This window comes from Pelodiscus sinensis, chromosome 6, assembly GCF_049634645.1.
Source record: "Pelodiscus sinensis isolate JC-2024 chromosome 6, ASM4963464v1, whole genome shotgun sequence".
NCBI classification, from domain to species: Eukaryota; Metazoa; Chordata; order Testudines; family Trionychidae; genus Pelodiscus; species Pelodiscus sinensis.
Genome location: NC_134716.1, coordinates 120,058,921 through 120,131,009, shown reverse-complemented (window position 1 = coordinate 120,131,009; position 72,089 = coordinate 120,058,921). Strand labels below are relative to the sequence as shown.

Genomic DNA, 72,089 nt, shown 5'->3' with positions numbered 1-72,089 from the left:
GTCACTATCAATTACCTTCAATTAATTTCATTTACTTGCAATATATTTTCAGGTAATTCTCCATTACTTTCAATTAGTTTCTATTAATTTCAAGTGGCTTCCGTGGCTGTTAACTGATTTCATAAGAAACAATTGTCCTCCTATGGTATGGGTCTGCTGCCTCTTCAGTTACTCATCATGACAGTAATTATCTACTCATTCAGGGCCAGATCCTCAGATGGTGTGTATGAGTGTATTTCCACTGATGTCAAAGGAACTTTGCCATTTTTACACCAGCTGGAGATCTGGGGTGAAGCCCTATTCCCTCTAAAACCAATGCGATTTGTGCTGCTGTCATCAGTGAGGGTAGGACTCCATCCTGGCTTTCAAAATCAACAGTACACTAAGACTTGGATTTCCTAATGAATCTAAAGGAATTAAGTGCCCAATTTCCAATGATTTTCAGTGGGAGTTGGGCCCCTAACTGAATTTAACTCCCTGAATATAATTTTTAATAGCTAACGCAGGTCTTCCCTGCCTGGCCATGAGGCTCACTGGAGGTTTCTATATGAAGAGGTCAGCTGGTCCCTCACACAGTGGCCCACATCCTGAACAAGATAAATAGAAGAGAATGCAACACATAGGTCTTTGCTATGGCTCTGGTCCAGTTCTGGATCCACTTCAAGGTGCTGGTGCATAGCTTTCCATGTGCTAAGAGTCGGGTATTTAAGAAATTGCCTCTGTGGATCACTCTAAAAACTAGGGTCAACAGAGATATTATATCTGATGGCAACAATATACAATTCTCATGAGCCAGAGTAGAGAATAGTGCAGTGTGGCAGACTGTAAAGGTCTTAACACCGCTTTCCCTCCCAAGACCACAGAGGCTTGGTCTACACTACAGCAGAAGGTCAAAGTAAGATATCCAACTCTCACATTGCATAGCTGGAGTCAATGTATCTTACTTTGTTTTTCCTTGCCATCCCACCAGAGGAAGGCCAACAGAAGCAAACACTTCCATTAACTTTACCTTACTCCACATTAGGAACAGTACAGGCACTGATGGGGGAGGGGGCCTGTGAGTTCAATTTAGTGGGTCTAAATTGAACCCCAGAAGATTGACTACAGTAAAGTTTATCTCCCATATAGTGTAGACATGCCCAGAGATTTATTTCTTTGCAGTGCTGAAGCCAGGGAATGGCTGTCAATTTTCTATCTAGGGGTGCGTCAACACTGCACCCTTAGCTCAAAATAAACTATGTAATTTGAGCTATGTATTATGTATTAATTGCATAGCTTATTTTGAGTCAATTTCAAAATAGCTTATTTTGTAATTTGGAGCTGTCTATACAGCATCAAATTTCGAAATAAACTGCTATTCCGAAATGTCCCTTAGTCTTCGTAGAACGAGGTTTACAGAGACATCAGAAATGTGTGCCTGTTATTTCGAAATATCTTTCGAAATATCTTTCGAAATAATGTTGACATTGTCAAGACATGGAATAGCTGTTTTGGGACATCGGAAGTATCCCAAAATAGCACCACAGTGTAGACCACCCTGGGACAGCAGCAAAAATTGAAGGAGGGCCAAAATGGTGCACTACTTGATTATGCGTCTGGATATATGTGGTCATAAGCATATTAGAATTTCGTAGCGAGACACAACATCAACACAAACCAAAGCTTGTTAAATGTAGTTCCTTCAGATTTACAGCAGGATAAGGAGTCCTTCAGTCATACTTTATCCCTATAAACAATCCAAAGTTAGAGAATCATAATAAAAGTACTTCTTTTGGAGATTCATATATGAACTCAGACCGGTTCTCCTTGTTACACAACAAACTCACAGGGTATGCGTTTCACCAGGTTTATTGCCTTTTCCCCCCTTCTGGTGAGCCTAATATACCCGCCAGCCAAATAAGTCGGCGTCCACCTCAGCCCGAATGGATCTGCCATTAGCCCTTTCTACCTGTCCATGTTACAGGAGTACCGTTAGCCTCCCGCGTTGTATGGGCCGAGGCTCCGGTTTAAATCCAACACTGCCTGGGAAGGATTAGCCGAGGGTGGCAGGGTAGGGGGACCCAGGCCCACCCTTGTTCCCGGGTCCCAGCCCAGGGCCCTAAGGTGGGGATCAAATCTCCCCTACCTGGCTGACAGGGGAGTCGCCCCTAAACACATCAGCCCGTGGGCTTCACGACCCTACCCTGGGCCACTTCCTACCCGCCTCTTATGGTCCCTTTGTTCCCTTGGTCTCCATACTGTCCTTACTCTGCTGCACCTCTGCTCCTCTCCCAGGATCAGGTTCCATCTCCCCCTTCTGCTCTGCTGCTCTCCACCTTTTAAACTCCTTGGTGGCAGGGTTCTGATGGATCAGCTGTTCCCCTGCCGCCGGACCGGCGGGAGACGTCATCCACCTATACCGGTGCCGAACAGGTGCCGCACCTCCGCCGCTTCTCCTGCGGCTGCCCTCACAGTGCCAGCAACTGCCCCATCACACTCCTTTGGTTCATTTTGACCCCTTTAAAAATATTCCTCTTTTCTGCTAAAAAAAAGAGAGAGACTTTTTTATTATCTCTCTCCTTGAATGATAGAGTATTTAAATCCTGCTTTCTGTTGGGACATAAGAGATTTAATTTCTTACTGGAAATAAGCAGAGTTAAATGTCCCTTTTGGCTGTTTGTAACACACCTGGGTTGATGGATAAGAGATATCAACTAGCAGCAGATTTCATGGCATGATCATGAAATTGATGCGGTTTCAGATGTTGGAGAGAAAAATAATAAAGCTTAATGCCTGGAATAAATATCTGCCCTTCTCAGCAGGGTTCAAAACACTCCTGCTTGCATGGGAACAAGTGGAAGGGCACCTCCTTGGTTGAGTCTAGTCTCATGCTATTGCAGACCCCCTCATTATGTGATCACAGAAATACACTTTAAAACATCTTGGATTGGTTCCCCCCCTCCCCACTACATAATCCTGTCTTTCTGTAGCAGGGGTCAGGAAGGGGGGTCTCATCCAGGGCCTGTTGGAATAATTCACCATTGACTTCAATGAGCACTAGTGGTGGCTTTTCAGTGCAAGGAGCCCTGCGTGCTTGGTAGAACTACTTTCACATTTATATTAGTTATATACACTATGTCCAGAAAGTGGGGTCTAAGGAAAGTTCCCATTGCAGGCACAGAACCCCTCAAATGGGTGAGGAACCTAAGGCCCGGGGGCCAGATAGGGCCCCTGGCTTGCCTGGATCTCGTCCTCGAGGCTCTGGGATCCTACCCGAGAATTGGGGAGCCTGCACTGGTGTTCTATCCCCTTGCAGGGCTGAAGCACACAACATCTACTAGCCTGCTCCCCTCCCCAGGCTCTGGCATGCAAGGGAAATGTAGGGAGTGTCTTTCTCCTTCTCGGTCACTCAATTGGGGGCCATGTCGGTGAGGGTTTAGTGTTTGTTTGTGTTTGTTTGTTTGACAGGACGTTTGCCCTGCACTGGCCCTTTAAGGGCAAAACCCCAGCCCTGAGTAAGAACTGCGAGTGAAGCCCCAGCTGAGGCAGTTCTGGCTAATGAGGGCCCAGCTGGGGGCGATATAAAGAAGGACTCCTGGAGGGAAAGGAAGAACGACTGCTGCTCTGGAGAGAGAGAATAGTAGGGACCTACCTGCCAGGGAAGAGGACACTTCCAGGAGGTAGAACAGTGCTGGGGAAACTCTGGCAAAGCAAGTTCCCAGGCTGCAGGGCCTGAAGCAGCCAGGTTAGGCAAAGGCAGTAGGTCTATACCCCTTTGCCAGTGCTGAGTGGCCATTACAAGCAGCAGTTTGCCCCTGAGGTAGGGGCTAGATTAAGACTGGCAGTGGGTCACTGAGGCAGGGTGGGTACAAGAGAACTGGGGCTATGTCTACACTCTCTGCTTCTTGCACCAGAAATATGCAAATGAGGGCTAAGCATGGAATATTGCTGAGCCTCGTTTGCATACCTAATGAGCTGCCATTTTGGCAGAAGAGGCTCTTGCGCCAGAAGGAGCTGTCTACACTGCCCTTTCTTGCACAAGAACAACCCTCTTGCGCAATGCTGTTATTCCTGAAATTTTTTTTTAAATTAACAGAGATTGCCTATCTCCTAGAACTGAAAGGTCATGGAGTCCAGTCTGCTGCTTTCACAGCAGGACCAAGTACCAGCCCTGACAAATTTTTGCCCCAGATCCCTAAATGGCCTCCTCAAGGATTGAATTCACAACCCTGGGTTTAGCAGGCCAATGCTCAAACCAGTAAGCTATCCCTCCCTCAAATAATTGGTGTAGCAGCATTGCACAAGAGGGTTTGCCCCGAGGGGCGAACAGGATGCCCTGGGGAGGGGAGGACCCTGGAGTGCAAGTAGGATAAACACCAACCGCCCTCCCACACCATCCCGGAAGGGGGCTCAGAGAGACTGGAGTGGGCACTGCCGCAGGGCAGTGTCCTAAAGAGCACGCCGGGGACAAAGAGAAACATGGGGAGACACCAGCTACAAAGAGGCATCCAGTCAGCCAAACAAGCTAATTCCCAGGGCTGGAGACACCATGGTGGTGACTCTGCTCCGTGACAGTTTGTTTTTTGCGTCTCACTTTCGTGTGGACCCTGACTAAACTTTCTGTAGGTCAGCAGCCCCTGACCCCAAAAAGGTTTCCTACCCATGCCCTAAAAGGCCACTCTGATTGATTACGTTGCTCAGATTCAACAATACATGAGCAGGGCAGATCTACTCCTGCTCAGGGTAGGATCCAACCAATAATTTCTGGGGATAAAATGAAATTTCCCCACTTGGGGCCATGCTATTCTACAGCTGCCTGTTACTTGGATGGTCTACGACTTCCACTAATGCCACTATAAGAGAGCTGGGCTTGGCCCTAGGGTAGTTGCTGTTCTTGTTCAATGTGGCAATCCAGATCTTTCATCTAGTGATGAACTTAGAGATGGTTGCAATGCACTATCCAGTCTCTCCTTCAAGCTGACTAGCTGAAGGATAAAGGCATCTTATTGGACCAGATTCTTACCTGATGCAAATGGATGTAATTCCATAGATTTCAATGACCCAAATGGTGCTACACCTGTTTACACCATCTGAGGATCTGGCCCAATGCCCCAGGTTTTCCCTATCCCACAGCTCAGGACCACAATCCTGTTTAGGGCTGCACAAATTTTAAGGATGCAAAATAAATAGGGAAATGTAGTTGAAATGTGCCTTCCCTGCAGGCTATATGATGACATTGGAGTGCTACTGAGCATTGCAGTGGTGAACTTTTGAATACCAGGAAGAATTGTGCTTTTGCACATGTTTCTGCCAAAAAATAAAATAAATCAAACAAAACAGGTTTATAAAGAAATCCATTAAACATGAAAATAAAAGGAGTGATGATAACATCTTGTCCGGTGCCATATCAGCAGACACTCAGGAAGCTGGCAGGAATTATTGAATACACATTGGTTTGGAAAAACATATATCCATGTGCATTATAAAAGCCCAAAGACCAAAGAATTTTGGGCTTAAATTCAAATACATTGGCCACAGCTCTAGTATTGGCTCATGCAAATTATGCTTTGGCTTCAGTCAAGGCACATATCCATTTCAGTTAGACTTTTCTAATTTGGCAACAGATGCCATATTATTTATTCTGTAGTACAGATTGGGTTATATAAGATTAATCGCTGAGCTTCATTCATATGGACTGGATTAAAATGCATTGGTCGAGATGGAGGAGGGGGGAAGAGTGAGAGAGACCCTGGGTTTGATTATAGTCGTGATTGTTCCAGTATTAGCACAGCTCAATGGAAAACAAGTGCTGGCTGGAGTTAATACACATTAGTTCAAAAAGAAAATAAGCACTGGCTTATTTTTTCTTCTTCTGAAGGCTTTCATTATAATGTAGTGGTTTCTGTAAATACCAGTTTAAGTTCACTTTATATTAAAATGTCCAAGAATGTTTATGGTACCTGAAATATTGCTATGTAAATTCAAAGCTCATTGTTGTGTTTTTACTTTTGAAAGAGGCTGGTCTCAAGGAGCACTCCGGGGGCCTAATCCTACATTTCATTCTCAGGGAAAACTGCCATGGAAATCAAAAGGGAAGGGATTTTTCTTTTGTTTTGTTTTTTGTCTGAGCAAGTGTAACTCAATATGCATTGTTCACTTCCATTTGTGCATAAAACACATAGAAGAAGTAGTATCTGTGGAGCTGCATGAAAAGGAAGAAGACCCCCAATTATATCATAGTTTTTACCTCTGTTGCACCATTGCACTAGATTTGGTACAAAAGTGTATCATGTAACAGGGTCAATAGAAAAGTTACAATCTGTCAAGTGTGATTATCCTGGTTAAACCAAGGCTTCACTGTATCTGAAGTTATGCATATTGACTATGTATTTGCATCTCAAATCTATTTGTTCTTGGGGTGACACCCACAAGACTGTTTACATACAGTTTCACCAGCCTGTTGTGAAAGTACTATTGAAGCTTTATGGGCAATTAGAAGAATCAACACTCTAGATATCTCAATCCTGAGGACACCTCAGACAACAAGGAGTCAATGCCCCTCTATGTGATTCAGTAAAACATGGAAGGGCATGTGAAGTTGACATGTGACTTCTGACTCCATCTTTGTTAGAAACATCCCATGCAGGACTCTGAGCTTTGTTTTGGACCAGACATTTTGGCTAAAACTTGCAGAGCATCTACACTGCATGCGCATTCTTGCACAAGTACATTTACAGTAAAGCATCAGAAAAGAGGGCTTCTTGAGGACTTATTCCTCGTGGGGAGAGGAATAACTCTTGCACTTTTGCAAGAAGGCAGTGTGGACGGGCAACAGGTGTCTTGCGCAAGAAACCCCTATGGCTAAAATGGCCATCAGAACTTTCTTGTGCAAAAGAGCATTCATGCCACCATGGATGCTCTTGCGCAAAAGCACATGGCAGTGTAGAGCTGCTCTTGCACAAGAACTCTTGCGCAAAACAGTTCTTGTGCAAGAAGCCTGCAGTGTAAACGTAGCCTTCTAGTCACATAGCAGAGGATATAAAAGATCCCAGAAATATCTACCTCATATCTACCTCCAGTTCACTAATTAAAATAAGTATTTGGAACTTGCAATCTTTTGGAAGATATCAAAGAAACTTTTGCAAGCCAGCGATGTACTCAATCACTGATACAAACCCAATCTAAGGACTATGTAATCATTTCCATGTATATGATCTCTTAAGGAATTTATAACTCTATTATTTTCTTTTATTAACAAATCTTTACTTTGTTCAGCAAGGCTGGGCTGACAGTGTGTTTGCCTTGCTCCTAGCATTCTACCCTGATGTGGCATTCAGCAGTGTTGTCTATTCTAGGCACGTTGGTCACAAACTCTACTACAACTTCCAGCTAAGATCCTTAAGCTGAGATCCATGCAGGAACTTAGGGCACTCCAACATTGTGCCTAAGTTATAGGTGCCTAGAAAATCACAGGAACAACACTGCAATCAACAAAGCCTGAGTTTGGTGCAGAGGCTCCTAGACAAACAATGGGGAAAAGTAGGCACCGTAGACTGCAATTTATAAAGCCATCATGGTAGGTGGGGAATTGCTTAAGCTAGCCAATGGGAGATACCAACAAGAAGGGTGTGTGCTAAGCCTTTCCCCTGTCATGGTGACAGGTGTCCAAGTCTGAGCTGATGGTAGGCACCTATCTCTGCTTGTTATTCACAAAGTTGGGAAAGGCAGATATTCACCTGCCTAAGTCACGTATAGCAGAAAGATGCAGCAGATGTGGTCAGAGGCCACGCACTAGACTGGGCCTTGAAGGTGAGCTAACAGAAACTAACTGGATGGAGGGATGGAGGAGACTGTCTATCTTTAGTCCAGGGGACAGTGTGCTTGCATAGGATGAAAGAGACCCCTCACTAGTTCAAGTCCCTAATGTGTACTATTAGATAGTCCAATGTGCGTGTCCTTCAATTTCTTACATTAATGGGATCAGTGAATGAGTTAAAATAATTTTAGAGCTTAAAAGTACCTCCATGGTAGGGGCTGAAACTTCCTAAACTCGGTGCTTTGGACAGATCCTAAGTCTGCTAGAAATTTTTCAATGTCCCAGATTAGGTTTGAAAATCTCAGGAGTTTTGGGAATAAGTAAGTGTGAATATACTGCGGCATGGAAAAGAGGTCTTTAGGAGGTCACATTCATTCTTGTGGGGGCCTAATATTTATATGTATATTCTTCATCTTCCCCTACAGCATATGGAATGGGATTCTCCATGTGAGATACATACTAGGGCTTGGCCTCAGTCATTTTTCTCAGACTGCCCTACTGAATTATTTTGGCTAGTTGCTGATTCTCTCCCAGCCATACCCAAGAAGAGTCCCACAAGGGCGCTACCAAATTCCACCTCTGTCTGAAGGTGAAGAATAGATTCTGAGAGAGCATGGGCTAGAACACTGGTGGGAACCTACAAATGGATGGCCACATGTGGCCCATTGGGGTTCTATGGGTCGCCCACAAGACATTTTGTTTACCATTGCTTCTGTCCACATAGGGTTCTTTTCCTATAGGTGTTACTAAAGTGACACATATTTAAAACAAGGGCACATGAAGTGAGGTGCATGCTGATTGCACATGACACACTGTGAGAGCTGTGCGTTCCCTCTGCATCCAATCAAAGCTCCGCTATGGTTCATTTGGCACTCCTCTCCCCCCCCCCCCCCCACACACACATACACCCGCACATTCTAGATATGCAAGCACAGTTAGTAAAACTACCCTATCCTGGGAGACCATCTTGGTTGCGACAATCTTGCAGCTCCCTGAGATGGAGGGCCAATCATGCAGCCCCTTCTCTAGCCAAAGTTGAGTTCTCGCGGACTCCTTGCTGCCTCTCACTCATCAAATATATTAAACTGCATAAAATTCCCCTTTATACTTCAGACAAACCAATCTTCCTGCAGAAATCAATGCACCTGTGACCCACCCAGCTTGATCATCATAACACACAATTTCTAGGAATGAAATTGCTATGCTTAAAAATACTCCAGCTGATTTGGGATATAACAGCCTATTGGCCAGACAGTCACAAGCTGATGAAAGTCCATCCTTTCAGGGACCTTTTCTCCAAGATGATTCTTTAAGTTAAAGCTAAATTCAAGGTTTTGGCCCTCATTTTTTAACGACTCCTGCTGGATCTACTCAAGTTATCTGAAGCCTAGTCTACATTAAACTTGCCCTACCCCGTTGATCTACCCTACACAACTTCAGCATAGCTGAAGCCGATATAGTTACTGTGGTATCTTCCACACAGTAAGGGTAGTGGGGGCTGCTCTCCTATCAAGTCTGGCTACCCTTTTTGTCATGGTGCTGTATCAAAGTTAATGGGATAGCAATCAGAGGTTGATTACTCGTGTCTAGGTAGACAGGATCCATTGCTGCAGCCTGGGCCATCCGTGGTCATACACAGAATATGTAGTTGCATGGGGCACCTAAAAATTTGGGGCACTACTATGCCTTAATGTCCACTTGCCTGCATCTTTCTATCTCTGTTCTGTGTCTCTGCTTCCTCCAAAGAGGATCTAGTTAACTTAAATGTGACAAAGGCTGCCAGGCTTATTAGCAGAACTCTGAACCTTTCATTAGTGTGTTCCTGAAGCTTATAAAATCACATTTCTCAAAAATCTCTCTTACACACCCAGCTGCCATCAGGTCTGGGGGCACCAGTTTAATAGTGTTGAATAAGGTCCTATAAAACCTAAGGACAGTCCTGATTGCAGGATCAATCTTCCATGCAGTGAAGACAAGCCCTCGGGAACTTCACAGGGCAGCCACGTTCCTTAAGAACAACCTACAGGGTGATATTTGAGATGGAAGCCGATGGAGCATTCTTGGCTGCAGGTCCACAAATGTGGGACTTGTCTGGAAGAGATCAGAGAGATTGGAAACTTCAGCACTTTCAGAGCAAAATGTAAAACATGCTGCCATTGACCTAGCTTCCCTGCAAGAACACCACTTTAAAACAAAACAAAATACAAGGAAACAGAATACTGAGAATTTTATGAGAGCGCTTTAAAAAATCTTTTGGGGGCTCAGATATCATGGGGGTAGCTGCTATGTGAATACCCAGACAGAAACATCCTCTCCTGGAATTCTAGAGAGGGCAGTTCTTGGATCTGTTATTTTCCAGTTTTACATCAACTATCAACAATTCAGTATCATTCCTGCTGGTCACTGGCAGAGAAACCATGGATCAAAATCTTCACCTGACTTAAGCAAATGTAGCTCTGTTGAAGTCAATGGAGCTACAGCAATGTACACCAGCTGGCTGTGTCTACACTGGCAAGTTATTCCGGAAAATCAGCTACTTTTCCGGGAAAACTTCCCAGCTGTCTACATTGGCCACTTGAATTTCTGGAAAAACACTGACGATCTAATGTAAAATCATCAGTGCTTTTCTGGAAAAACTATGCTGCTCCCGTTCGGGCAAAAGTCTTTTTCTGGAAAACTGTTCCGGAAAAGGGCCAGTGTACACAGCAGAGATTTCTTTTCTGCAAAAAAAACCCCGATCGCGAAAATGACAATCGGGTTTTTTTTGCGGAAAACTGCGTCTAGATTGGCCACGGAAAAGCAAAAAGTCTTTTCCAGAAAAGCATCCTGCCAATCTAGACGCGCTTTCCCGAAAATACTTTTAATGGAAAACTTTTCCGTGAAAAGCATTTCTGGAAAATCATGCCAGTGTAGACGTAGCCTCCGAGTAGCTGGCCCATAAGTTGCAAGGAGTTGCTATCCAAAAGGAGGATTTCAGGCTGTTACATTTCTAGTTATAGGCAGATACGGAAAAGAAGATAAGAATGGCTATACTGGGTTAGACCAAAGGTCCATCCAGCCCAGTATCCTGTCTGCTGACAGTGGCCAATGCCAGGTGCCCCACAGGGAGTGAACCAAATAGGTACTGATCAAGCGATCTCTCTCCTGCCATCCATCTCCATACACTGACAAACAGAGGCTAGGGATACCATTCCTTGCCCATCCTACGTAATAGCCATTAATGGACTTAACCTCCAAGAATTTATCTAGTTCTCTGTTAAACCCTGTTATAGTCCTAGCCTTCACAACCTCCTCAGGCAAAGAGTTCCACAGGTTGACTCTGTGCTGTGTGAAGAACTTCCTTTTATTTGTTTTAAACCCGCTGACCCCTAAAGGTGTAGCGAATGAGTGATATTACAGGACTGCTTAATGGCTACGTCTAGACTGGCATGATTTTCCGCAAATGCTTTTAATGGAAAAACTTTTCCGAGCCTCTAGGTTGGTACGGATGCTTTTGCGCAAAAGCACTTTTTGCGGAAAAGCGTCCATGCCAATCTAGACGTGGTTTTGCGCAAGAAAGCCCCGACCGCCATATTCGCCATCGGGGCTTTTTTGCGCAAAACAGTTTTTAGCTGTCTACACTGGCCCTCTTGCGCAAATACATTTGCGCAAGAGGGCTTTTTCCCGAATGGGAGCAGCATAATATTTGCGGAAGAACACTGACAATCTTACATTAGATCGTCAGTGTTCTTGCGCAAATTCAAGCGGCCAGTGTAGACAGCTGGCAAGTTTTTCCGCAAATGCAACCACTTTTGCGGAAAAACTTGTCAATCTAGACGCAGCCATAAGTAACAGCTAAAGTGCACGTGGCTGGTACTCAAGAATTTTTAACATGGTCTGGGTTTGGCAGGACCAGTAAAACTTGCTCTGCCCCGCAAATGGCTTCCCTTAAGAACTCTTTTTAAGGGGTCCTTGACAGAGTGTACTGGTATTTCTCATCCAGTATCATCTACTGGAAATGCTTCTATATAATCAGCTTAATAGTTTCCAAGGACTAAGGATTTGGTTCTGAATAAGAACTTCAGGATTTGGCTCATGAAGCTTAGCAAAAACCATGTCACATCTAAAAAAAATTTCTATTCATCTCCACAGAACACCCTGGTTTGATTTTGCAAACAGGGTAACAAAAGGGGAAACCATGTTGCGTTGGTGTGCAGACCCTCAAATCATCCCTTCTTTCATGCGGGGGGGCGGGGGGTGGGAGGGTAATAAAACAGCCCGTGAGGGGGGGATGCAGAGAGGTAAATACATAAAAGGAAACAACCAGGAAAGAGAAGAGGGGAAATGTAGAATGTGAAACCTAGATGGAGAGGTGTGAAGAAGATCTAGGTTACAGGCAGAAAAGCTGAAGAGGAATGGAAAGGTCAAAAGCCAATTAGTGTACCAAAGGGTACAGGACAGAATCCTTGCAACAAAGTGGGTGATAAATTCAGGAAACTACTGAGAAGATTACATTGGAAAATAGCAAAGTGATAATAGTATGTGGCTGGGAAAGGCAGCTGTGAAGAATTGAAGGTAATTGAAGGTAGAAATAGAACAGCAGTGAATGGAAGGGAAAAAGAGAACTGAAAATTAGACTGCAAACCTCTAAGATGGATTAGCCAAAGTCCACCTTTACACGCTGAAAGATGAAAGGGCATAAACTCTCCTGTGGGGTTTAATTGCCACTGTCATAGGTAATGAATTATTAACAAGCAAATGAAGAAATTGAGTGAAATCCTCACTCTGTCTCAGCCAGATCACACTTGTGGCATCCACCAGTGAAATCTAAAGAAGTTTTCCCACTTCCTCTCTGCTCTCATCTGAAATGGCCAGTGGTGGACAATGGTTTGAGTATTTCCTTTTGGTCCCTTATTCTCTCTGCTGTTGTTCTTTTTGGGTGACATTCACCCACTGCAGACTTGCATTCACCCTCAGAAGCCTTTCATGTAGACCTTCAACCAATGTGTGCTTGTCAGCTATACAAGGGCCTCTAAAAAGCCAGCACTTGCCTCTGTGTGTGTGTGTGGGGGGGGGGGGGGGGGCGGTGACCACCATGACAACTCCCCGCCTCTCACTGATCCCCAAAGCCACGTCCTCAGAGGCGGGGTGCAATGTGGGGAGAGGACAGGGTAATGATGGGAAAGAGTGGAGCCTGGGGGTCAGTAATGGGTAGCCATCCCCTGACCCCCTTGGAGTCCCAAGCCAGATTGCATAATTGCTTGGACCAGGAATGACCCATGGGTGGGAGTCTGAGATCACTGACTTAAAGGAAAGGTTTGGGGATGAGGCCACTCGATTTGTAGATATATAAATACAGTCTCTCAAAAAACTTCTCATAGGGATGCAGTAAATAGGCAGGTACTATTACAGCTCCCAGTAACTCTGAGAGTATGTCTACACTACCACCCTAGTTCGAACTAGGGTGGTTAATGTAGGCATTCGAACTTGAAAATGAAGCCCGGGATTTGAATTTCCCGGGCTTCGTTTGCATGTTGCCGGGCGCCGCCATTTTTAGATGTCCGCTAGTTCGGACTCCATGCCCGCGGCTACACGCAGCACGAACTAGGTAGTTCGGAATAGGCTTCTGTGACGGGGCGAACAGGCCCCGCACTGCAGGGCTGGGAGTAGCCCAGGCCCAGCTGGCTGAGAGGGCCCCGCCCTTCCGGCCTTGCTGGGCATGCTCCCAGCAGAGGCCAGGTATAAAGGCAGAGGGAGCCCAGCAGGCAGGAGGACAGCTGGGGGAAGGAGGAGACCAAGCCAGGCCAGTGTGTGGGCAGCCGCGGGGACTAGAGCCGCTGCCAGTGCTGGACCCAGACACCAAAGAAGCAGACCCCGACTCCAGGAGACCGGAACCTGCCCACAACCCCAGCAGGTACTGCCTCGGAGGCCAGGGGGCCCCCCGGGAACCAGGGCGTGGTAGGAAGCAGCCCAGGGCAGGGGATACAAAGTTTGGCTTGGCGTGTATCGGCCGGATTCCCCGCCGAGCCGGCAGGAGCCACAGACCCTGCCTAAAAGGGCCCTGGGCTGGGACCCGGTGGAGAGGGAGGGCCCGGGTCCCCCTACCACGCAGGTCCCCCCCTGGATAACCAGGCCGGGGGCCGGAAGAGGCTCCTCAGAGGGACTAGGCCTTGATACCGTATATCCCCTGACAGAGGGGCCTGGACTTTGTGTTGGGACAGTGATACCGTATATCCCCTGACAGAGGGGCCTGGACTTTGTGTTGGGACAGTGATACCGTATATCTCCTGACAGAGGGGCCTGGACTTTGTGTTGGGACAGTGATACCGTATATCTCCTGACTGAGGGGCCTGGACTTTGTGTTGGGGCATTAATACCGTATATCCCCTGACAGAGGGGCCTGGACTTTGTGTTGGGGCATTAATATTGTATATCCCCTGACAGAGGGGCCTGGACTTTGTGTTGGGACAGTGATACTGTATATCCCCTGATAGAGGGGCCGGGACTTTGTGTTGGGACATTGATGCCGTATATCCCCGGATAGAGGGGCCTGAACTTTTGGGGACTTTGGGGTGCGGTATGGGCCCGAAATGAGACGCGGGTCAGTATAAGGGGTTCAGCAGCCCCGTCAGGGGCGTACCCCCTGACAACATGGTGGAGAATGTGGGCATTGATCACCCCTGAACTGAGGGGATAACTGATTGCCTAGTAAACCAAGACAGGGTCTTAACGATAGCGGGATGGAGCCCGCAAAGTTGCTGGAAGTACTGACAGAGAGACACCGGGAGCAGCTGCGACAGCTGAGCGAGATGCTGCAGAAATGGGCTGCCGAAGAAATGGGGCACCAGCAGCAGCTGCTACAATGGCTGAGCGAGGAGCGCCTAGCCCCCCGAGATGGGACAGCGCGGTCGGAGGCAATAGCGGACTGTGGATATACCCAGGTACTGACCGAGGGACGCCGGGCTCGGGGAAGTGGGCCGGCTAAGGTCGTGGCAGAGGTACTGGTGGAAGGGACCCGGGTCAAGGCCCTAATAGACTCGGGGTGTAGCCAGACGTTGGTTCAGGCGAGCCTGGTGGCGGATCCCGAGCCTGCTGGGGGTCCCATCCTGCTGCAGTGTGTACATGGGGACATAAGATCATACCCGACTGCCTGGGTACGAATAACCGATGACTGTGGGGAACAGATTTGCAGAGTGGGGTTGGCCCCCCGATTAGCATACCCAGTGATATTGGGGCGAGATTGGCCTGGTCTCCGCAGGATAATCCGAGCCTGGGCCCAGGAGGACCCACCAGCAAGGGGAAGGAGGCCCCGGGCGGGGCCGATAGCAGCTCAGGGGGATAAACCGGAGCCCAACAGAGCACCAGTAGAGGAAGCAGGGACGCCACGTCCGGCGAGAACCCCACGGCGGCCTGCAGAGGAGGAGGAGACGGCGTGGCTGGGAGGTAGCAATGATTTTGTACGGGACCAGCGGGAGGACCCAACACTCAGCCGCGCCTGGGAACAGGTCCAGGAGACGCGGGACGAGGAACCGGGGACCACGCCGAGGCAGCAGGGCCCCAGGTTTGAGGTACACAACGACCGGCTCTACCGGGTGGTCCGGGAGCCGCAGACCGAGGAAGAACTGGCGCAGCTCCTGGTCCCCACCAAGTATAGAAAGGGGGTGTTGCAGCTGGGTCATGCGAATCCTTGGGCCGGACATCTGGGTCGGGAGAAGACACTACAGCGAGTGGCCCGGAGGTTTTTCTGGCCGGGGATCCATCGGGAGGTGCGCGAGTTCTGTGAGTCCTGCCCCGAGTGTCAGCACACCAACCCGAAGGGGGTCCCTAAAGCCCCCCTGGTGTCCCTGCCGGTGGTAGGCACCCCCTTTGAACGCATTGGGTTGGACCTGGTGGGGCCCCTCGAGAAAGCTAGCTCAGGGTGCCAGTACATCTTGGTAATAGTGGATTATGCGACCCGGTACCCCGAGGCTGTGCCACTGAGAAATACAACGGCCGCTACTATAGCGGCAGAACTTATTAAGGTGTTTTCCAGAGTAGGGATACCTAAAGAGGTATTGACGGACCAGGGCACAAATGTAACATCGAAATTAATGGCAGAGCTATGCCGCCTGTTAAATATCCGAGCCCTGCGAACAACGGTGTATCACCCACAAACGGATGGCTTGGTGGAGCGATTCAATCAGACATTGAAGTCAATGCTTCGTAAGTTTGTGGAGGAAGACCCCCGGGGCTGGGACAAAGTTCTCCCGGCCTTACTCTTCGCCATACGGGAAGTGCCGCAAGCCTCAACAGGCTTCTCGCCCTTTGAGCTCCTTTATGGGCGGCAACCCCGGGGAATACTCGACCTCCTGAGGGAAGATTGGGAGGCGCAAGAATCCCGAGTGTTGGGCACCGTCCCCTACGTGTTACAGCTCAGGGAACGACTCCAGAGATTAGGAGAGTTTGCACGAACCAATCTTTTGCAGGCGCAGGAGACCCAAGCTCGGTACTACAACCGAGGGACAAAACTGCGGACGTTTGAGCCCGGGGAGAGGGTGCTCCTGCTGTTACCATCCCACGAGTCAAAGTTACTCGCCAAATGGCAAGGCCCCTTCGAAGTGGTGCGCAAAGTGGGGCCCGTAGATTATGAGGTGAGACTGGCGGGGAGGAAGAAAGGCCTGCAGGTTTACCACGTGAACTTGCTAAAAAAATGGAGACCGCAGGAAGGATTCTTGATTGATCCCTGCCCCCCGAAGGATGACCTGGGACCGGTGGCTGCGGAGCTAGGCACGGAACAGCCTGTCACCATGGGAGAGGAACTGACCCCAGCCCAAAAAGAGGAACTGTTCGGGTTAGTCCAGAAGTACACCCATGTCCTATCCAGCCAGCCAGGTCGCACGAACATGATGAGCCATCACATAAGCACCATACCCGGCCAGAAGGTTCGGAACCCGCTACGACCACTACCTAGGAAAATGTGGGATCCGGTGCAGAAGGAACTCCAGGCGATGCTGGAGATGGGGGTCATCGAGGAGTCACGTAGCGAGTGGCGCAGCCCCATAGTGCTGGTCCCAAAACCAGACGGATCTCTGCGTTTTTGTATTGACTTTAGGAAGGTCAACGCTGTGTCGCGGTTTGACGCTTACCCCATGCCACGCGTGGACGAGTTACTGGAGAGGCTGGGGAAAGCTCGGTACCTCTCCACGCTGGACTTAACTAAAGGGTACTGGCAGATCCCATTGACCCCGGCTTCCAAAGAGAAGACCGCGTTTCCAACCCCCTTTGGGCTATACCAATTTGTTACTATGCCCTTCGGCCTGCACGGAGCAGCCGCCACCTTCCAGCGCCTAGTGGACCACCTGTTGCGTCCCCACCAGCTGTACGCCACAGCCTACATAGACGATATAGTGGTCTACAGCCACACGTGGCAGGAGCACCTACAACACCTGGAAGCGGTACTAAACACCCTGGCGGAGGCAAACCTCACAGCAAATCCAGGAAAGTGCCACTTGGGGCGGAGAGAGGTGACCTACCTGGGGTACACCGTGGGGAGAGGGACGTTAAGACCCTTGATTGACAAGGTACAAGCCCTCCAGGAGTGGAAAAGACCAACAACAAAGCGACAGATTCGTCAATTCCTGGGGCTAGCGGGCTATTATCGCCGGTTCGTGCCAGACTTTTCGGCTCTGGCAGCACCACTATCAGATCTAACAAGGAATTCCATGCCAACAAAGGTACAGTGGTCACAGGAGTGCGAGCAAGCTTTCCAAACGCTGAAAGAGAGGTTGACAGGAGCACCCGTGTTGTTCCCCCCAGACTTTGCGAAAAGCTTTGTCCTTCAAACTGACGCCTCCGAGAGAGGACTAGGGGCCGTACTAGCCCAAGAAATAGAGGGGGAAGAACACCCGGTACTATATATGAGCCGGAAACTTTTCCCAAGGGAGCAGAAGTATTCCACGATCGAAAAGGAAGCGCTGGCCGTGAAATGGGCCGTAGACGCCCTCCGGTACTACCTATTGGGCGGCCACTTCCAACTGATAACGGACCACGCCCCGTTACGATGGCTGCACAGCATGAAAGACACCAACCCCCGGATAATGCGGTGGTACTTGTCGCTGCAGCCTTACGACTTCGAAGTGGCTCACCGTCCAGGTAGGACACACCTGAACGCAGATTTTTTTTCCCGGGTAGAGGAAGAGGAAACCAAATCAAATCAGACCAGAACCAACCCCTTAAGGGGGAAGGCGTGTGACGGGGCGAACAGGCCCCGCACTGCAGGGCTGGGAGTAGCCCAGGCCCAGCTGGCTGAGAGGGCCCCGCCCTTCCGGCCTTGCTGGGCATGCTCCCAGCAGAGGCCAGGTATAAAGGCAGAGGGAGCCCAGCAGGCAGGAGGACAGTTGGGGGAAGGAGGAGACCAAGCCAGGCCAGTGTGTGGGCAGCCGCGGGGACTAGAGCCGCTGCCAGTGCTGGACCCAGACACCAAAGAAGCAGACCCCGACTCCAGGAGACCGGAACCTGCCCACAACCCCAGCAGGTACTGCCTCGGAGGCCAGGGGGCCCCCCGGGAACCAGGGCGTGGTAGGAAGCAGCCCAGGGCAGGGGATACAAAGTTTGGCTCGGCGTGTATCGGCCGGATTCCCCGCCGAGCCGGCAGGAGCCACAGACCCTGCCTAAAAGGGCCCTGGGCTGGGACCCGGTGGAGAGGGAGGGCCCGGGTCCCCCTACCACGCAGGTCCCCCCCTGGATAACCAGGCCGGGGGCCGGAAGAGGCTCCTCAGAGGGACTAGGCCTTGATACCGTATATCCCCTGACAGAGGGGCCTGGACTTTGTGTTGGGACAGTGATACCGTATATCCCCTGACAGAGGGGCCTGGACTTTGTGTTGGGACAGTGATACCGTATATCTCCTGACAGAGGGGCCTGGACTTTGTGTTGGGACAGTGATACCGTATATCTCCTGACTGAGGGGCCTGGACTTTGTGTTGGGGCATTAATACCGTATATCCCCTGACAGAGGGGCCTGGACTTTGTGTTGGGGCATTAATATTGTATATCCCCTGACAGAGGGGCCTGGACTTTGTGTTGGGACAGTGATACTGTATATCCCCTGATAGAGGGGCCGGGACTTTGTGTTGGGACATTGATGCCGTATATCCCCGGATAGAGGGGCCTGAACTTTTGGGGACTTTGGGGTGCGGTATGGGCCCGAAATGAGACGCGGGTCAGTATAAGGGGTTCAGCAGCCCCGTCAGGGGCGTACCCCCTGACAGCTTCCTATTCCAAACTATCTGTACTCCTCGTGGAGTGCCCACAAGATATGTATATGCATTCTATTTCCTTACAGAGTTATCTCCCCCAAGGCCTGATCACTCAGATTAGAAACAAGAAAGTACAGCTTAAATTCCAGTAGCTTCTGTTAGAATCTTTCAAGTGTTCTCCTCTCTTGGTTGCTATTGGAGGACTTGTAGCCACAGCAGGAACAAGTAGATTCATATGCCCATTATGCTGTTTTACAACACAGATGCCTGTAACAGTCCATTGGGCCTTTGGTTTCCTGCATCTCAACAAATTGGTGGCCTTCTGCCCTGTATGAGCAGGAATTCTAGGGACTGTGGTTTCCCATGCGAAGCAAGTGGCTGCTTTCTCTCTCAATTTTATTTGTTTTCTCCATTGTTGAAAAAAAAGGAAACTTTATTTAAAAAGAGAGAGAAACCGGGAGAATGCCCCAAAATTAAAAGCCTTTTAAAAAGAAGTAGCCCTTTTTAAAAGCAAGAGAATTCCAATTTTCATTTTTAAAAAATCGCAGTCTATTTCTCTGAAAAAAATTGTGTTGGCCTAAAAGCCACTCTTCATCAAAAATGGTTTTGAACAAGCATTTTGAACAAGCATTTTTTCAACTACCTGTAATCTCAGCCTCTGAGGCATATGCATAGTCTGAATCAGATTTGGGTGCTGGGTGTACAATGCATTGCTTTGGGGGATGATTTGGGATGAAAGATCCCATGTAGAATATAATTCTATGGGGCCATAATGTGTTCTGCCCAATACAGAAATGGCTATCAAGTCCATTGTAGTTTAAGGAAGCCAAAAGGAGGCAAATATTAATTGCCAGCATCACTGATAGTTATACAACTTTATGGAGTGGCTTATATAGACAAACAAAACCATGCAGTGAGATCAGCAGGCCAGATCTGAAAACATCAAAGGGCAGAATCCAGGAGGTGACCCTGGTAGCAATGCAGAGATCTGCCGTGGTTCATGAATGTCGTATATTTTCTTCAAAAGGCCAGAACAGAGCCCTCAGTCAGCTACTATCTGATTGCACTTTCCACAAACCAAACATTACAGCTGTTGTCGTGAAACTTGTTTATTGGCTTGTTGCTTCGCCTTCTTGAGCAGTTGCATCTTCCCTGCAGTGAATCAGGAGTAATGTCACTGCGGTCAATACAGTTCCTCTAGCATTACACTGCCCCAGGTGGCTGTTGCGTGGGATAGCATTTATTAGTCTTCTGAGGAGAACACAAAATGCCACCTTGCAGACAGATGTGCTTTTCCTTGTATTTTCCCTACCATTAACTTCCGTGGGATTTGTCCTGATTGAAATCCCTTCACATGAAAAAAGAATCAGGCCTATTTTGTCTCTAGGTTGTATTCAGTGGCAGCCTGCATGGGAGTAGAATAATATGAATGGTGGGTATAAAGGGTACGTCTAGACTACCGCGTTTTGTCGACGGAAGTTTTGTCGACAGATACTGTCGACAAAACTTCCGTCGACAAAGAGCGTCCAGACACATTGAGTTCTGTCGACAAAGCAAGCTGCTTTGTCGACAGAACTCCGTAGTCTGGACGTAACGTTACAGGCAATAACACCTTCTGTCGACAGAGTTCTGTCGACAGAAGGTGTTATGCCTCGTAAAATAAGGTATACCAGCATCGACAAAACTGCTGAGTTCTGTCGACGTTATGTCGACAGAAATCAGCGGTAGTGTAGACGCTGGTATAGTTTTGTCGACAAAAGTCCACTTTTGTCGACAAAACTAGGTAGTCTAGACACACCCAAACTGATTACTGAAGATAAGCCATTGGCTAAGTATTAACATTATCATTATGAAATATGTGTGTATATAGTTCCATAACAGCCCACGAATCTTTACAGAGCAAGTAAACACATGGGCCTTAGCCCGTAGACCTTAAAATCTAAGGGCTTGATTTTATTCTCTCACCAGTTTTACACTGGAATAACTCAAGAAACATAGCTTCACAGACATCTCTGAAACTATGTTGATTCACAGCAATTGAGGATCTGCCACTCTAAATTCAATGCTGATTTACTCCAAAGTGAGAGGAGAATTCAGTCTGACATGTTGAGGGATCTGGCATTCAGAGGGTGTTCAGAATAAGTTTGATAACACGAAGATCTTAGAAGTGGAGCATCCTGCTTCTAAGCCCAGACCCTTTAGCCAATCTGAGAACCATCCTTAGCAATCACAGGACAAATTCAAGCCTGCCATACGTTAGCACAGTTCCCATTGACTGCAGCAGCTACTTACATCAGAATCAGATCTAATCCCAACAAAATACAAATTAGAACACAAGAACATAGGAATGGCCAGACTGGGTCAGACCAAAGGCTCATCTAGCCCAGTATCTTGTCTTCCAATTGTGGCCCATTTCAGGTGTCCCAGAAGGAGTGAACAGAACAGGTAACCATCACCTAATTCCTCTCCTGTCATCCATTTCCAGACTCTGACAAACAGAGGCTAGAGACAACATTCCTACACATCCTGGCTAATAGCCATTGATGGACCTAACCTCCAGGAATTTATCTAGTTCTTTTTTGAACCCTGTTAAAGTCCTGGCCTTCACAACATCCTCTGGCAAGGAGTTCCACAGGTTGACTGTGCGTTGCATGAAGGAAAACTTCCTTTTGTTTCAAATCTGCTACCTATTAATTTCATTTGGTGATGCCTAGTTTTTAGGTTATGGGAACAAGTAAATAAGTTTAACTTATTCACTTTTTCCACACCAGTCATAATTTTATAGACCTCTATTATATCCCCCTTAGTCTCCTCTTTTCTTTTTTTAATCTCGCTTCATATGGGACCTGTTCCTAACCGTTAATCATTTTTATTGCCCTTTTATGAACATTTTCCAATGCCAATATATCTAGATGAGGCAACCATGTCTATATGCAGTATTCAAGGTGCAGGTGTACGATTGTTTTATATTCTCTGTCCTATTCTCTATCTTTTTTTTACTGATTCCTAACATTGTTTGCTTTTTTGACTGCTGCTGCACATTGAGTGGATGTTTTCAGAGAACTATCCACAATGACTCCAAGATCTCTCTCTCTTGCGTAGCTATAACTAAATTAGTACCCATTATATTATATGTATAGTCGGGATGTTTTTCCCCAATGTGCATTACTTTACATTTATCAGCATTAAATTTCATTTGCCATTTTGTTGCCCAATCACGTAGTCTGGGGAGATCTTTTTGAAGCTCTTCACAGTCTGCTTTAGTCTTAACTATCTTGAGCAGTTTAGTATCATCTGCAAATTTTGCCACCTCACAGTTTACCCCTTTCTCCAGATCATTTATAAATAGGTTGAATAGGATGGGTCACCAATAATTACTTCTCTCCATTCTGAAAACTGAGCATTTATTCCTACCCTTTGTTTCCTGTCTTTTAAGAAGTTATCAGTCCACAAGAGGACCTTTCCTCTTATCCCATGACAACTTACTTTACTTATGAGTCTTTGGTGAGGGACCTTGTCAAAGGTTTTTTGGAAATCTAAGAACACTATATCCACTGGATCCACCTTGTCCACATGTTTGTTGACCCCCTCAAAGAACTCTAGTAGATTAGTAAGGCATGATTTCCCTTTACAGAAACCATGTTGACTTTTCCCTAACAAATTATGTTCATCTATGTGTCTGACAATTTTATTCTTTACAATAGTTTCAACTAATTTGACCAATACTGACATTAAACTTACCGGTCTGTAATTGCCAGGATTACCTCTAAATCCCTTTTAAATGTTGGTGTGACATTAACTATCTTCAGTCATTAGGTATAGAAGATGTTTTAAAGGATAGGTTACAAAGCACAGTTAATATTTCTGCAATTTCACATTTGAGTTCTTTTAGAACTCTTGTGTGAATGCCATCTGGTCCCAGTGACTTAATAATGTTAAGTTTATCAATTTGTTTCAAAACCTCCTCTAATGACACCTCAATCTGGGACAATTCCTCACAATCTCCCTAATATCCTCAGCCATGAAGACTGAAGAAAAGAATTCATTTAATTTCTCCGCAATCACTTTATCATCTTTGAGTGCTCCTTTAGCATCTCGATCACTCAGGGGCCCGACTGGTTGTTTAGTCAGCTTCGTGCTTCTGATGTACTTAAAAAACATTTTGCTGTTACTTTTTGAGTTTTTGCCTAGCTGCTCTTGAAACTCTTCTTTGGCTTTTCTTATTATAGTTTTTATAGTTGTCAGAGTTTATGCTCCTTTCTATTTTCGTCACTAGGATTTAACTTCCACTTTTTAAATGGTGCCTTTTTATCTCTCACTGCTTCTTTTACTTGATTGTTAAGCCACAGTGGCACTTTTCTGGTTCTCTTACTGTGTTTTTAAATTTGGGGTATCCATTTAAGTTGGGCCTCTATTATTAGTGCATGTTCTGCTGGATATGCACACCCACTCAGTTGGTGCATGTTGTGTTATTTTGCCATTTACACCTGTTTTCAGAGCAGTTCACAGATGAATGTACCTCACCCCACCATCTGTGTCACTGCTGAGCTTGATCCAGAAACCTCTAAGAGAAAGGTGAACTTATCTTACCTTTTGGTTTCACCTCTCTGTAAACCAAACGCTAGAGGGCAGCATTATCACAAACATTGGAGCAGCTCTGGCAGACCATCCAGTAGAGGGCAGATGTGAATACATTCACACTAGCCAGCAACTGGTCCAGGACCTCATTTGTGTCTTACATGCAGGTCTCCCCAAGCAAGTGCACTGCACAAATGAGAAAACGCACTTCTGCATGGAGTGAAGAGCTCTCAACAATCACTGACCTGCTCCCTAAGCAAGTCCCTAAGCAGCCTGTGTTCAGGAGCATGTCGCCTTGGCCAAACATGAGGGAAAGGAAGCTGGTTAGAAGATCACATTGATTGTGGCCTGGATCCTGCTCTTTCACACCCTCTATTAGCTGTCAGCAATGCTCTGAATGCTCAAAAGGTCTATGTAGTGGAGGGATAGCTCAGTGGTTTGGGGACTGGCCTGCTAAACCCAGGGTTGTGACCTCAGCCCTTGAGGGGGCTATTTAGGGATCTGGGACAAATCTGTCAGGGATGGTACTTGGTCCTGCCATGAGGGCAAAGCACTGGACTTGATGACGTTATCTCACAAGATCTCTTCCAGCTCTATGTGATAAGTATATGTACACATTTCCCCAAGATGTACATCGATGCAATTGCTATTTTGCATAGATTTCCATATCCACTACCTGTTGGTTCCATACCCACAAAGGTAAATGATCTGATTCCACTGCAATAGACTAGGGGACGATACATACTTTTTCCCCTGGGCATAGAGCTTCTACCTCTCTTCCTCTTATGTTACCCATCTGTCTTCCCTAACCAGCCCCATCTCCATCTTTTACTCCATCTCTCTCTGTACTGCTGAATATTTGATTCCTCTTCAAGTTTCTCCTGTTACTGTGTTTCCTCACTGCTCCAGATCTCTGCTCCCCTGTTCCTCTTTCCCTGGCCTTCTCCAAAGTTCCATTTTCCCACGTAGCAAATATATTCACTGAGGATGTATTTTTAAAATCAATAATCTGTTCCCTGACTTTAGGGGGATTCAGCAGCTCAGATCTATATTCTTTGCCTCTGAAGGATAAAATCTGCCCTTCCATGACTCCTCTCTTCTGCTCAGGTCACATCCACAGCTACAGCTCTGAAAATCTCAAGACAGGCCTGAGAGCAGGAGAAATCCCATAAAAACCTGAGTGTCAGGCAAAAGGCTTGGAGGTCAGCCAGCCATCTTCTTTCTGGCTGCAGTGAGTGTGAGTATAACGTGTTTTCATCCTAAGCAGAAACAAACATTCTGGAGGAAAATACCATGTTGGCAGCAGCCCCTGCTGGAGGGTAAAGACCACTTCAAGGATAGTTTCTTGAAATTAGCAATGGTCCAGCCTCAAAAGACCAAACAGTGGTAGTGTAAATTTTGGTGCAGACTGCTAGACTCCTACTATAAACAATTCATGTCATCAGCATGTTTCAAACACCAGAATAGATTTACACAATACTTCCCTATGACCTATCAGACTCAGGGTGTCTACACAGCACTCTTACCTCGAAATAAGCTACACAATTTGTGCTATGAAAATTGTGTAGCTTATTTTGATGTTATTTTGAAATAAAACGCTAGTCTGAAACATCCCTTATCCCTCATGCAATGAGGTTTCCAGGGACATTGGAATAGCGAGCTTACTCTTAAGACACGGAATAACTAAGTTTGCATAGCTTATTTCAAGTTTAGCCCTGCTGAGTAGATATACCTTTAGGCTACGTCAACTCAGTATCCGAAATAGCTATGTCAATTGCATACCTTATTTCAAAATAGTTTATTTCAAAATTGGGAGCATCTACACAGCACTTATTTGGAAAGAGAGCACTCTTCCTCCAATTTCCCTTATTCCTCGTACAATGAGGGTTACAGGAATCGGAGTAAGAAGTCCTCCAGCTTGAGAGTATTTTGACATTATTTTGAAAGAGCTGACTGCTGTGTAGATACGGACTCAGTGATTTCAAAATAATGCTAGTTATTTCAAAACAATGTTGCTGTGTAGCTCAGGGTATGTCTACACTACATAGCTCCATCGACGGAGCCATGTAGATTTGTTCGTTGGGCAAAGGGAAATGAAGCGGCGATTTAAATAATCGCCGCTTCATTTAAATTTATATGGCTGCCACGCTGAGCTGACAAACAGCTGATCAGCTGTTTGTTGGTTCAGCACGCTAGTCTGGACGCTCCCCTGCCGACATCAAAGCCCTTTGTCGGCAGCCCCGGTAAACCTCATCCCATGAGGAATAACGGGGCTGCCAACAAAGGGCTTTGATGTCGGCAGGGGAGCATCCAGACTAGCGCGCTGAGCCGACAAACAGCTGATCAGCTGTTTGTCGGCTCAGCGCGGCAGCCATGTAAATTTAAATGAAGCGGCGATTATTTAAATCACCGCTTCGTTTCCCTTTGCCTATAACCCTAATCTACATGGCTCCATCGATGGAGCCATGTAGTCTAGACACAGCCTCAGAGTGGAGGAGCTAAAGGCATCTGGAGTAGCATCCCCACCCAACCACCTAATCCTCTTATAACTCCTACCCTTCTATCAAGTAGAGTTTAAAAAGTTCTCAACAACACGATAAACTACCTTGGAAATACCCAGATATATGCAACAACCAATCAATCTCCTGTCTACTCATTCTGGTGTATTATACGGCTGAATGTGTCTTTCAGAGCTTGTTATAATTGGTCTGAGGAGGGATTATGGAAAGCCATTCCTGAGTCCTGGGCTGCTATTAATTGGTTAATCCTAAATCATATAGGTGACATATTAGACTCCCACTAACTCTCTCATTGACGTGCTGAGTTAAGCTGTTGCACGCATTTCAGAATATGATGCACACCTTACATTTCGGTAGCAATGCACTGGCTGCTGGTGTTATGTTTCTCCATGCAGGAGAAACATCACACAGAGCAAGGATTCAGGTCTCAGCACTCAGTGCAGGCCCTAGAGCAAGCACATAGGCCACAGCCCTGACAGCAGTCCCCAGACTAACTCCGCAGGCCTCTACAGCTGGGGCAAGCCCATAGCAAGGACCCATAACTCCTAAAAAAAAATAAGAGGGACAAAAGGCTCCCAAGCCCAGATCCATAAAAGTAATTAAGCTCCTAACTTTCATTTAAATCAATGGAAGTGAGGAGCCTAAACACCTTTGTGGCTCTGGGCTTCCTTGAAGAAAGTAAGGATCCCCATTTCACAGATAGAATGGGTGAGGCACAGAGAAACAAGTCACTTCTTCAAGGTCATGCAATGAATCTACAGAGTAAGAGGGGAACAGAAGGCAAAACTTCTCTTTCCCAGTCCAGGCCTGCCAATGGGGGGAAACTGCTCCAAGCCAAGCAATTCAAAAGGGCCTAGGGGTCTCCAATGGTGCTACGGTGGCAACTGGAGCCCTGGGCTTTTTGCTGGAGTACTGTGCTGCATGCTGCAGGCAGCAGTGAGGGCTGCCTGGAAAGGGGGGGGGCACAGTGTGGTGCACCCAGCCCCACCTATTCCAGCTGAGGCCCTGCCCCTTCTAGGAGTGCAGAGTCAGGCCTCCTGCACCTTGCCCAGGAGCCTGGCAAATCTGTCAGCTCCCCTGACCCTGCCCTGCATTTGACTACAAGACTGTCTTTTCTTTGCTATGAGTGGCAGTAGTAGCCTCTCAGAGGAGGCCAGATTCACTTATTCTAAGAGTCATTGAGAAGGAGACTTTGGCAGAGCTCTGGTCCTGTTTCCTTGAGGCATGTATTCCTTTGGAAATACTACAGACTGTGTGAGCAGATGCACTAAAGGAGATAAGCAACCAATGAATTAAAACGGTGCATTTACTTTAGCTGCAGTGCTAGAAGTCATCACATAAAGAGAAAACCCACAATGATAAATAGACTCCCTCCGTGTAAATTACTGAGGCAGAGGAAGAGAATATTAAACCCCGGAGCCGTTTGAGGTGGAATGGTCAAAATTGGACACTGTCTAGTGAGATTAGAAAACCTGTTACATGAACCATGGTTTCATTTTCAGGTCATCTCCAATCTGCTCATATCTTCTGGAGGTGTTATTAGTTCATGATAATCACACACTCGGCAGTTCCTTTACTGCTATTACAAAAAATGCTTTTATGTGGGGTAGACGTGTTGTTCATTATGTGCCAGGAGGAAATGAAGTTGGTAGTTTTGAATGTTGAACAGCAGTAGGAGCTGAGCTGCCCAGTTCCATGTCCCAAGAACTCTGTCTCCTGTTTCATAATAATAATGATTTATGCACTGTGCTATTAAGCTCTTTGGATGTCTCCATGCAGCTCTTGGGACCAGAATTTACTCTTTCCTGCTTGCTTGTTTTCCATATGCACTGAAATATAACACAAGGTTTATTTCTAGCCTCCTCTCTCTCTCCCTCCTCTCCCATTCACTGTCCCAGTATGATGTTGTTCAAGATAGGGAACATAAGAACATAAGGATGTAAGAATGGCTGTACTGGGTCAGACCAAAGGTCCATCTAGCCCAGTAGCCTGTCTGCCAACAGTGGCCAACACCAGGTGCCCCAGAGAGGGTGGACCGGAGACAATGATCAAGCGATTTGTCTCCTGCCATCTTTCTCCAGCTTCTGACAAACAGAGGCCAGGGACACCATTTCTATCCCCTGGCTAATAGCCTTTCATGGACCTAATCTCCATGAAATTATCTAGCTTCTCTTTAAACTTTGTTATAGTCCTAGCCTTCACAGCCTCCTCTGGCAAGGAGTTCCACAGGTTGACTACATGCTGTGTGAAGAAGAACTTTCTTTTATTAGTTTTAAACCTGCTACCGATTAATTTCATTTGGCGTCCTCTAGTTCTTCTGTTATGGGAACTAATAAATAACTTTTCTTTATCTGCCCTCTCTATACCACTCATGGTTTTATATACCTCTATCATATCTCCCCTCAGTCTCCTCTTTTCTAAACTGAAAAGTCCCAATTGCTTTAACCTCTCCTCATATGGGACCCGTTCCAAACCCCTAATCATTTTAGTTGCTGTTTTAGGGGACGTCTGCCTTGGCATTTTTTACACAACTTTGGAAAACTGGCCCTATGGCTGCCCTGTGTGCTCTGCATTATGTGTCAGTGCATGTTCGCTATAGGCCAGAACAGGTGCAACGAAGAGGCACCTTAGATCAGTAGTTTTCAAACTTTTTTTCTTATGCCCCACTTGAAAAAAACTGTTGATGCCTGTGACCCAACATAATTGACTAGAGTGTCGACTCCGAGGTTAGGGTGAGAATGAGAGCTTTGGGTTGTAGGAAGTGAGGGGCCGAAATACCTTTGTGGCACTGGGCCTCCTTGAAGAAGGTAAGAATCCCCATTTCACAGATAGCACGGCCGAGGCACAAAGAAGTAAGTCACTTCTTCAAGGTCATACAATGAATCTACAGCATAAAAGGGGGACAGAAGGCAAAACTCATGTTCTCCAGCCCAGGCCCTCCAATGGCCCTTCACCCTGGGCTTGGTGACTCAAAATTACTAGGAAGCTCTGGTTTTCAGGGTGACAGAGCTGTGGCAGGAGGGGTTCACTTTGTGCGGTTCCTGGTCAGCAGTGCAGCAGGGGTGCTAAAGTGGGCTTCTTGCTTCTCCTGCCTGACATATCATACCTTTATCCATATCTTATCCATAACATATGCATATGCTATGCCTAACATATGATATGCCAGCATGATATCCATTCATATATCCATATGATATGCCTGACGTATCTTTTTATTTACACCAGTGGGGTAGAAAGTATGGGAAGTTTATTTTATTATATGGATTCTTGCACTTCCTTCTGTACTATCTGGTTTTGGCCTGTTTTGGAGACTATATCAGAAGGGATGGGCCACTGTATAATTCCTCCTACGGCAGAGGAATATCGCTGAGTTTCTACTGGAAGCTTTCCACTGCTTCTACACATTTTTCCATGGTTGGAGAATATTGAGTCTTTAGTTCTTCCAGTGTATATGCCACCAGCCATGTGATGAGATCCCTTAAATTATGGCAAAATTGCTTATTTCCTGAACTGAATGCAACAAACTAACAGACACACAATAATTTTTAGTGGTTTTGGATTGAATTCAATTTTCCAGATGTTTGCCTGTAATCAGCTTAGGAACTCAAATCTCAGAACAATACTATTCACAGAACAGCTGTTGCAAATTTTTTCTTTTGAATCTCACCAATCTATGAGTGGATTTGTTTATGGGCAGTTTCAGTGTTATATTAAGAACTGGATGACTGCATTGCAAAAAATGTGTAGATAGTCTGTCTATATATTGATCTATCTATCTGAAATATTCTTTTGACCATTTACATAGATTCACTTTGACTGTGTCTTCACCACTTTGGGGTTAAGTTTCTGAAAATAATCTAGCAAACAGATCCAGTTTCATTCCCTCAAATTCCATGGGAATTTTATCATGGACTGCAATGGAAGTGAAATGGTGTTGAACAAATCTTCTAGTAGAATGTATTTCAGGCAGATATTTCAGTATATTGACAAAAAAACACTTTTAGTACATAGTCACAAGTATTTACGTAACACTGACAGGTGGAACTGAACCTGGGACCTCTGAAAGTACATGTATGCCTACAGCTTGAGCTTAAAGCCAGCTGGCTCTTAGCTAAAGCTGTAGAGGAAATTAATTCTTTCTGTCTGTAAGTACTGGTCTACACTAGGGAGTTATTTTGAAACATCTCCCCTTATTTCTAAATAACAAGCAGTGTCCATACTACCTTATTTTGAAATAAGACCATAGGAGATAGAGAATCCATTATTTCCCTTATTAGTTTGTTCCAGTGGTTAATCACTCTCATTGTTAAAATGTGTGCTTCATTTCATTTCTAATTTGCATGTGTCCTTCTTTCATGTCTGGCCATTACGTCTTGTTGTGCTTTTCTTTGTTTGATTGAAGTCTCTATCTAGGCTCATCAAGCCAGAAGAAAAAACATATAATGTGTCCAATTTATGTGAACTGAAGGTGGGGTATTGTTTTCAATGGGCCTGTGACTCTGAAATACATTCCTGTGCAGAAAGTCAGCCCCACACCTATGCACCACTTGACTGGAACTTAGGTGGTACATTGGCCCTCTGCAGAAGGGTGAATTTCCACCTGCCTTTGGAATTATAGTTGAGCAGAAAAATTAACATGCCATAAGAAAGCCAGACTGTGCAAGGAGACCAGGCTGCTCCTATGTCAGAATAGGTGAGTCTGACTGAGTCAATTTAAGGAGACAGGGCTACACTTGTAGCTATAAAGACCTGCCAGAGGGCAAGGAAGTGATATGTGTCGGTAGTGCTTAGGCTGAGACGCTAACTCTTGTGTTGGGGCTCTAGAATAAGGGACTAGTGCCCAGAATCTTTTCCCTGGACCAACTTCGTAACAGAACTGGTGGAGACCTGAGCTGGCTGAACTAGGACAGGCTGAGAATAGTGAGGAACTGCTGTGTTTGGTTTACTTATGTTTGAAAAATAGCCTTATTTAAAGGAAATTGGGCAGGGCAGTGTGTGTTTGGAAGCTGGGGAGAAACCCTGCCCTGTAACATAACCACTTTGAGACAGAGCCACGGTCTGTCTAATTGCAGTAATTGGTCACAAAACTATCTAGGCCTTGGTTTTGTGTTGTTTTTAATCAACTAGGCTTTTAAAAGACACCACAGCTATCCACTCTGTTTTAATACATTGAACTGACATATCTAGATTCAGCATTGCTTCCCTGCTCCTCTTTTCATACTCACAGCTCATTCCAACAGCAGCGCTGCAGTTGCTTGCTCCGTTGTGTGTGAGGAGTATACGAGAAATTTCCGGGAGAACAAAGACTCCTGCTTTTTGAATGAATGTTCTTTGTTATCACTCCCACAATGTATTCTAACAGGTATTAAAGTTAGTCCACACACACACACACACACACACACACACACACACACACACACACACACACACACACACACGTCAAACTGGGCAAAATCTCACAATGCAAATTGGCAGGAGGTAGTGACATTCAGCTACTTCCTCATTAACAGTATTCACACAGAAGGGTAACACAAGGGGATTGATATCTGGCAAGTAAAAGAAAACCTAATTAAATTTCACAGTACAACGTAGAAAAGTTTGCATCCTGCTTCCTTTTTTCTTAAGAAGCTTCAAACATGCAGAAATAATTGGGGAATCACATGTTAAAAACCCACCTAATGAATTCAATGAAAGTAACCTAGATTAATATTATAATCTCCCTGCTGCTTCTGCCCTCTGTGTGCCATACTGCTATTCTCTGTCAACAACCCAGTGAAGTCAGTAGAAAATTAGGCAGTACCTGATATACCTGATAACTTCAGCAGATGTGTCCCACCAGGATGTATCTAATCTAAAGCTTTCACTGTCAACCCAGTGGCCAACATGAGAAACTGCATCTGGCCAGTGGAACACACCCACACATGGTCCGTGTATGTGACGCCAGCTTCATGCTCGGGAGGGGCTGGACTTACGTGAGGGAATTTGCTTCAGTTTCCCTAAAGGAAACCCATTTGGAGGCACCATCAAGTGATTCTCAACTGGAATTAAGCTTAGATTTCATACAAGGGATGCTGGCAGTGGAGATATTCACATTCCTGCTACAGCTAATGACATGTACATATGTACCGCGAGAGGTCAGTAGATTCGTAAAGCAATCCTACCTCCTGCTCTACTTCCATTCCCCCATGTATCCCTGTGTCATTAGCCCTTTTCTCTTCTCTCATGAACTCCATTTTACACTATTCTTCCACTAATGAGATTCCTCACCCCCATCTGATCCTCTCTGCTCTAAAATCGTCCACTTCCTCTTCCTCCTACATGTCTTGGGCAAGTTACCCTTGTTGCTTTAGACTGTAAGAAACCCCACTCTCTCTCTTACTGCCATATCCCTACCTCTCCTCTCTGCTCTGTAAACTTTGCTTCCATTCCTTGTTCCACTCTCCCATTCCCTCTGAAATGCCCTTTCCAGCTGAAGAAGAAATGACACATGGTACAGTGATGCCCCTCCACATATAATGGTTGGCAGCGACTGCTGTGAATGTAGTCCTCACCCTCCCTTCTTCTAGTTAAGCACTGAGGCTTTCTCTCACCCCTGGGTAGAATACATCAGAGCTTTCTAACCTGCATGAAGAGAGAGTAGATGAGACTGATACTAAAATAAGAGCTCACTTTTGAGATGTGACTGGCTTTCCTCGGCTTTCGATAAAGCCATTGCGGATAAACTAAATAATTTCTTTGCTTCAGTCTTCATGGCTGAGGACGTTGGGGAGATTCCCAAATCTGCACCGTCCTTTGTGGCTGATGAATCTGAGGAACTGTCCTGGATTGAAGTGTCATTAGAGGAGGTTTTGGAACAAATAGAAAAACTTAATGTTAACAAATCTCCGGGACCGGATGGCATTCATCCAAGGGTTCTAAAAGAACTCAAATGGGAAATTGCTGAACTATTATCTGTGGTTTGTAACCTAGCCTTTAAATGGGCTTCCGTACCTAATGACTGGAAGGTAGCCAACATGACACCAATATTTAAAAAGGGCTCGAGAGGCGATCCTGGCAATTACAGTCCAGTAAGTCTAACTTCAGTACTGGGCAAATTAGTCGAAACAATAGTAAAGAATAAAATTGTGAGGCATGTATAAGAACATAATTTGTTGGACAAAAGTCAACATGGTTTCTGTAAAGGGAAATCATGTCTTACTAATCTATTAGGGTATGTCTACACTACAGCACTAATTCGAACTAACTTAATTCGAATTAGTTAATTCGAACTAGTGCATCTAGACCTAAAAACTAGTTCAAATTAGCATTTTGCTAATTCGAACTAGCACATCCACATTGAGTGGACCCTGAACCGAGGTTAAGGATGACCGGAAGCAGTGCCGGGAGGGCATCAGATTAGGACTTAGAGCGTGGAGCTGCTGTCTCAGCCTAGCCGAGGGCTGTGCTTAAAGGGACCCAACCTCCACCCCAGACAGACAGTTCTCAGGGGTTCCCCGCTTGCAAAGCAGTCCTGACTTAGAGTGCCCTGAGTGCCCACACTCGGCACATCACAGCACTCGGCCATCAGCCTGACTGCACTTGCTGCAGGCTGCCATCCAGGGAGGAGGTCAGTTGGGGGGCTGCAGGAGAGTTTCCACCCTGAGGAGCACGCAGAGCCACCCCAGTCCTCCCCATCAGGGTCTTGTACCCCATTCCTCCCTCACCTCCTTCCACTTACCCCTCCCTAACCCCCCTTCTGATGTACAAAATAGAGGACAATTGTGTTCAAAAATAGAAACTCTCTTTATTGAACAAAACTCGGGGAGACTGGGAAAAGGAGGTGGGAGAGGGGAAGAGAAAGGGTGGGAGAGGGTAGGGCAACTAAAATGATCAGGGGTTTGGAACAGGTCCCATATGAAGAGAGGCTAAAGAGACTGGGACTTTTCAGCTTAGAAAAGAGGAGACTGAGGGGGGATATGATAGAGGTCTATAAAAGCATGAGTGGTGTGGAGAGGGTGCATAAAGAAAAGTTCTTCATTAGTTCCCATAATAGAAGGAGTAAAGGACACCAAATGAAATTAATGGGTAGCAGGCTTCAAACTAATAACAGAAAGTTCTTCTTCACAAATAGTCAACCTGTGGAACTCCTTGCTGCAGGAGGCTGTGAAGGCTAGAACTAGAACAGAGTTTAAAGAGAAGTTAGATAAATTCATGGAGGTTGGGTCCATGTAGTGGTATTAGCCCGGGGGTAGAAATGTTGTCCCTGGCCTCTGTTTGTGGAAGGCTGGAGATGGATGGCACGAGACAAATGGCTCGGTCATTGTCTTCAGTCCATCCCCTCCAGGGAACCTAGTGTTGGCCGCTCTCGGCAGACAGGCTACTGGGCTAGATGGACCTTTGGTCTGACCCAGTACGGCCGTTCTAAGCTCAGGGCTCAGGGTCGGGGGTCTCACTGGACCACCCTGATTTTCATGCACACTTGCTCCTGGGTGGCCAGGCTGGCAGCTATCCTGCCCTAGACAGCCACTTTCCTGTACCTAGTGCGGAGGTCGTGGATGAGGTCCACGATCTCTGCACTAGACCAGGCGGGCGCCCGCCTCTTGCGGACCTGGGCAGGCTCCCGGGAGCCGCCATCTTGGTCCCGGGAAGAGGCGGAGGGCTGGGTGGCAGCGGGTGGCTGGCTCGTGCCGTGCCAGGTGCAGGGTCTGCTGGCTGGGTGCTGGCAGGCTTGCACCTGGCACGGGCACCATAGCCTGACCGTGCACCTTTAAGGGCTCCGGGGCTGGGAGGGGGGCAGAAGAGTTTCCCTGGTGGTGCCCAGAGTGGCCACTAGGGCAAGCTGGGGAGGGCTAGCCTCCCACTAGTTCGAATGAAGTGGCTACACAGCCCTTAATTCGAACTACTTAATTCGAACTAGGCATTAGTCCTTGTAGAATGAGGTTTACCTAGTTCGAATTAAGCACTCCGCTAGTTCGAATTAAATTTGAACTAGCGGTTTGTATGTGTAGTGCCTATCAAAGTTAATTCAAACTAGCGGCTGTTAGTTCAAATTAACTTTGTAGTGTAGACATACCCTAAAGCTGTGTCTACACTGTCACCTTTTTCCGGAAATGCTTAAAACGGAACAGTTTTCCGTTATAAGTATTTCCGGAAAAAGAGCGTCTACATTGGCAGGATGCTTTTCCGGAAAAGCCCTTTTTCCGGAAAAGCGTCCGTGACCAATGTAGACGCACTTTTCCGGAAAAAAGCCCCGATCATCATTTTCGCAATCGGGGCTTTTTGCAGAAAAGACTACTGTGCTGTCTACACTGGCCCTTTTCCGGAACAGTTTTCCGGAAAAAGGACTTTTGCCCAAGCAGGAGCGGCATAGTTTTTCCGGAAAAGCAGCTGATTTCTTACAGTAAATCGTCACTGCTTTTCCAGAAATTCAAGGGGCCAGTGTAGACAGCTCGCAGCTTATTCCAGAAAAGTGGCTGCTTTTCCAGAATAAGTGGCCCAGTGTAGACACAGCCTTAGAGTTCTTTGAAGGGGTTAACAAATATGTGGACAAGGGGGATCCAGTAGATATAATATACTTAGATTTTCAGAAAGCCTTTGACAAGTTCCCTCACCAAAGGCTCTTGTGTAAATTACATGGCCATGGGATAAGAGGGAAGGTCCTTTCTTGGATTGAGAACTGGTTAAAAGACAGGAAACAAAGGGTAGGAATAAATGGTAAATTTTCAGAATGGAGAGGGGTAACTAGTGGTGTCCCCCAAGGGTCAGTCCTGGGACCAATCCTTTTCAACTTATTCATAAATGATCTGGAGAAAGGGGTAAGCAGTGAGGTGGTAAAGTTTGCGGATGATACCAAACTGTTTAAGATAGTCAAGACAGAAGCAGACTGTGAGGGACTCCAAGAAGATCTCACCAAGCTGAGCGATTGGGCAACAAAATGGCAAATTAAATTTAATGTGGATAAGTGTAAAGTAATGCATACTGGGAAAAATAACCCCAACTATATGTACAGTATGATGGGGGCTAATTTGGCTACGACTAATCAGGAAAGAGATCTTGGCGTTATCGTGGACAGTTCTCTGAAAACTTCCATGCAGTGTGCAGTGGTAGTCAAAAAGGCAAATAGGATGCTAGGAATTATTAAGAAAGGGATAGAAAATAAGACACAGAATATCTTACTGCCCCTGTGTAAAACTATGGTACGCCCACATCTTGAATACTGTGTGCAGATGTGGTCTCCTCACCTCAAAAAAGGTATTTTGGCCTTGGAAAGGGTTCAGAAAAGGGCAACTAAAATGATTAGGGGTTTGGAACGGGTCCCATATGAAGAGAGGTTAAAGCGACTGGGACTTTTCAGTTTAGAAAAGAGGAGACTGAGGGGGGATATGATAGAGGTATATAAAATCATGAGTGGTGTGGAGAGGGCAGATAAAGAAAAGTTATTTATTAGTTTCCATAATAGAAGAACTAGAGGACACCAAATTAAATTAATGGGCAGCAGGTTTAAAACTAATAAAAGAAAGTTCTTCTTCACACAGCGTGTAGTCAACCTGTGGAACTCCTTGCCAGAGGAGGCTGTGAAGGCTAGGACTATAACAGAGTTTAAAGAAACGGCAAGGAGTCCTGTGGCACCTTATAGACTAACTGAAGTGTAGGAGCATAAGCTTTTGTGGGCAAAGACCCATGAAAGCTTATGCTCCTACACTTCAGTTAGTCTATAAGGTGCCACAGGACTCCTCGCTGCTTTTGCAGATTCAGACTAACACGGCTACCCCTCTGATACTTGAGAGTTTAAATAGAAGCTAGATAATTTCATGGAGGTTAGGTCCATAAAAGGCTATTAGCCAGTGGATGGAAATGGTGTCCCTCGCCTCTGGTTGTCAGAGGTTGGAGAAGGATGGCAGGAGACAAATCGCTTGATCATTGTCTTCGGTCCACCCTTTCTGGGGCACCTGTAACTGGCCACTGTCAGCAGACAGGCTACTGGGCTCGATGGACCTTTGGTCTGACCCAGTACGGCCGTTCTTATGTTATGGTCTTATGAAGTCTGAGCAGAGGGAAAGCTCAGGTAATATATTTCTCGATATTAGTACAGGCCATCCCTGACTTACGAATGGGTTAGATTCTGAACACCTGGTTGTAACTCGATTTGGTCATAAGTCAGTAATACCCTTAAACACGCTGCCTGTACTGTTTGAAAAACTTTACATACATGGTTCTCAATTCAAAAAGATTATAATAGGATTAATGGGAGATTGGTTATAAGTATGGATGGTCATAAATCGGTGTGTTCGTAAGTCAGGGAGTGGCTGTAAATGTTTACATATAACCAGAAACTCTAATCACTATGGTAATCTCTCACTTTGAAACAAACAGCTCATATTAATCTTTGGGCAAAATTGACATGCAAGGAGGTAAAATTTAGAACATAAAAGTGCCATCTGGCTCCGTACAGAAAACAATAAGCTTGACACTGAAATCATTATATTAAAGTTTCTGGTTGTTTATTTCTTCCTGCGGGAGCCTCTTATTTTATGTCTTGAATAGTATTTTCCTAAATAAAATTGTGTGGTATGAAGTGCCATTATGATTTCTAACATTCATTTCCAGTGAGGCTTCTGCTACTCTATAGCTATAACTATGATGAAAGGGGGCTGTGGACAGCATGTTGCGGTAATACTATGGCCTCATCCATCAAGCCAGCAGCTTATGTGAGGAGCACCTCCTTAGTGTAGAAACTCAGATATAAAAATAAATGAGCTTGGGCATATAAAGGGGTGCACATAGAAATCTGCCGAGTCCACTGAGCACTTGCAGTATTGAGAGAGCCACCAAAAATTGTTATGGTTGCAGGACACTAAGTGCTTAGAGTTTACAAAATTACAGCCCAGGGTGCTGCGGTCTCTGGGAAACTTGCTATCCATTGGCTCCCTCTGTGTGTTTTTGGAGCGCTGCAAAACATTTTGCATGTGAAATGGTACATGAAGCAAAGTTTGGCATCGATCTAATTTAAAGCAAAGGGGGACGAAATCTGTTTTGCACTAATGATGTTGGATGAAATTTTCAAAGGGACTTAAGGGAATTAGGCAACTAAATCCTATTGACTATCAATGAGTTTTGAACACCTCACTTGCTGAGAACTCCAGCCTTTCGCGATTTATGACATGAAGTAGTTATTTTCTGTTTGCACCCATGCAGACATTTTGGTTGTCACCTAATCTAACATGGGGAGTAGTATACAGGACTTCTGCTCTTAAAACACAGGTCTCTGCAACTCAAGCTGGAAAGAAGTCTTTATATATTAGAAGTATTGAACCTTTCACTCACTTCACCAGAGGGCGACAATCATAAGGACAAGGACACACACACACACACACACACACACACACACACACACACATTCACTCACTCACTATCAGGCTGTGCTGCCCAGTGAAAAATTCATTCCAACGTCCTTCACTTATCAGGGCTCCGTAATGAGATGTTGAATGAAAAACTGAAAGATTTCTAGATTTCTCTAGCGGTATCACTAAGGACTGTGTAGCATTTTAAAAGTTGAAGGATTTCATTGACTTTTTTGAGCGCTGCTTCAAACCATTTTTTCCAAATATGCCAGGTGTTGTCAGCAGCAATATGGACCAGATTCAGTGTTGAAGGTTCTGTCTGAAGATTTAGATAACGGTCTTGTTTATGCTAGCCCCAACCATTGATCTAAACTATATCACTTCAGCGATGCAAATAACATAGCTGAAGTTGATGTACTTACCATGGCATCTTGTGTGAAGTAAGGTCAAGAGGGGTTGCTCTCCCATCAATGCCATCTGCTCTTCTGGCGGATTATTGGTGTCGATGGCAGAGCACTCTGATTTATTGTGTCTAAGCAGACACGATAAATCAACAGCTGGTGGATTGATGGTCGCAGCATCAGCATAGTGGAGAGGAGCCGAACATCAGCTCAAGTTCTCATCTACACCTCTGGTTTCACGAGGTATTCTCTTGGGATGCCACTGGTGACGCCAGCCAAATGATTGTCCCCCTCCCAGGCGGGGTGAGGGGTCTGGGCCCGCCCTTACTCTGGACCCTGACCCAGGGCCCTAACACCAGGAGCTCAGGTCCCAATGGTAGCAGGTGGGGGTTTACCCCTAAACGCGCCTGCTCACGGGCTCCGCGACCCCTCCCTGGGCCGCGACCACCCCGCCGGTGAGTTCCTCCTTCATGCCTCAAGCTCTCGGCATGGGTCGGGTGTCTACCCCTCCCCCACCGCACCTTCCTTGCCAGCACTCCTCCCTCCCCTTGCTCCTGATTACCCCATTCCTCCCTCACCTCCTTCCACTTACCCTTCCCTAGCCCCCCTTCCTGATGTACAAAATAAAGGACAATTGTGTTCAAAAATAGAATCTGTCTTTATTGAACAAAACTGGGGGAGACTGGGAAAAGGAGGTGGGAGAGGGGAAGAGAGAGGCTGGGAGAGGGGAGGGCAACTACAATGATCAGGGGTTGGGAACAGGTCCCATATGAAGAGAGGCTAAAGAGACTGGGACTTCTCAGATTAGAAAAGAGGAGACGGAGGGGGGACAGGATAGAGGTCTCTAAAAGCAGGAGTTGGGTGGAGAGGGTGCATACAGAAAAGTTCTTCATTAGTTCCCATAAAGAAGGACTAGAGGACACCAAAGGAAAGGAATGGGTAGCAGGCTTCAAACTAGTAACAGAAAGTTGTTCTTCACAAAGCAAAGAGTCAACCTGTGGAACTCCTTGGTGCAGGAGGCTGTGAAGGCTAGAACTAGGACAGAGTATAAAGAGAAGTGAGATCAAGTCATGGAGGTTGGGTCCATGGAGTGGTATTAGCCAGGGGGTAGGAGTGGTGTCCCTGCCCAAGGTTTGTGGAAGGCTGGAGAGGGATGGCAAGAGACAAATGGCTTGGTGACTGTCTTTGGTCCATCCCCTCCAGGGTCCCTAGGGTTGGCCGCTGTCGGCAGACAGGCTACTGGGCTAGATGGACCTTTGGTCTGACCCAGGACGGTCATTGTAAGCTCAGGGCTCAGGGTCGGGGGTCTCACTGGACCCTCTTGATTTTCACACACACCTTCTCCTGGGTGGCCAGGCTGGCAGCTCTCCTGCCCTAGCCGGCCACCTTCCTGTGCCTAGTGCAGAGGTCGTGGACGAGGTCCACGATGTCCGCACTAGCCCAGGCGGGTGCCCGCCTCTTGCGGTCCTGGGCAAGCTCCCGGGAGCCACCAGCCTTGTCTCGGAAAGAGGGAGAGGGCTGGGGGGCATCGGGTGGGTGGCTCGAGCCGCGCCAGGTGCAGGGTCTGCTGGCTGGGTGCTGGCAGGCTTGCACCTGGCACGGGCACTGTAGCCAGCCCGTGCCCCTTTAAGGAGTCCAGGGCCAGGAGGGGGGCAGTAGAGTTTCCCTGGTGTTGGCCAGAGTGGCCACCAGGGAAAGCTGGGGAGGGCTAGCCTCCCACTAGTTCGAATTAAGGGGCTACACAGCCCTTAATTCGAACTAGTAAATTCAAACTAGGCTTAATCCTCGTGGAATGACGATTACCTAGTTCGAACTAAGCGCTCCGTTAGTTCGAATTAAATTCGAACTAACGGAGCGCTAGTTTAGCGCCTATGAAAGTTAATTCAAACTAACGTCTATTAGTTCGAACTTACTTTGTAGTGTAGACATACCCTTGGGGAAGTTCATCATGGCAAAGCCATCCACTATGGCCATGGTGTCCAACACGCTAGCCACTAGCTACATGTGGCTATCTGGCCAGTTAAATGTGGCTAGTTCTCTAGAGCAGTGGCCACTATAGTGGGTACTGCTTTAGAACTTGTTGGATAGTGCAGCACTGGAGTGTCCATGTTTCCCAGAGCATTTTTCTTACTTTGCCTCTCTGTAAATTCAATTTACCAATTTAAATGTTTTTGTTGATTCGTTGGGTCTACAGTGAAATTGACATTTCCCAATAAAAATCGAATCCTTCAAAGTCTCACTAATTGGGCACTACTGGAACTCCAGTCTGACATGTAAAAATGTTACAGTATTTCCTACGTTATTATGTTTTCAGATAATTTCAGAAGGAAATTCCAGCAATTTGTGGCATATATTTGACTTATTTACCACCCTGCCATCTGTGTGTGAGGGTGAAATTCATCCTGTGCCGAGAGCCAAAACACAGGATCAGTTTCACTCTTCATTTTTAAACAGTCCTTATTCTGGCAAAACTTTCACTGACTTCATGGAGATGTCTTGAGTGAGAGAGAATTCAGGATTTAGTCCACAGTACTGCATAGCACTGTGGAGCTCCACAGGAACTTGCCATCACTTTTGACCATCTTCATCACTATAATCAGATACAGAAATGTGAAACAACTTTTATTTTCTGTAAATGGTGTTGAGAATGATGGCTCGTGCATTGACCCACATCACCCTTTCATAAAGTGGTACTTTTTGGAAGGCATTTCAGCCCTGCATTTTATAATTCACTATTAGCTAAGAATATTTAAAATTTCTAGTAAAGGCTTTGTCCGGATTCTGAGGTTGCTTTTATGAAATCTCTGCAAACTCTCTCTCTTTCTCTCTCTCCAGGGAGGCTGCATACAGAAAGTCATCCTTTCAGCTCACCCTTCAATGCACTTTGAACAAGCAGCTGCTTTTACTGTAAGCATGTTATTAATGGTCGCTTTTCAAAAGCAGAGATAGTACCCTAGAAAACGGTCTATTGATTTTTTTCCCCTTCCCTGTCCCTGTTTCAATCACGGCTCGTTTGAATGGCTTTCATTTTTAGCAACAAGAGATTCTTCGACGAAAAGTGGTTTATAGGTTCAGCCTTAAATAAAATCACTGCTCAATTTAAGCCCTTCAGAAATACTATTGATATTTTAATAGAAGATTGGAGAACCTAGTGGTAGTGTGATAACAGCAACACGGAGTTTATACGCAGGAATCATACGCCAAAATCATATTATTTCGTCTCTTCTTCATGTTAACAACAAACCATAGCTACAACCTTTACTCACTCAACTACTAGACACCCTGGGTCTTGGGAGCAGGAAAACATTTAACTCTAATTTCTTACAGAGGAAGTTTGTGTCCTGAAATGTGTAGAAGGGTCAGAATCTGTGGCTGCAATTGATGTCTGCAGATGTAGGTTGAAATATGAGACATGTTTGAAAATATGATATGAGCTTCAGATTTAGACATGCTAGCAAGCTCACGGGTGGTTTTTCAACTGTGAATTTTTAGTCTAACTTTCCAACTTCAGATCAGCTAGGAATTCTGATTGTTGGAGGGAAAAAAGTCAGCCAGCTAAAATAGTCCATGAGATGCTGTCTGTGTCTTGAACTCTCTACCTATGAAGACCAATAAACTTCACATGTCTCTTCCCTTCCCCACTCAACCTCCTTTGTCAAGTTTCCTATTTAGAGCTGGCCAACATTTTTCATTAGTCACAAGGTAGTTTGAGTTTTGTTTTTGTTTTTTCCAAAAATGAATTTTTTCCCAAACAGAAATTTTTGTGAGAAATGTCTGTCTCCAAGACAAATTTTCAGGTTTTAGTCAAAACAAATGAAAATCATGTGAAAATCAAGTGTTAATTTGCTCTTGGGTCTTCAAAACCAATACATCTGAGGCAATTTTCTACTATTACCTTGGATTCCATGTGGGTTGGCTGAAGCATGCTCATGTGGCAAAACGTAAGGAGAACAGAAGTGATCCTTCTGAAGCTTATACAACTTTCATGAAGTGTTGGAGAAAATTCGAAGAACAGAGGAGGACCTAAGATTCTGTCTTTCCAAATGACTCATCTCTCCAGCCATATGTCTGACCAAACTATATCCTTTTTTTCTGGTATTTACATGGCTCATAGAATCATAGAACTGAAAGGGACCTTGAGAGGTCATTGACTTCAGTCCCCTGCCCTAACGACAGGACCAAGAACTGTCTAGACTATTCCTAAACTAAATATCTCCAGTGATGGAGATTCCACAACACCCCTAGGCACTTTATTCCAATATTTAACCATCCTGACAGTTAGGAAGTTTTTCCTAATGTCCAGCCTAAACCTCCCTTGCTGCAATTCAAGTTCACTGCTTCTTGTCCTATCATCAGAGGCCAAGGAGAACAGTTTTTCTCCCTCCTTTTTGACCTTCCCCAATTCTCCACGTCTTTTTTGAAATGTGGTGCCCAGAACTGGACACACTACTCCAATTGAGGCCTAATCAGCACAGAGTAGGGTGGAAGAACGACTCCTTGTGTCTTGCTCATAATACTCCTGTTAATGGATGCCTAAGAAGTTTATTGTTCCTTAAGAAGCAAAGAAGAGAAATTAGATAGTACTGTAGCTATTTCTTGTATTGCTGTCTACTGTGTCTTCTGTGGTAACATTTCAACTGAATCCTTTTATTTTCTAAGAACCGGATTTTGATACTTCTGCTCACATGTGCACCACTAATGGTCTCACTGGCTCAGCTTGTGGTTAAGCTCACTATTAATGTAAGGGGATCTGAATCTAGCCCTAAATTTGCAACAGACTGCTAATTACTATAATGATCATATTTTTCTCTTCATTGTTTATTAGTATTTTCTTCTCCTTTTTTATATTAATTCTTTTCCGTTTCCACTCACCTGCATGAGAAAATCTTCTTTTCTTCCCCTCTTCCTGTTCATGGAAATGAGAAAGAATTGCCCCCCTTTGGACATTCTTATTTAAAATTAAAGGGGCCATATTTCTGTTTAGCTTAATTCACTTTAGAAGTTGAATTAAGCTTAACTGAATTAAGGCCAATTTACTTCTGAATAAGAACAACCACACATGGATTTAATGTGGTTTAAACTATCCACTTTAAGATCTCACTTCTAGTTTAGTTGGATTAATTTTTCTGAGTTCCCCAGGCAGGCACACCTTAAGGTGGATGGATTTGCCATAGCAAATAGTCTCATAAATATTGTGGCCATCTTCAGAGAGGTGGCTGTGTTAGTCTGTGTCTGTGAAAACTTTGAGGGGTCACCTTAAAGACTAACAGGCACCTTAAAGACTAACAGATTTATTTGAGTATAAGTTTTCATGGGTAAAAACCACTTGGTCAGATGCATGCATCCTTGTTGTGACCAGCTTGTTTATTTAGGTTTCAGTTCCCATGACTAGCATATCACTGCAGTTTTTGTTGTAACCACATAGTAAGACCATGTAATATCTGACTTCACCAGTAAATAGCTTCACTGTTACCTCATTACACCAAACAACAGGGTACAGCTCTGATACCACTTTGCCACAAACCCAGCCTTGGAGCCACCACCTTTCATAACTACTGCCTTAAATCCATTTTTTTCCAATCTCCGCAAAATCGGGCTGCTAAGATTAACCCCCTCACCTCACAGTGTTGTCAGAAGCAGTTAGTTAATGTCTGGAGTGTGCTTTGAACATGTGCAATACTATATAATACTTCTTACTGTTATCATTACCTCAATGTAGAAATTAGGCATAGGCACGAAGTCCTGGCCCCTGCCTAGCGCTCTGCTCCTGGCTCCACACCAGCTCCCAGCTATGGCCTCCCTCCCTTACTCCGTGTGAGCTCCCCCTTTCCCAGAGACAGAGCCCTGGTCCCAGCCTCAGTGCGGTGGGAGGGTAGCCAGAGAGCTTTCAGCACCCCCACTACTAGTAATCTCCCTGTGCCACTGAAATGACGCATAATTTCTCATCTCTTCTGTCATCTCATAACCACTCCCGTTTGGCTCCTTCATCCAATATAGCATGGAAAGAACCGTTGTCCACTCTTCTAATGCACCAAACAAGACTTCTTCATTAATCATAGAATCACAGAGCTGGAAGAGACCTCAGGAGGTCATCAAGTCCAGCCCCTGCCCAAAGCAGGACTTCATTGTTCATTCTTGTTGATATCTGTGCAGTGTTTAGCACTATTGACCACACTCGTCTGCTTAAACATTCATGCCAGTATGACTGCAAAAGTGTGTGTGTTTGAGGGAAGCAAGAAAGACAGCTCAACATGAAGTGGCCTGATGCACCAGGTAACAGCTCTATTCATTAAATTTGTCCTGGTTGTGGACTCTGCTATTGCACCACCCAGCTCTGGTGGAGAAGGAGAGGAAGACTGAGTACCCTCCTCCCTCACAGCACCTTTACTGTGTTCAGTGTCTCAAAAGTGGATGGCATTTGTGGCCCTCTGTTTAAAAAGTGACTGAGTGATGGCTATTTGTCTCCCTCTTCCCGGTCTCTGCTGCCCATGTCCTAAATGCCACCTATGTTTGTGCCCTCGCTCCCGCTTCTGCTGATTGTGAATGGTCTAACCTCAATTCCTTCATGACAGCTGCACCTCAGAGACCAGGCCACTTTTCCCCCCAGGCTGTTTTGGACCCCTCTATCTTCTCTTGACATACTGTACGTTCTTCCACAACAATTTAACTTTTGCTGCCATTTTTATGCCAATGACACCTAAAACTTTCTCTCTGTCAAAATCACCAGCCCTCCTGTGAGTCTCTCTTCAACTATCTCAACACATCAGCATCAAGCTCTGGTTTGTGTCTCTTCAGCCACATGTCACCAGGACAGACATCCTCCCACAAGGGGGAAAAAAAAGCTTTGTCAAGTGCTTGTTTTTGGTTTCCTTAAAAATGCTGGCCTGCCATTTGTTTCTCGGGTACATAATTTAGGAGTCACCCTTGATTTACCCATGGTGGGTTTTTTTCATTTCCCCGGTTACATTTTTACAGCTGGAGCAAATTAGTCTATTTCCACAAAAATCTGTAGAGCAAATTCTCAACTGGTTGCAACAGACTCATGCAGATATATGGCACCTGCAAACCTGTCCTCTGAGAACCTGTTCAAAGTCAATAGAGCTATATTGATCTACACTAGCTGAGGAGAAGATGGCCTATTGTTGCTTCTGCAAAATATTCCATGTCTGCCAATAGTCTGCTCACTCTGTTGAATCACTAATTGAAACATATATCACTTTACACCTTAATTATTGAAGCTTCCTTCCTTCTCTAGTACCATATATTCTTCACAGCTATTCTCCAGTCTGTTCAGAACATTAAACTTACTTTCTCTCCCAGGCAAACAAATATGTTGGCATTACCCTCTCTTGAAAGACCTGCATTGATTTCACATTCTCAGCTAACTTATAAGCCACATGAACTATGTATCCAAGTTGATCTTGCATGCACCATCTTCTTCATCCATTCCCCACCTCTTTTGAAAAGGCAGATCACAAACTCCAACTCCACAATCACTGGGGTGCAGTGCTGAACTCTTTTGAATCCTTTGGGAATAACACTCAGTAACCCAGAGATTGATGAGATATTGTCCAAATGTAGACAAAGATGGGATTTTCAAAAGTACCTACGTGACATTGATAAAACGTATGCATTGAAATGACTTAGGAGCTTCTGAAAATTTAATTCTGAAGCTTTCTGACAGCTCTTTGCTGTAAGTAACAATCGAGTCTTGAAACAGGCCATTTGCAATTTTAAAAACTAAACACAAAATAGTCTTTGCTCCCTGGGAGCAGCTTAAGAATTTTAGCTGTGCTTCAGCTCATCATTTCAGAAATGCTGCATTTCTTCTTGAAGTTTCAGAGGGTTAACCGTAACTTTAAAAACAATGAGTAATCCTGTGGCACCTTAGGCCTGGTCTACACTAGACCAGGAAGATTGGCTTACGACAGGAGTGGCCAATCCATTTAACAAAGAGAGCCGAAACAGTGGTGGAAAAAATGAAAAGAGCTGCACCAGAATTGTTGAGAAAAAAAAAAGTAGGCTGCCCCTTTAAGAAACAAATTTAGGCTTTTTGGCCATATCAGGCTCCTATTGATGGCTGCCATCTTGGGTGCCATTTTGAATCACTGACCCGGTGAGCACAGGGAAGCCGGGGGAGCGGGTGCAGTTTTGGGAAGAGCACAGGAGCAGCTTCGCAAACTGCACTTTTGGCAAAGAAGAGCCACATGCAGCTTGCGAGCCACAGGTTGGCCTCCCCTGGCTTTAAGATATGCAACTTATACCAGCCTACCTTAACCTGAGCTTTGGAGGCATCCAAATGCTCCTGTCAGCTTCCCTTACTCCTCAAAAAAGGAGGAGTACCAGATGCTGGTGGGAGCTGCCTTCAGCAGTCTATTTAGGGTCTATAATAGACCCGGTAAATCAAACGCCAGAAGATCAACCTTTGGAATGTCGACCTTTCAGAAGTATACATGTGCCCTTAGAGACTAACAAAAATATATAGAGCATCATGAGCTTCATGGGTATAACCCACTTTATCAGATGAGCTGGAGAGGAATAACAGAAACCGAGAATTTTATAATGGAAACAAAAGTACCTCTCAATTGTAGGACCAATGCTTATTAAGAGGGCTGAGAACCTTCTGGAAGATTCATCGTGTCATCCTAAATTTTGGAACCTTGCTGTTACCAATGACCCAGCTACATTCTTCCAGGGTGTGAAGCAAAAAGGCTTTAAGGCAGCCCTGGGGCACATGTAAATACAAGCTGAAATCTAAACAATATTCAAAGGATGTCATCTAGAATCCACAATGACACTCCTGATAGGATAAGAATGGGAAGTGGTACAAGATCTGGACTCATGAGAGCGGGCCTTGCCTTGTTTGATACAAAAAAGATTTGGATAGTTGAAACCATATCACCTGGGAATGAGGGGTTTTTTGTGAGCAGTTCAAAGAATTCTGCACTGGGGACCACAGAGGGTTGTTCACTTTGCATCACCAGCATGAACCAAAGCATGATCATCTCCAATGGCTGCCAAGTAGCTGTCATGACTGGGCTTGCTACGAAAGAAGATTGTTTTGACAGTAAGAATTGGAAATTAAATACAAGTTTTGCTAGTTCTGGCTACCCCATTGGAGACCTTCTTTGATTCCAAAATAAACAGCAACCGGCATGATTAATCTCCTGATCAGCATCATTTCTTTTCTTTTAAATATCTGGTCAAAAAATATCTGATTCTGTCTTGGGGCCAAAATCTGCTCTGAGTTACACCACTCCGGATCTGGAAAAATTCCACTGACATCAGCATAACTCCTCCAGTTTTATGTTGAATGAATTTGGGCACCGGACTCTGAACTCTGGTGTTGATTGAACAGAATTCCACATTTGTTTTCATTCCAAGTCAGGACAATAGGTCAGAATAGCAAACTTTCTGCAGAATCAAAAAATTCTGAAAAGATATTGAATTGGGGTGAAGATATTGAAGTTTTGTTTCAGACCAGTTTGAATTTAACCAGTATCAGTCTGAACCATTTCCATGCCTGATGAAATTGTAGTTTGGGAATCCTGTGCCATTGCTGTCTCCTATGGATTGCCTGCATTACACATACCCCAGGATATAATCCCGCGTATTATTTCATCTATTTACTATGCTCCAAGCCTCATGGCCAAGGCTTGAACCTGAGATTCCCTCACATCCTACAAGTGAGACACCTAGACCAACAAGCAACCTTTGAAGCGTAGCCCACAGTCTCTCTGGTGAACCTTAAGGGCATGGAAGCCAAAGCACTTCAAGTGGGAGGACTCTGTAGCAAACCAGCACAGCACCCACAAGTCCCACTGAAAGTTGACCTCAGACTGCAGGATTCAGAGTCCTGACCCTTACACCATGGGATCTACAAGATTAGCCCCTGAGTTCGAAGTACAAGGGCACAGGAAGCAGGGTTAGGGCTTGTCCAGGAGTTGAACTCAGGATCGCGTACAGGCTAAGTGAGAATCATGCCCCTAGACCAACAAGACACCCTTAAAGAGAAGTTGAGCAACTCTGGGCTTAATGCCCCTTTCCCAATAACCTAGAAGACTCCATTAGAGTTACTAGTTAATATTTCAATATCTATCAACTAATTTGGCGTTCAATGGAAGGGGCTTGCCAAAGGCAATATTTGTGGAGGTACTGACTCTTCTTGGAAAAACCACCTCTAGAGATCAGAGGTAATTTATGCTCCTTGCCTATCCAAGATTGCTCTGACCTTAGTGGGATAGGCACCGGACATTCTGTGCACAGTCACAAGAGTTGCCAAAAAGGGCTGCAGTTGCAGTGGAATTGTAGAGCTGTCATGTGCACAAATAACACCTCGTTACTACCAGCTCAGCTGAGCTCCTCAGCTCATTAGAAAGACAATTTAATTTTAATCAGATGTATGAGAACTGTTTCAAGGCTTTTCAAATTTCACTCTAGCGCCAATGAAAGCCTTTGATAATGAAACAGACCAAACTTATTAAGAGAGCACATTACAAAAGTCTTTGGCTGCACGGAATCTCTTATGCTGCATCTTAAAACTGTTTCATTCTCACATTCATACATTATTTGTGATGGGCTGAATTGCATGCCAACCAGAATTTCCAGGTACAACAGGTTTGTCACAAGTCATGGTGGGAAGGGTTTTTTCAATCCAGTCACGTCATCTTAAAGGATTCATGGACATCTATACACTAGGGGCAGGAGAATCCTGGCCCCATTGAAGTCAATAAAAAAACTCCTATCAATTTCCATGGAACTGATATTTTACCCAGTAGCTTTTGACTCTACAGTTATCAAGAACAGTTTCTTGACAACAAATATCACCACCAACTACAGTGGGGCTGTAGCTGAGGCAGCCACTGGGAGGGTTTATTTGTTTTCTGCTCCTCTTACTGGTTGCCAAACATATTCAGTGCAAAAAACTCCACCTGATATTTTTCATCTATTTTTTTTCCAGACTCAGGAAGCCATGTGAAGGAGTATGTGGACCACACAGGTAATGAACAATAAACTGGAGACACAGAGCAATGAGTGCACTTGGTTCCATCTGGGAGATGGGCCATGCTCAGCTGAAGATAAAGTTCACCTGGGTGATGAACATAAAGGGAAGCAGACCAACTGAGAAGAGCACTAAAGGGAGGAGGAAAACTGAAATTCTTCTCAGGTTTTTAGTGTTCAGGAAAGTCCTAAAGAGAGGCAGCTATAGAGTTAGCTGAGGGGAGGTCTATGGGAAAGGGCTAGATGGAAGGCTGAAGTTGGAATGAGTCAATAGGAGTCTGAGGAAGCAGACCTTGGTTACTTAATACAGGGTCTCTTATTTGGAACCCTAGAGAAATGAGAGGACTGAGGTTCCCTTATTGGTCCATTAGAAAAGCTGGCACTGAATCACCCTGATACAAAGAAAGGAAGAAATACTGGCTTTGAGCTGGGCTTCCAGAGTAAAATGCTGATGTACATCAGTAGCACATTTTGCTGGCTTATTTCAGTGGATGTATGTTGATTTAAACATCTGATGGTATGTTCCATAGACTGCAACAAAGTCAGGTGCAAAGGAGTACTTGGGGGAGGAGACTATGTATCTGAAAAACAAGAGGCAAGCCAGCTTGGAGAGTAAACATGAAAAGGTGTGTTCCTCCTGGCAAGGAACAAAATGTCTGTCCTAGGGGTCTCTTGAAATGGCCACCATGCAACAGAGAGGTGTTTGGGGGCTTCTATGAAGCAAAACAGAGTCAGAGCTCATGGAGGAAATCAAGGGGAAATGAAAGGATGATACACAGTATCTAGCAGAGTTGGTTCTCCTTCCAAATAAACAACTTAGCAGCCTCTATACATTATCCTAAAGGGGTCCCTTGAGCTCTAATGGGCAAAATCTAGGCTGCTAATGCTGAGAACTAGATTCAAGCCTTCTGGCTGGGAAGGTTTTACAAATGGTGACCAGACAAGAACTTGAATGCTGGTAGATGCTTGTGACAATCCTTCTCTAGAATAGGAAGCCTGGCCCTATGAACCATGGAAAGCAGAAAATAGCCAGAAAAACATGTGTTCCATTTCATTTTCTTTGTGGATGGTAAAGCAGTTTTGGGAAGAGACCCACAAAGTAAATCCTCTATGTAAGGAGTATTCCACATGGATATTTTCTCCTTTGTTTTAGTTCCTTTACACTACTAGGGTGGCCTGATGGGTCAGCAGAAAAGAAAAAGTGTTTTGTGGAGATGGGCAATGGGACTGCATGATTTTTTTGGTTGCAAAAAGACCAATATACTGGAAATGTGCTCATGATCGAAGTTAAAAACTGACTGTTTCTTATTACTGTAATGTGAAAATCCCAGAGAAAAGAATGTGTGACTTGGGTTTAATCGGTGTTTGCAGTGCTGTGCCCAATGCCTTCCAAAGATCAACCTGGGACCTTAAATTCATAACTCTAAGCAGTGAAAATCAGGATCTCAACAGAGACATTGGCTTCACGGGTCATTACAGCAATTTGTAATCTACTAACTCTCCTTTGTCCTATGACTGCAGAAATGTGACTTGTCCACTTCATTTTAAGTGGTTTCCTGCAACTTGTGTTACCTCCTTTTTCTTAACAATCTGTTTCAGCTTGTATTAGCTGTGACACTCTGGTTACTTTTTCCAGACCCAAAGAAGGACTCTTGAAAGCTAGAAAAAACCCACAAAAGAAACTGATTTAAAAATACCTCACCCACTTGGTTTAATCAATATGTTATTGCTTTGTGCCTCTTTCTTTCAGACCTACATAGTGGCATTACACTATGCAGCTGGTGTGTATAATGCTTTTCCTATGCTGGTCTCTTCCATTCTCTACAGACCTGGCTTTCTGCAGAAAGGAGCAGCCATTTTGGTTTTAACTAAGTGCTTGGTATGCTTTCTCAGTAGACTTTACTTTTATTCTCTTAATCTAAAATACACATATTCTGACTGAAGGCCCTTGTTTGTGCATGGAAAAACATAACAATTCTGGAGGCCAGGGTGATTATAATTTAACAAAGCACTCAGAAAATGGAAAGAAATACTGGAGGCCTCCCAGGAAAAAGGAAACTAGAATAGTTAAAATAACTGCTTATGGAAACAAGTCAGATTCTCAGTTTAACAAGAAGAGGGACAATTTGAAGCATCTTTGTTGGTATTGGAGAAGGATTTTTAAAGGATATAGAGGGTGATGGCAAGAATAAATCAGTATTTTCCAACCGTGGTGGGAAAAATGGCATTTGCATTAGTGCAAGACCCCTGTTTTCCACAGAAATTAAGTGAAAAGGTGAACAAGAACTTAACAGCTACCCTTAAAAAGCATTGCATCCCCAAAGCAAATTTTCCATCTAAAAACTATGTGTGCCATCTACAGACATGGTCCTGCAATTCATTCATGTTAGTCACAGTGAACTACACTGATTTCAACCAGACAGCACATGCAGTAAAGGGTCCACTTTTGCAGACCCCTTTGCAGGAATGTGGAAAATAAATCCTAGGAAAAATGCCTCTGAATTTCTAGCCATTCTAAACTAGGCGGGACAATAGGAATGTGAACTGGCCTTGTACAATAAAACAAATCTTTTTCTGGAAACTTAAAGTGAATCTGCTCTGATAGAATCATAGAATACTGGGACTGGAAGGGACCTCGAGAAGTCATTGAGTCCAATCCCCTGCCCTCATGGCAGGACCAAATACTGTCTAGACCATCCCTGATAGACATTTATCTAACCTACTCTTAAATATCTCCAGAGATGGAGATTCCACAACCTCCCTGGGCAATTTATTCCAGTGTTTGATCACTCTGACAGTTAGAAACTTTTTCCTAATGTCCAAACTAAACCTCCCTTGCTGCAGTGTAAGCCCATTGCTTCTTGTTCTATCCTCAGAGGCCAAGATGAACATGTTTTCTCCCTCCTCCTTATGACACCCTTTTAGATACCTGAAAACGGCTATCATGTCCCCCGTCAATCTTCTCTTTTCTAAACTAAACAAACCCAATTCCTTCAGCCTTCCCTCATAGGTCATGTTCTCTAGACCTTTAATCATTCTCGTTGCTCTTCTCTGGACCCTCTCCAATTTCTCCACATCTTTCTTGAAATGTGGTGCCCAGAACTGGACACAATACTCCAATTGAGGCCTAACCAGCGCAGAGTAGAGCGGAAGAATGATGTTGAAAGCTTCTATCTATGCTATTTGGTTTGTCCATTTCTTCATGTCATGGCTCCATCTGGTACCAGTGTCAGTGCTTAAAGAAGCTGTAAAGGGGCCATTTAGCCAGCTGAAAGGAATTAGTTGTCCTAAGTAATTGAATTGATGAAGGAATCCAGACAGGGCAAGTGTTAAGCCAGGAAGTTGGCAGCCAAAAAGGGCTACAATGAGAAAATCTGCAGCCTCTCTCTGGGCACTAGAGATGGGAAGAAGTAAACCCAGTGAAAGAGGAGAAACCCTGGGGATCCAGGCCCAGGAGGAAAAGTTTACTCCGGGGTGGTAAAGCAGAAGTCTGAGGGAGGGTTGCAGGAAAAGGCTCAGAAAAATGGCAGCAAGCTGGGATGTTGCAGACCTTGGGGGCTGCTGCTTAGAGGGTCCCTGATCTGGAACCTTGCTGCAGTGTAAGCAGAGAGTGGGCCTGGATTCCCCTAATGCCTGGTGGGGAAGTGGCACATTTAGGCTACGTCTACACTGCAGAGTTTATGCACAAAACCAGGCATTTTTGCACAAAAACTCGCAGAGCGTCCACATTACCAGCACATTTTTGGGCAAGAAAATGTACGGTAGATTGTCAGAGGACAGGGCTTTGTGCACAAGAATTATTTCTCTTTCTACGAGGAATAAGCCTTTTTGCGCAAGAGCTTTTGCGCAAAAAGGCGAGTGTCAGCGGCCAACAGGGGGTTCTTATGCAAGAAACCCGTATCGGAAAAAGCATACGTGCTCTGATGTGAAGATCTCTTCCGCAAAAAGTTCTTGCGCAAGAAGCCTGCAGTGTAGACATAGCCCTAGGCTGGTAGATTTGAAGACTATCACAAAAAAAGGAAAACACATAATGATGTGTCCACATGCCAAGCCACAAAGAGAAAAAAAAAACCCGAGTCATGCAGAGAGAGGCAGGCTACGTGGTGCATGAATGGAAGTGGGTCTCAGACCTGGAAGGAGCCGATTCCCAGAGTAGCCAGAAGGAGATGCCCTATTTCTGAATGCACCCTGTTATTGTCAGAATCACTGAAATCTCTATGTATACACTGCACATTTATTTCAAAATAAGCTATTCTGGAACAGTTATTCCAAAATAGCTTATTTCAAAATAGCACTTCTACACTGTAAGGAAGCCTCAAAATTAGTCCGAGGCAAAATTCCCTAATGTAGACATGCTATCTTGATTTAGAGCCCCATGAGGCACTGGGGAGGAATAACTTAGCCCCTCAGCAGGGCCATTCTATGTTGAAATAGCAGCAGTGGAGCATCTACACACACCTTATTTAGGAACAGGCACTATTCCTTATAGAACGAGGTTTACAGATTTCAGAATAAACTGTGCGTTATTTGGAAATTATTTTGAAATAATGGAATGGCTGTGTAGACACTCATATTGTTATTTTGAAATAACACTAGTTATCTAGAAATAACGGTGCAGTATAGACGCACCCTTACCGGGTATGTCTACACTTGCACCCTCTTTCAAGAGAGAGATGCAAATGAAGACATTTGAAATTGCAAATGAAGCCGGGATTTAAATATAATGCACTTCATTTGCATACTCACATTATGGTGCTATTTCAAAATAGCGCTATTTCAAAATATAAAACATGGTGTAGATGCGGTTACTTCGGGAGAACAACCTTCTTCTGAAATAACCCTGGGTATGGCTACGCTACCACCCTAGTTCGAACTAGGGTGGTTAATGTAGTCAATCGAAGTTGCAAATGAAACCCGGGATTTAAATATTCCGGGCTTCATTTGCATCTTGCCGGGCGCAGCCATTTTTAAATCCCCGGTAGTTCGGACTCCGTGCCCGCGGCTACACGTGGCTCGGAGTAGGTAGTTTGAATTAGGCTTTCTAATTTGAACTACCGTTACGCCTCGTTCCACAAGGAGCCTAATTCGAACTACCTAGAAAGCCTAATTCGAACTACCTACTCCGTGCCACGTGTAGCCATGGGCACGGAGTCCGAACTACCGGGGATTTAAAAATGGCGGCGCCCAGCAAGATGCAAATGAAGCCCGGGATATTTAAATCATGGGCTTCATTTGCAACTTCAATTGACTACATTAACCACCCTAGTTCGAACTAGGGTGGTAGTGTAGACATACCCCCTTATTCCTCATAAAATGATATTTAACAGTTATTTCAGAAGAAGGGTGTTCTCCTGAAATAACCACATCTACACCGTGTTTTGTATTTCGAAATAGTGCCATAATGCAATTGTGCAAATGAAGCGCGGGATATTTAAATCCCAGCTTCATTAGCAATTTCAAATGTCTTCATTTGCATCCCTCTCTTGAAAGAGGGTGCATGTGTAGACATACCCTCAGTCTGTCCTGGAAAGAGTCCCAGACCAGACTCAGATGTGGGCTGCAAAAACATCCACAGTCATGTGTCCTTATCACATGTGCACTTCCTATTTTTGAGTCTTGATTGTAACTAGTTTCTCAATGTCACAACCTCAGCTCCGGAACCTAGCAACTGAAGATATGGCAATGGGGGGAAGGAGGTAAACACACAGACACCAGATATTCTCCCAATTAAATTAGAGGTTAATACAAGGATTCTTCCCCTACTGTAGTTGATTGTTATGTCTAACTCAGACAGGATATGAGAATGAACCTGGGCCTCTGGAGTGAACAATGCAATGTATTTGTTAGTTTTGATTTTACGTACTGCCTCTTTTATACCCCTGTTGTGTGTTGTTCATCAGGATGTTAGTACTTTCTTGCTTCCTCTGTCAGCTTTTTTTCTTCACCTCATTTTGAGGTCACCTATGAAAATCTTTGAAGGTTTGACTCAGAGGCAGAGAACAAAATATGTTTCAGGTGATAATGTTTCCCAGTTGGAGAGTGTTTGGGCTGTTGGAAAAAGAGATTGCTATGACAATATAAAATCAGTTTTCAGGATGAACAAAGGAATTGTTCTGTTTCTTAGCAGTGTCGAGTTAGTGATTTCCTGGGGAAGAGGGTCCTCTGGAAATCAAACAAGCTTTGAATTCCTATGTATCTCTGTTGAATGCCTGTTCTAAAAAATATTTTCCTAAGTGTGTATTTTTATGTATAATGGAAAACTCAACTCAACATATGAAGCAAGCCCGAGAAAGGGCTGTCTGATATAGGAGAGTATTGTTAGTGAAAAGACTTGGTGGAGGTTGTGGCTGGATAATATCCAACCTTTTGGGACCAGATTCTGAGCTGGTGCAAAAGACTGTCACTCGGCTGTGATAAATAAGCATCTGAGCTCAGCTTCTCAGATTATCTTTATCTAACCTCGTGGGGCAGCAGAATTGGGCTGAGAATCTCATGAGAATAGCCAATTCTGAGAGGCAGGTACTGTTCTTCCCACTTCTAGCTGGATGTCTTTGGAAAAGCCATTAAAACAGCTACCACAGAGCTTGGTTTAATGTATTCGTTAGTTATCATGGGAGCACCATTCGCTTCCACTGGAAGAAAAAACAATCGAAGCCTTTGTAACTAGTGTTCTTTACTGAGTAGTGCCTGGTCTGCAATTTTTTATGCCTTATTTCTACAGACCAGTGTAGCTAACAATCTTCTTTCTTCAAATCAAAGGGTCAGTAACACCTCGAGACTCCAACCAGGTCATGGTACGTCTCTGCTTGTTCCTATGCAAATCGTCATGGTCTGTCAATATACTATACTTCTCAGAACTCTTCTAGTCCAAGAGTGAACCTCTTTCAAGTGACAAGCCTGTGCCTCCATTTCTCTGTGGGATAGGATGCTACAATCCAATTGTTCTGCAACCAGGTCTCCAGGTGACACTCCACGGTCACCAACTGTGACACTTACCAGGCCCAATGGGCTTGGATCCTGCAAGAGTTTCCTTTCGTGAACTTGTGGCAGCTCCTTCAAAACAAAGTGTGATACATTTCCCAAAAGGCTACACAGCTCTCAGAGAAACAGATTTAACACAGAGGCCTATCTGTACCCTGTCCAAGTTATGTTTAGCATTCTCCCATTCGTCTGACTTAGCCTGGATGGGTGGGTACCCTTTGCTTTCTCACTACAGATTCTTGACTCTCAGCGAGGCTGTGTCGGCCTGTAGTAGCTGACAGTTCCTTCTCCGCATCCCTTTCTGCGGGCTTGTCTCTGTGAAATCTTGGTACCCTCCTTTGATCCTAGGCTTAAGCCTAGGGAAGAGAAAAATGTTCTGAGGTTGGATGGAAACAGGGAGAGACATCCCCCTATTAACAGTTTCCTTCTTGTTTTCTTAAGAACTCATAATATCTGTATCATTATTTTGCCTTTCCTGGGTGGTTCCTATGAATACTCTTTGGCTGTGTCTACATTGGCACCCCTTTCCGGAAAAGGGATGCTAATGTAGACTTCGGAATTGCAAATTCCACGGGGGATTTAAATATTGAAAGTAGGAATAAGAAATCCTCCGGAAAAGGGCTTATTTTCCGGAGAATCGCGTCTAAACTGGTGCTTTTCTCCGGCTTATCCCCAAGCCGGAAAAAAGCGGCAGCCATGTAAATGCAAATTCCGCGGGGAATATTTAAATCCCCCGCGGAATTTGCAATTCCGAAGTCTACATTAGCATCCCTTTTCCGGAAAGGGGTGCCAATGTAGACGTAGCCTTTTGGTTTAACTCCATAGCAAAACTCCATAGCCCATTACAGATAAATACAAGGGCAGCGTCTATATTGGCATGATTTTCCAGAAATGCTTTTAACGGAAAAGTTTTCCGTTAAAAGCATTTTCGGAACAGAGCATCTAGATTGGCACGGACGCTTTTCTGCAAAAGCACTTTTTGCGGAAAAGCATCTGCGCCAATTTAGACACGCTTTTCCGCAAAAAAAGCCCCGATCGCCATTTTCACAATCAGGGCTTTTTTGCGGAAAATAAATCTGAGCTGTCTACACTGGCCCTTTTGCGCAAAAGCTTTATGCAAACGGGACTTTTGCCTGAACAGAAGCAGAACAGTATTTCTGCAAGAAGCACTGATTTCTTACAGTAGGAAGTCAGTGCTTTTGCAGAAATTCAAGCGGCCAGTGTAGACAGCTGACAAGTTTTTTTGGAAGAGCAGCTGATTTTCCAGAGAAACTGGCCAGTCTAGACACAGCCATAGTATTTAGTATTCATAACAAAAATAGAGTTATCTCCCAATATGTCACACAGACATATAGTACAGGTTGGACTTCCCTGGTCCGACACTCTTGGGAACTGACTGATCCCTGCTGAGGGATCTTTCCAGACCAGGAGAGATAATTTCAGGCCCCCTGCTGTCGGGGTCCCCCTTTGCTGGACCACCACCCCCCCACCAGGCTTCCTGGCTCCCACTACAGCTGGGCCACCTGCCAGCTCCTGACCACTCCCCAGCCCACCTGCCAGGTCCTGTCCCCTTCCCCCCCTCCGCAATCCAGCTGAGTCATGGTGCCAACTCCCTGCTCCTCCCCCTTGCAGCCCAGATGAACCTAGCACTGGCTCCTGCTCCCCTCTCCCCAGCCCAGCTGAGCTGCAATCTGGCTCCCGGGCCCCCACTTCTCCTTGCATGCCAGGACTCTGTGGTCCTGGAACATCCATGGTCATGCCAGACCATGGATGTTGCAAGACCAGAGAATCCCGGGTTTTCGAGGTACAACCTGTAAAAGAGTCTCTGTCCAAAGATCTTACAATCTCAAATTCAGATGATATGTAATGAGGGGCACAGTAACTTGAGTAAATATTGGACTAGTGTTTAATACAAAGGTTAAAACAGATCAGTAGCCAAACCTGGACTGGCCACCTGTCTACCTGTGGCCAGCTGGCAGTGCTTTTCTGTCGGCATCCAGGCAGAAGCAAGTGTTAAGAAGGAATCTGACGGATGTTGGGGTAGTGGTTTTTCAGATTTTTTTTTTCAGGAAGGCAACCATCTGCAATGACTTTGTGAAAGAAGCAGGGAAGGGAGTGACAGAGGCTGGCAGAGCCAAGGGAGTAGCTGACAATGCGATCTGGTGCGAGGTAGCATAGAGCTCCGGTGTGATGGGCCTGGAAGAAGTGCCTAAAAAGCTTGTATTGGGTGTGGAAGGGGGAGCTGATGGGGGACTCAGAAAGGGAGGTGACATGTGCAGGACATCAGGCCAGGGTAATGACCCTGGCAGCAGCACTGCCTTCTATACTCTGTGGACAGTCCCAACCTCCGTGGCCTGGTCATCTCCCAACCCAATCCCCATGTTTTTCTTTACACCCTCCCAATGCTGGTTCACCAACCTACCTCCCACCTGGCAGCCAAGTCCCACTACCAACTCACTTCTGCCACATTCTCAAAGTGAACACAATATTCCAGCTTGCTCTGGTCTCTGTTCCTTCTGATGTTTACTGTCTTCTGGGCTTAACAACCAGAAAATCTTATGGTGGGCACTTTTGTAAAGCAGGCCAGTCAGACTGTCTCCCAGGCAGGCTAATCTTCAGCAGTGTCTTGTGTGCCGAGAGTTGTCTTTGTACCTTGTACATTATTGGGCCATTGGCAATGCTTGACACATGATAAAGCTGTTATTATGTATCTTTTGGCGCTAAGGGAAATGTTTTGGAGTTGACTACGTCATCCAACCAGAATGGAAATACTAATGGTGTTGCTGGCTCTTTCTCTAATTCTGCCTTGGAGAGGGTGAATTAACAAGTTCGAAAAATCCCTGGCTGGGATGATTTAGTTGGGATTGGGCCTGCTTTTAGCAGTGGTTGGACTCAATGACCTCCTGAGGTCTCTTCCAACCCTAGGATTCTATGAACCCATAACTTCCAATAGTGAGGGCAGCAGCTTCAGCAAATATTACTGAGCACGCTCAGTTCAAGCAAGCATGCTCAGTACCAGTCAAGCAGCAAATTTGGGTGTGCTCATGACACCAGAGGCCCTCCCCACATGTTGACTCTGGTTCAGCATGTCTGAATTCCCCAAGCCTCCTTAGATGACAAGAGAGGAATTCTCATCTGAGACCAATCCTGTACTTGTTACTTCAACAGGTGGGTAAGGAGAGAAGGAAAGATCAAGAGGTTAAAGGATGTTAACCAAGTAGTGGATTGTTATCTAAAGATCTTTTGTGAGCATTGCTTACATTGTGGTCCAATTGCTTTCACTAATCTCGGCAAGGTAAGACAGTGCACAAAACAGGCAACTTTTTGTGCAGAATATGGCTGATATTGACTCAGAGTTATGTGCCTTTTGCAACTGTGGTTTTAATGTTTGGCAAATGCCAGCCCTGGAATCAGTGTCTTGTTGTGTTTCTTGACTTTTCAAAAGGATTTTTATGTTCACATTCTGAAAGGCCAGCCTATTGTCTGTGCCACAAATGCAGGTGGAAATGAACTCTTTCACTTACTTGATTCATTGGGCCAAATGTAGGAAATGGATGCAATTCCACAGGAAATCACAGAGCCAAGTTCAGCAGTGACATAGAGCTGAGTGGCCTACGTTGCCCACTGTGAGAAAATGTATGTAAGTGGCACAGCGGCATAGCTAGTATTTAGTTGGCATTTGGTGGGTCTGTAAAACATGGACAACTATAATGCGCAGGGGGCAAGTGAGAGTCAGAAAAAAATTAGCTAATTAGAGGGACCACGATGAAACCACCTGCATCATTCCTAACTCTTGATTTAGTCCATAGCGACTATACTGTATGTGGAACACACAGCCTTGAAGGGCAAGGGATGAGATTCACACCACCTCAGGTAAGAAGAGGCAGATGTTGTGTACCTTGTCGGCACACTCTGGGACTAAATTCTGTGACATTGTGGTAGAATGCAGAGACTTAACAGGTGAGCCTGCACTGGGATCACTCAGGCACTAATTAGCTCACCCAGAGAAGGTTGATTGGAGAATGACACACATTTAGCTAAAAACTCTGTTAGTCCACCAGCTCAAGACTGATTGAAAAGAGCATAGGAAGAAAGTGCAAGCCGAAGTGCAGAGATAGCTGAGTCCAGAGCAGGGATGTGAAAGTGTAACCATGTCCACAATTAGCTGATGAGCCTTAGCTCATGGTTTAACCTTCATGGTTACAATGCAGGGTCCTGGTACATGCAGGGAGGGGGCTTAAAAGTCAACTCCCCGTGTGCACCATCCCGTTCCTTCCCCTTCCTCCCCCTCTGCTCCCTCTGTATCAGCAAAAATTTCAGCAGTTACACGGTTATTTAAACACATTTCAACAACCTTAGTCCAGAGCTAGAAAAACCTCCAGGAAGGGAGACCTTGGGTTCTGGGCTAAGGTCTGAGGGTTCACAGGATGTCAATAGCATGGCTGCATGGAACTGTACAGATGTCGGGGGAGGGAACCTAAATTAATAGTATGATGTGGGTTGCTAACCAGTGGGATCTAAGCAGGTCTCTCTAGTGCGAGAAGGCAGAAGAGGACCACACTGTGCCACATGTGGATCCTTGTCATGATCCCCTCTCCCCCTGGTGGTAACAGAGAATCAGGAAGGAGGAGAACATGATAGAGAGAGAAGGAGAAGGGGTAACAGGACCAGGGTAAAGAGAGATCTTTGCATGGAACGATCTCTTGACTCTCACGACTGTACGACATGACACTGTATATACAACTGCTGCATAGGAGTGTAGAAAGGTACTGCTTGATATAACACAAATGAAGCACTGCAGAGCTGCTTACAAATCAGAGGTCTCAGAGTCATTTGTTTGAGAAGACAGGAATGGCAGGCTAGGAATTGCCATAGATATCCAAATCCTATTCCATCAGGAGAATTCTGGCAGAGCAAGAGTAGCCAGTTACTCAGGAGCTATGTTCCTCCTGACATGTTTACTCCTCTTCCATTCCTAATTCATACAGCAGGATATAGGTCATGGTGAGAAGGTGGGATTGTAACTAGCAGATGGCTAAATTCCTTTTCACAGATATAAATCTACATTACAGACCAAGACCAGGTTTTTTAATCGACCAGGGAGATATGCAAATATAATGTTTTTAGTGTCAATTCCTTGGCTGTTGATGTAATGACTGTAGAATTTAATCCACCTAATACTTCTTCAGTGTTGTTTATCATTTCAAGGAGGAAGGCATGCTAATTAAATTTGACAGCATTTGCATATGTAAACTGTGGTAATTAGATGAAAGATTTCTCCATGTAATTTTAGAAAGCACTAGCAGAAATTATTCAAGAAACTTGAGAGTTCTTTGGAGTAAACAGTCAATCGGATACCCAGAAACCAAAATGTAATTTTCATACATAAATGGCTATAAAGCAACTTTCATAGAAGCCAGAGGTGCTCACATGGGGCCTGGTCCAAGACCACTGAAGTCAATGGGATATTTCCCCTTGACTTTAATGTGTTTTATATCAAGCTGCAATTTGTACTCATTACTGATTTAGGTAAAAATTCCCGTGGAAGTCAGTGGGAACTTGTCTGAGTAAGGATTGAGTAAGGACCTCAGAATCTGGCTCTCAGAAAGACTGAAATAACCTACAGTATTATATCATCTAACCATAAGAACATAAGAATGGCCATACTGGTTCAGACCAAAGGTCCATCTAGCCCAGTATCCTGTCTGCAGACAGTGGCCAATGTCAGATGCCCTGGAGGGAGTGAACACAATAGGTAATCATCACGTGAGCCCTCTTCTGTCGTACATTTCCAGACAAATGGATGCTAGGGACACCATTCCTACCCATCCTGGCTAATAGCCATTGATGGACCTAACCTCCAGGAATTTATCTAGCCCTGTTTGGAACCCTGTTAATGTCCTAGTCTTCACAACATCCTCTGGCAAAGAGTTCCACAGGTTGACGGTGCGCAGCATGAAGAATAACTTCCTTTTGTTTGTTTGTCATCACAGATAACATTCCATGATTGATCCCTACAGTAAATGAGGCCAGTTTCGAATGGCTGAAACAATGAGGCTCCACAACCTGTTATGTAGGGAAAGAATTCCACCATCTTATGTGGCTCCGGTGGCCTAAATCTACAGAGGGCTACTCCCCTCTGTTGAACACAAAGGTACAGACGTAAGTTCTGTGTTGGAGGAGCACTCTAAGGGTACGTCTAGACAACGTTTTAATTTCGAAAGAGGATATGCAAAATCCCATTTTCCGATCACATTTTTGAAAGTGAGTTTTTTGAAAGTGAAAGTAGTCTGGATGCATTTTTTTCAAAAAAAACCAACCCCTTTTTCAAAAGAAAAAACCCGTTCTTCCCTAAAAAAAGGACATTTACACTTTTTTTTGCAAAAGGGTTTTTTCTGAAAAAAACTTATCCAAACTACTTTCACTTTTGAAAACGTGCTTTCGAAAAAGTAATCAGAAGATATGCAAATTAGTACCGAAATTGCATATCTCCTTTTGAAAAACCCCCGTAGTTTATACGTACCCATAGAGAAGTACAGCTACCACATGCATTTTCATAAGCTTCCTACCCAAAAAGCCTCCATGTAGAAACTTGCCTAAACTGTTCACAAATTCTGAACTGACTGGGTAGCACGAGAGAACAGAGAAAAAAGCAAATGGGCTCCTATCTTCTAGCATAGAAACCTTTGTGAAATTCTTATGTCTTTGATCCTCCTCAGTGAAGATTTGTAAATGGAAGGCTCACGCAGGTGGTGTTTCTTAATTGTAAGATGAACCCCCAGATAATTGAACCTCTCCATTGTTGCTACTACCATCAATACCCAGCAGAAGATTCATACTAATAAACCTTATTTGTAAGTAAAGCCAGGGGGATGCTCTGAGCACAGTTGTTCAGTGAAATGGAATAAGCATTGATGAATGAAAATCTAAGACTGATCTTGCTTTTGGTCAGTGGTCAACAATATCAGGGATGGATTAGAGGGGAAAGTCCATAGAGTCATCCGAAGCTGTGTGCATTGCTCAAAGTGTCTCTCTCTTGAGAGCCACAGAAGTTAGATGTGGAAAAGGCCATGATAGGTCATCTAGTTCAGATGCTTGCCCAATGCAGAAATAATCCATATTGAATTTCTGAACATTTTATCAAATATCTCTAAAGCCAAACATTTTGGGCCAGGTTGTGATCTTATTTGTGTTGACATAAATGTAGTGTCACAGCAGCTTTTATTTTAGTGTTTTACCTCTAACAGAAGTTCAGTGCCTAACTCTTTCTGGCCCTTTCAAAAATGTCAGTGTCTTTTATTTAATCCAAATTGACATCAGCATACCTGAAATCAGAATCTCATCCTTTATCTCTAGATGATACAAATATTTATAAAGACGCACACAAAAAAGGAGAAAGTGTTAAAATTGAAATCATGCTGTAAAGAACTTACATAAAGAAACATTAATTATAGAAAAACGTTGCTAGGCTTTGCTTTACAACACTAAAAGTTGTATTAAACTAAAGTTTGCCACTGCTGCAGTCACATGCAATTGGACAATAAGGTATGAAGTCATTGATAAATCAGTCTTTTTCTTAATCTCACAAAAAGTGCACTCACTGGTATAACCAAAAGGCTTTTAGGTCCAAACTTTAGTCTGATAGTTGGATCTGCAGGAAACTTGTAAAGAATCCACAATCTGCATTAACTCTGGGAATGGCAAGACTGAATAAAAACTCTCTAGCAATATCTACACATTTGCAGATCTAGCCTTTGTTAAATTAGTTGCAATAGCTTAAGACCATTAGAGTGATTATAGCCAACTGTAATAGTCTGTGCATAGCAGTAAAACTCCTAGAAAATGTTTTGTTATGTGCCAAATGACAGTACCTGGAAATAATTAAGGTAATCAGCCAGCATAGGTTACTGCAGTTGCATGAGCATATTCCCTGAAATAAATTTAGGAGAATATTTTATCAAATAGCACCTGTTTTTATTGGCTGCCATAGTCCAATCTCTGAGCTATTGCTTTGTTGCAGTAAAGAGGGAGTTCTCATTTACTTCCTGGAGCATCCGCAATAGGAAAGGGTAAAACAACTCAGATGAAATAAGAATCAGATTGAATTTTTTCTCCAATTTTAAACTGGACTTGAAATTAATCTTGATTAAATATTCCAAACCATTTGATGCTGTGTTTCGTCTTTTCCTCTGTGTCTGTTGATTTGGGCCAAGATTAGTTGCTGAAGAACCAAATTATCATGAGAAAAGTGTTTGGCTTTAGTTGATTGTGGATTTTTGGCTGTTACTTCCTGATTCATCAAGTTTGGCATGTGAAACAGCTTATTCCCTCATGAGAACTTTAGATTGCAACTCAGACCAAGGAGCATGAGAACAGCTGAACATCTGCCATATTGTGGATAAGCCACTGAAACTTGGGAAGCTAATCCTAACCAACGGAATCTTCTAAGGTTCATCCATCTTTAATTCACATGTACAGTTCACTTTCTTTATTCCTTATCAATGGAGTGTGGACAATAATGTAAGATAGGGTACATCTACACTGCACACTTATTTCAAAATAAATTATTTCGAAATAGCACGTCTACACTTCAGGGAAGCCTCAAAATTAGAGGCAAATTAGTCTGAGGCAGGCTTCCCTAATGTAGATGTGCTATCTCAATTTAGAGCCCCAGGAGGCACTGGGGAGGAATAACTTAGAATGGCCCCGGTGAGGGGCTATTTCGAAATAGCAGCAGTAGCGCATCTACTTATTTCAAAATAGCTATTTTGGAATAGGTCTTATTCCTTGTAGAATGAGGTTTACAGATTTTGGAGTTATTTCAAAATAACGGAATGGATGTGTTGATGCTTGTGTTGTTATTTTGAAATAATGCTATTTTTCTCGAAATAATGGTGCAGTATAGATGTACCCTATATAGAGAATAAAGAGAAATTCTAGTGATTTCTATATATTTGCATCCACATATATTGTAGCAATGCTATTGCTATTATCAGGGCTCAATAACCTCGCACCACGCATGCGCCAGACCTTCACTGAGCATGCGCACACCGCCAGTGAACGGGGCGACTGGCTGAAATCTACTCGCCATGGGCGAGTAGATATACGGATTTGTCGAGCCCTGGCTATTATACTTACCCAAACTTTCAGACTTGGATATTATTTCCAAGAATTTTTGTTGAGATTCATAAGGGTGTTTTAGGTTCCTGTCCATTTAAGTGATTATATCCAATGCCTAGGCACTGCCTGCATTCACAAAACACCTGTGGGTACCTGATGAGCCTATATTTCTGCTGCTAACATTTCCAAAGCACCTAGTGGGATCACCAGCTAGGCATTCTCCTTGCCTGCCTTGCTTTTGGAGCACAGTCTGGTAGATGTGCTCAGAGCAACTCTAACACTGCATTAGCCAGTGTTGGTATATTTCTTAACAGCTTTACCCACTAGTTAACTCACCTAGTATGTTGGAGACCTGGGTTCCCCTGCTCCATAGCCGCCAGACTCTGGAGTTAATCTCACTTTCTGGCATAGAATTCACAAGGAGATGCATAAATTTTGATGGCAAAGAATGGCTCTTGTCTTGTACGGTGTTTCTGAGCTTCTTAAATAATATCTAAGCTAGCATTAGGCAAGGCCAGGCTAAATCTAAGAGATGTTAATGATGATTATATACAGTGTGATGTAGATTTACAAAGCATTCAGTTCCTCCGCAATGGAATTTAATATTTCTTGTTAAATGCCATTTTTAGTTAAATAGTGTTACTCATTTGCCAAATTGCTAGCATATGTCTTATGGTGACTTGGCTTCACACAGAGTGACAAAGAATGTCATACACAAAAACCTGAGCAATAACTCAGAAGGGCCATATTCTATCCCTGTGTAACTCTAATGACTACAGTTAAGTTACACCAGGAATAGATTTGGTCCCCAAATCCTTAAAAGTCATTCATCTTATATAAGCAATGCCTTTCAGATTTCCTCTTTTATATATACATCATTCATGTTAAATGCTTTCCCTCTGCCCACTTCCCAATTAAAATGTTCCCCACATTTTCGTTATCCCACTCCATTTCATATTTCCTTCTTGCCGTGGCTCACAAGTGTCTATTTTGTCAAATAATTAACTCAAACTGCACATATTCCTGACTGTACAGAGCCAATTATCCTTTATGTAGAATAAAAATCTGCAATTTCGGTTATTTTTAAACTAAGTATTTTTAACAATTTTCCTTCTGAATCCTTTGAAAAATTATCAGGACACAAAACAAGATGTCTGTTTGGCTCTCATTACTTTTAAATACTCAATTATACAGGTTGTTTTTTGGCTGATGATTTTCTTCTTTTATGTGTGTGTTTTCAAACAGATATTTTTTATATTGTGTATTTCCAGGGCCTACCAATGGAAAGACTAGATATTGGACTCTTAGAACATGTCTACACCAGGAAATTATTTCAAAATCATTTCAATAACTATTTCAAAATAAGCTTTATTCCTTGTGGAAAGCAGGAGTTATTTCGAAACAACCAGTCGATTATTTTGAAATAACATGCTTGGCAGTGAGGATGCTCTGCTAGTTATTTTTGAATAAGGGGAGTTTAGAAATAACTGCCAAGTGTAGATCAGGGCTTAGGGGTTTGATGGATAGGCCTGTGCAGTCTGCCAGGGGGGATGATGTATTCACAATTGGGCTGTGCTGACTCTTTAGTGAGGGAAGCAGTGTTGTACAGGCAGTCCCCGGGTTACGTATAAGATAGGGACTGTAGGTTTGTTCTTAAGTTGAATTTGTATGTAAGTCGGAACTGGTACATATTGTAGGGGAAACTCTAGCCAAACATTTTTTTTAGTTTTGGATAGCATAGAGAAAGGTTAACTCCCCTCTAATGTTTGTTTTGCTGTCTGTTCCCCTGTTCAGAAGATTTCACATCTATTTCTGTCCCTGTGACAAACTCAGGACTAAAGGAGTAACTCATCAAATACCAAACAGCTCTGCACCATGCTTTGAGCTAATAGCTTTATTTCCACACACCACCCAGGGTTCTAGGAGGAGGGTCCTTTTTTTGCTAACACAATGAGGCCAGCACTTTGTTTGTTTTGGTGGAGTCTTTGTTTGCCCAGGGAGCCCAGCATGTATAGGGGGAGGAGGGGCGGAGAGGCGGCTTTTGTCTGCTGTTCCGCAGCCTGTTGCTCAGGGGAGGGGGCAGCTTGTTGCTGGCAGGGGGGGAGGGGGGAGGCGTGCAGGATGCGAGGCCGCGGGCGGGGGGCAGCGGGCGTGGGGAGGCACTTTTCCTCTGCCCGGCAGCTCTGCGGGACCCCAGTCAGAGCCGGCCCGAGGAGGAGGAGGATCCTAGGACCCAGGTGAGCGAGCCCCGGGAATGCTGCTGCGCATGTGCGGGAGTTGCCTCACCCCGTTCGTTCGTATCTAGGGATCCGACGTAAGTCGGATCCACGTAAGTCGGGGACTGCCTGTATAGTGAACAGGGCACTGTACGGGACCCAGGAGATTTTGAGGCTTTGCGATTCACCTGGCATGACTTGAGCAGATCACTCTCCTACACCTCCTCTATACAGTACATGGGGCAGGGCCATGTTTCTACAGCACCCAATGAAATATGGCATATGGTACTCATCTATTATATATTTTAAAGAGTTTGTTAGTTTGTGAATTTGTTTGTGCAAAATAAAGTCATACTTCAGGGTTACCTACAGATGCCAAATTTTTGCAAAACAATCCTGCCACTTAAATTAGCTAAATGCACTACTTTTTACACCAGAGTATGCTGGGTGAAAGGCTTAAATAATTATTTTTGTTTTTCATCCAAAAAGAGTTTATTATGTTTAGAGTTCACAAAAAATATTTGCTGACAAAATGAAAATCAAGTCACCTATTCAACTGTCATTTTACTGCAAAGAAAATTTTTATTGTTACAAATCACAAAATAATTCAAATTAGTTACAGAAAGAGTAATGAATGCTTTGTAAGTTTCTGATTCAAATGTACTATGTATGGTAATTATTCAATAAAATGAATAATATTTGAAGTTGAAGTCCTACAAATTTAAAACCATTCTTTTGCTTACCTTTTGCAAGCACATTAATACAAAAAGTATTATATATATTTAATTTCTTAAATGTTCCTATAAGTGTAATCTATGCAAAATGACTTTCCCCAGTCAATGACAGACCTCACCTGCTAGTGTAATATAATTAATAATAATATTATAAGCTGATGACCAACCTGCAGTCATCAGAGAATGGAGAGGTCTCCAAATTTGGCCATGAACTGATTCCTGATTAATATATATATTTTCATATTGTATGTTGAATCACAGGCACACTCTTGAGTTGTCTTAATAGAAAGCGAAATTCCATTCTCTGGGAAATTCGGATATTTTGACATTTAGTTTAATTCTGAAGAAAGATAAAGGCCTCAAAATAGCCACCAATTATTCAACGAAACAAATAGTTCTCAAAGTTATGCACAAACATCAAAGTATTTTATTTTGCCAGATGCTGGGAATGGTCAAAGAGGATGGGTCACCTGACGAGTACCTGCTCTGTTTGTTCACTTTGAAGCCATTGTTGGAAGGCAGGCTATTGGGCTAAATGACCTTTGGCTTGACCAAGCAGGATGTTTTTAAGTTCTTAGAGTCAAGGTGGATGAGGTAATATCTCTGACTGGACCAACTTCTTCTGATGGCAGGTCAAACTATACAGAACTCTTCTCTAGGTCTGAAATCAGAATATCTAGCAGTTCCTCCTCACACCACTCGACCATCAGACCGGCTGCACTTGCCGCAGGCTGCCATCTGGGGAGAGGGGACAATTGGGGGGCTGCAGGAGAGGTCCCACCCCCAGAAGCCCGCAGAGCCAGCCTAGTCCTCCCCATAGGGGGCTCGTACCCCATTCCTCCCTCACCTCCTTCCACTTACCCTTTCCTAGCCCCCCTTCCTGATATACAAAATAAAGGACAATTGTGTTCAAAAATAGAATATCTCTTTATTGATCAAAACTGGGGGAGACTGGGAAAAGGAGGTGGGAGAGGGGAAGAGAGAGGGTGGGAGAGGGGAGGGCAACTACAATGATGAGGGGTTTGGAACAGGTCCCATATGAAGAGAGGCTAAAGAGACTGGGACTTTTCAGCTTAGAAAAGAGGAGACTGAGGGGGGATATGATAGAAGTCTATAAAAGCATGAGTGGGGTGGAGAGGGTGCATACAGAAAAGTTCTTCATTAGTTCCCATAATAGAAGGACTAGAGGACACCAAAGGAAAGGAATGGGTAGCAGGCTTCAAACTAATACCAGAAAGTTGTTCTTCACAAAGCAAATAGTCAACCTGTGGAACTCCTTGATGCAGGATGCTGTGAAGTCTAGAACTTGAACAGAGTTACAGAGAAGTGAGATCAATTCATGGAGGTTGGGTCCATGGAGTGGTATTAGCCAGGGGGTAGGAGTGGTGTTCCTGCCCGAAGTTTGTGGAAGGCTGGAGAGGGATGGCACGAGACAAATGGCTTGGTGACTGTCTTTGGTCCATCCCCTCCAGGGTCCCTAGGGTTGGCCGCTGTTGGCAGACAGGCTACTGGGCTAGATGGACCTTTGGTCTGACCCAGTTCGGCCATTCTAAGCTCAGGGCTCAGGGTCGGGAGTCTCAGTGGACAACCTTGATTTTCATGCAAACCTGCTCCTGGGTGGCCAGGCTGGCAGCTCTCCTGCCCTAGATGACCACTTTCCTGTGCCTACTGTGGAGGACGTGGACGAGGTCCACGATGTCTGCACTGGACCAGGCGGGTGCCCACCTCTTGCAGTCCTGGGCAAGCTCCCGGGAGCCGCCAGCCTGGTCCCGGGAAGAGGGGGAGGGCTGGGGGGCATCGGGTGGCTGGCTCGAGCCATGCCAGGTGCAGGGTCTGCTGGCTGGGTGCTGGCAGGCTTGCACCTGGCACGGGCATCGTAGCCAGCCCGTGCCCCTTTAAGGGGTCCGGGGCCGGGAGGGGGCAATAGAGTTTCCCTGGTGTTGGCCAGAGTGGCCACCAGGGAAAGCTGGGGAGGGCTAGCCTCCCACTAGTTCAAATTAAGGGGCTACAAACCACTTAATTCGAACTAGTAAGTTCGAACTAGGCTTAGTCCTCGTGGAATGAGGTTTACCTAGTTCGAACTAAGCGCTCCGCTAGTTCGAATTAAGTCCGAACTAGCGGAGCGCTAGTGTAGCGCCTATCAAAGTTAATTCGAACTAACGTCCGTTAATTAGAATTAACTTTGTAGTGTAGACATACCCTTAATGAGTATCCAGGGCGGTTAACGTGTTCCCCAACAGGTTTTTGTGTGTTGTCTTTTTGGATATCTGATTTGTGTCCATTAATTCTTTCCCGTAGGGACTGTCCAGTTTGTCCAATATATATTGCAGTGGGGCATTGCTGGCATTTGATGGTATAAGTTACATTACTGGATGTGCAATTAAATTTTCCTCTGATTTGGTGGTTGATGTGATTGGGTCCAGTGATGAAATCGCTAGTGTAGATGTTTGGGCAGAACTGGTACCGGGGTTGATTGCAGGGGTTAGTTCCTGGATGCTTATGATGTAGCTGTGTAGCATGGTTACCAGAAAGAATTTGTTTCAAGTTAGGGGGTTGTCTGTAAGCGAGAATAGTCCTTTCCTCCAAGGCCTCTGAGAGTGAGGAGTCATTTTCCAAGATAGGTTGTAGATTGTGGATAATGTGTTGTAGGGTTTTAAGCTGTGGACTGTAAGTGATGACAAGTGGAATTCTGTTTTCTCTTTTAGGTCTGTCTTGAAGCAGTTCATGTCTGGGTATTTTTCTGACTCTGTCAATCTGTTTTTTCACTTCACCTGGTGGATATTTCAGTTTTAGGATACTCTATACAGATTATGTAGGTGCTTGCCTCTGTGTGTGGGATTGGAGCAAATCCAGTTGTATCTTAGGGCATAGCTGCATACAATAAATTGAGAAATGTGTCTGGGATGGAAGCTAGAGGCATGAAGGTAAGTGTAGTGGTCAGTAGGTTTCCAGTATAGGGTGGTGGAAATTTGTAGTTTACTCCCATCCCCAAAGATTAGTCACTTACTCCAGATCAGTTCCACCTTAGATCCTGCACCAAAGACCTCACTTGTTTCCATCATGTGTGTTCATTTTTTTTAAATTGTATCCTTTGGTATATATGGTTGTGACTGTTTTCTTCCATTATTTGATCTGAGGAAGTGGGTCTGGCCCACGAAAGCTCATCATCTAATAAACCATCTTGTTAGTCTTTAAAGTGCTACATTGT

At 44.7% G+C, this 72,089-nt stretch overlaps 1 long non-coding RNA gene across 1 annotated transcript; it reads left to right on the top strand.

Moving 5' to 3' along the window:
* The first annotated feature begins 17,634 nt into the window (after positions 1 to 17,634).
* LOC142829775 (uncharacterized) lies at positions 17,635 to 49,912 on the top strand. The gene is made up of 3 exons (XR_012904528.1): positions 17,635 to 18,287; positions 41,665 to 41,736; positions 49,790 to 49,912. It is a non-coding gene; the product is annotated as an uncharacterized LOC142829775 (long non-coding RNA).
* The last annotated feature ends 22,177 nt before the right edge of the window (positions 49,913 to 72,089 follow it).